This window comes from Telmatherina bonti (genome assembly GCF_933228915.1).
Source record: "Telmatherina bonti genome assembly, chromosome: 19".
In the NCBI taxonomy this organism is placed as follows: domain Eukaryota; kingdom Metazoa; phylum Chordata; class Actinopteri; order Atheriniformes; family Telmatherinidae; genus Telmatherina; species Telmatherina bonti.
Genome location: NC_136617.1, coordinates 5,493,786 through 5,562,270, shown reverse-complemented (window position 1 = coordinate 5,562,270; position 68,485 = coordinate 5,493,786). Strand labels below are relative to the sequence as shown.

The following is a 68,485-nucleotide window of genomic DNA, read 5'->3' as shown; positions in this document are numbered from 1 at the left end:
TCCAGAAAGGGTGGGTACTCTGAACTGCTGTTCGGTGCATAAGCACAGACAACAGTCAGGACCCGTCCCCCCACCCGGAGGCGGAGGGAAACTACCCTTTCATCCACCGGGGTAAACCCCAACGTTCAGGCACCAAGCTGGGGGCTGATGAGAATGCCCACACCTGCTCGGCGCCTCTCACCATGAGCAACTCCAGAGTGGAAGAAGGTCCAGCCCCTCTCGAGGGTTCTGGTTCCAGAGCCCAAGCCATGCGTTGAGGTGAGTCCATCTCGCTGGAACCGCTCAACCTCGCGCACAAGCTCAGGCTGTAAACATGTTTATATCTGCTGTAAACATGTTTATTCCTGCTGTAAACATGTTTATTCCTGCTGTGAACATGTTTATTCCTGCTGTAAACATGTTTATTCCTGCTGTTAACATGTTTATTTCTGCTGTAAACATGTTTATTTCTGTTGTAAACATGTTTATTCCTGCTGTAAACATGTTTATTTCTGCTGTAAACACGTTTATTCCTGCTGTAAACATGTTTATTTTTTGCTGTGAACATGTTTATTCCTGCTGTAAAGATGTTTATTTCTGCTGTAAACATGTTTATTTTTTGCTGTGAACATGTTTATTCCTGCTGTAAACATGTTTATTCCTGCTGTGAACATGTTTATTTCTGTTGTAAACATGTTTATTTCTGCTGTAAACATGTTTATTTTTTGCTGTGAACATGTTTATTCCTGCTGTAAACATGTTTATTTCTGCTGTAAACATGTTTATTTCTGCTGTAAACACGTTTATTCCTGCTGTAAACATGTTTATTTTTTGCTGTGAACATGTTTATTCCTGCTGTAAACATGTTTATTTCTGCTGTAAACATGTTTATTTCTGCTGTAAACACGTTTATTCCTGCTGTAAACATGTTTATTTTTTGCTGTGAACATGTTTATTCCTGCTGTAAACATGTTTATTCCTGCTGTAAACATGTTTATTTCTGCTGTGAACATGTTTATTCCTGCTGTAAACATGTTTATTTTTTGCTGTGAACATGTTTATTCCTGCTGTAAACATGTTTATTTCTGCTGTGAACATGTTTATTCCTGCTGTAAACATGTTTATTTTTTGCTGTGAACATGTTTATTCCTGCTGTAAACATGTTTATTTCTGCTGTAAACATGTTTATTTCTGCTGTAAACACGTTTATTCCTGCTGTAAACATGTTTATTTTTTGCTGTGAACATGTTTATTCCTGCTGTAAACATGTTTATTCCTGCTGTAAACATGTTTATTTCTGCTGTGAACACGTTTATTCCTGCTGTAAACATGTTTATTTTTTGCTGTGAACATGTTTATTCCTGCTGTAAACATGTTTATTTCTGCTGTAAACATGTTTATTTCTGCTGTAAACACGTTTATTCGTGCTGTAAACATGTTTATTTTTTGCTGTGAACATGTTTATTCCTGCTGTAAACATGTTTATTTCTGCTGTAAACATGTTTATTCCTGCTGTAAACATGTTTATTTCTGCTGTAAACATGTTTATTCCTGCTGTAAACATGTTTATTTCTGCTGTGAACACGTTTATTCCTGCTGTAAACATGTTTATTTTTTGCTGTGAACATGTTTATTCCTGCTGTAAACATGTTTATTTCTGCTGTAAACATGTTTATTTCTGCTGTAAACATGTTTATTTCTGCTGTAAACACGTTTATTCCTGCTGTAAACATGTTTATTTTTTGCTGTGAACATGTTTATTCCTGCTGTAAACATGTTTATTTCTGCTGTAAACATGTTTATTTCTGCTGTAAACATGTTTATTTCTGCTGTAAACACGTTTATTCGTGCTGTAAACATGTTTATTTTTTGCTGTGAACATGTTTATTCCTGCTGTAAACATGTTTATTTCTGCTGTAAACATGTTTATTCCTGCTGTAAACATGTTTATTTCTGCTGTGAACATGTTTATTCCTGCTGTAAACATGTTTATTCCTGCTGTGAAGTTGGTCTTTTTAACATGGGAGTCTATGGGGATTTGCTCTGTTTTGCAGCCCCTAGTGGATGAAGGGGGAACTGCAGTTTTATGTACTTCCATATCGGCTTGACTTTTACCTGCCGGAGGCTCCGTCCATCTTTCTATGCGGTCGTGTGAAACTTTAAAGCCTTTGTTGTGTAAAAACAGATCGAATCGTTTTAAACCACAAAGACAAAACTGCAGAATTTCATGTTTTTATTTAATAAAATAAACGCTGAATCAGAATAAATATGATGTGGAGGAGTGTTTACTGGCTCTTCTTGGTGAAGGCCTCCCACAGAACTGCCAGCTGGGCCTGCATGTCCTGAGCGCTGGAGTCCAGCTTGGCCCTCAGCTCCTCGCCCAGCGGGGCCAGGTTCTGCTGGATCTCCTGGCTTTTCTGGGCCAGCTGGGTCTCAAAGCTCTGCGCCAGGGGGACCACGGTCCTCTGGAACTCCTCCACGCTCTGCTCCATCTTCTCCTTCACCTCCTCGGTGTAGGGCAGCATCTGGGTCTGCAGCTGGCTCATGCTCTTGTCCAGCTGGCCTTTCAGCTCCTGGCTCTTCTGCACCAGGAGGGTCTTCAGGGCCTCGGGGTCCATGGCCTCCACGTAGGGGGCCGTCTCCTTCTTCAGCTCCTCCACCTGACTCTGGACCTGAGCCAGCAGCTGCTCCACTTGGGGCTGGACGCTGCTGCCCATGGCGGCCAGCTGCTTCTCCAGACGAGCCTTCAGCTGCTCGGCCTCCTGGGAGAACTGAGTCATGAAGTCCTGGCTCAGAGGGGCGGCCTGGGCGCGCAGGGCCACGATGTACTGGTTGACCACGTCGGCGCTCTGAGAGATCTTGGTGCTGACGGGGAGAAGACGGAGGTTACTCCACCCAAACACAAACTCTGAGTCTGTACTTCTACAAGTCCTGTCTTACTTGACTTCCTGGCCCAGCTCGGAGTCCCGGATCTGCTTCAGGGAGTCCTCAGCGGTCAGCGTCACCTTGGCGACGTAGTCCCAGAAGGCGTCTTTCACCACATCCAGGCTGGTCTTCGGCGGCTCCTGCCAGAGGATGTTGGCATTGCAAACTGAGGAAACAGACGAACGTCAGCTGCTGCGGCGGCGTAAAGTCAGACGGGACGGTGTAAGAGGACTCGTGCTTACCAGAGAGAAGCGCGAGGACCAGGAGAACCTTCATGGTGGTTTCAGCGCTGTTGGATCAGTCGGAGGAGGAAAGACGGTTTCCCGGCGTCGGTCCGATGAGTTTGTGCTGCACAGACGAGCGTCTGCAGCTTTTATGTGCATGTTGGAGGGTAAAGTCCACCTGCAGCTGCCCTGCTGGACTCGTTCCCGTCACCGCTGCCACTCCACATCATGAGCTTCTGTCATTCCTCTGAAACGGCGGTGGGGGGGTTAAACTCCAACAGCCGGACCGGGAGACGTCTGATTTGACTCCAGTCACAAATGAAGGCTGATTATTCGTCCAGTGGGGGGGTTGAGGAGGCACAGAGGGTCCATTTCTGAACCAGGAGGAACAGATTTTCCCTGAAGCCTCTGAAACACACCTGAACACACCTGCCTGATGCCAAAGCGACGCTCCGCTGGACTTTGTGCCGCTGCTGCTGCATGTACAGCCAGACGTCAGGGGTCATCCGGGTGTGTTCATGTGGCAGGTCCTTCAGACGTCGGCGTTTCAAACCCAAATCCAGCAAAGTCTTGGATTCATGTGGGAAGTTATGAAAGCAAAAATGTCTTCCGGTTCCCTTCAGGGCTCCAAGTACAAACACCTTCACAGCGAAAGAATGGGAAATCATTCTGTTAAAATAAATCCTGCAGTCGGATTTAAGACTGACGAAGAAAACCTGAAAAACCTGAATGTTGTTAAAGGTTCAATAATTCCCTTAGAATACAAAATAAAATATCATTTTGCTTCATTCTATCTTATTTCCCTTTGCTTATTTCAGACTTGTGTAACTGGACTAAAACCTGCCACATGACCACATGAAGCCCTGCAGCTGAAATCCAGCTGGATGTGCCACTCAGACCTGATATTTATTGTCAGGAAAATAAATCATTCCTCCAGAATGTTTCTTATGTCAGGCAGCTCGACGTGATGAAAACAACACGACGGTGAGCTAAACATGATGTCAGCTGGACATTCAGCTCCACCGTTACTGTAAATACAGTTCATTAAAAGTTGTCATAAGCCTTGGAGCGAACCTTGTGTGTTTTTGGGTTTTTGTTGACGCTGGACGAACACAGCGTGTTGTTTACCAGCAGAGGGTTTCACATCAAGACGTTGGTGCCTCTGTTATCAGCTGTAAGAGGACACACAACGTTCTCCAGCTAAGATAATTGACAGGTCAGATGCAGAATTGGATCAAAGTCCGACTCGCATCGTGCTGACCTATAAAAGCTCTGCGTTTGTTCTGAACATTTCCACCATCTTCAGTGTTCTCTCCGCGTACAAGATTAAAAACAAAGCATCTTATTGTTTCTTCTTCCATTGTCTGCTTGTCACAGTCAGATAAAACTACTTTCCTTTTGTATTTTCTCAGCCGCAGATTCAGAGTTGTGACTGAGATGTGTTCTGTCTGCGCTGAACGTCCATTATGTTCTGCAGCTCGGAAAGACGCCGCATGCAGCAGCGGGAAATGGAACATAGCTACAACAGCGCCAGTACATACTGAAGACGACACGGGAAGAAACTTCCAGTTGATCTGACCACCCTACTGTCACAGGACCCTGATGACGACCCCCCCCCCCTCATACCGTCATAGAACCGTCATCCGAACCCCATACCTTCACGAGAACCCCTATAGTGACCCCCTATAGTGACACAGAGCCCTGATACAATACAGCTTCATTTATAAGGCACTTTAAAAAAAAACAATGTTGACCAAAGTGCCACATTGTGGGGGTTAAAAAGAAACCAAATAAATAACATACATCAGAACAACTTTAAAAAAAAAATCAGACATCTAAAAACAATCAAATAAAAAAAAATTCAAAAAAGCAATCAAATCAAAACAATCAAAATCAGAACTGAAAAGTCAACTTATTGTGCAGAAAAAGCAACTTAAACAAACAGGTCTTCAGTCCAGGTTTAACAGCAGATACAGAGGAGGCCTGTCAACGTAGAAAGGAAGCTCATTCCACAGTTTAGGTGCTGAAACCGCAAAGACCCGGACCGCTCTGGGCTTCCGATTCGTCCTCGGTACTGACAGAAGTAGCTGGTCAGCTGACCTGAGAGACCCAACTGATGACGACCTCACCATAGCTTCACAGAACCCTGATCCGACCCCCAGAACGAATCATTACCCCGATCTGCCCCCCCAACAATCACAGAACCCTGATCCGACCCCCAGAACAAATCATTACCACGATCTGCCCCCCCAAACATCACAGAACCCTAATCCGACCCCCAGAACGAATCATTACCCAGATCTGCCCCCCCCCAACCATCACAGAACCCTGATCCGACCCCCAGAACGTATCATTACCCCGATCTGCCCCCCCAACCATCACAGAACCCTGATCCGACCCCCAGAACGTATCATTACCCCGATCTGCCCCCCCAACCATCACAGAACCCTGATCCGACCCCCAGAACGAATCATTACCCAGATCTGCCCCCCCCCAACCATCTCAGAACCCTGATCCGACCCCCAGAACGAATCATTACCCCGATCTGACCCCCCAACCATCACAGAACCCTGATCCGACCCCCAGAACAAATCATTACCACGATCTGCCCCCCCAAACATCACAGAACCCTAATCCGACCCCCAGAACGAATCATTACCCAGATCTGCCCCCCCCAACCATCTCAGAACCCTGATCCGACCCCCAGAACGAATCATTACCCCGATCTGACCCCCCAACCATCACAGAACCCTGATCCGACCCCCAGAACAAATCATTACCACGATCTGCCCCCCCAAACATCACAGAACCCTAATCCGACCCCCAGAACGAATCATTACCCCGATCTGACCCCCCAACCATCACAGAACCCTGATCCGACCCCCAGAACGAATCATTACCCCGATCTGACCCCCCAACCATCACAGAACCCTGATCCGACCCCCAGAATGTATCATTACCCAGATCTGCCCCCCCAACCATCACAGAACCCTGATCCGACCCCCAGAACGAATCATTACCCAGATCTGCCCCCCCCCAACCATCTCAGAACCCTGATCCGACCCCCAGAACGTATCATAACCCCGATCTGACCCCCCAACCATCACAGAACCCTGATCCGACCCCCAGAACGTATCATAACCCCGATCTGACCGCCCCCCAACCGTCACAGAACCCTGATCCGACCCCCAGAACGTATCATAACCCCAATCTGACCCCCCAACCATCACAGAACCCTGATCCGACCCCCAGAACGTATCATTACACCGATCTGACCCCCCAACCATCACAGAACCCTGATCCGAGCCCCAGAACAAATCATTACCCCGATCCGCCCCCCCCAACCGTCACAGAACCCTGATCCGAGCCCCAGAACAAATCATTACCCCGATCCGCCCCCCCCAACCGTCACAGAACCCTGATCCGACCCCCAGAACGTATCATTACACCGATCCGCCCCCCCCAACCATCACAGAACCCTGATCCGACCCCCAGAACGTATCATAACCCCGATGTGACCCCCCAACCATCACAGAACCCTGATCCGACCCCCAGAACGTATCATAACCCCGATGTGACCCCCCAACCATCACAGAACCCTGATCCGACCCCCAGAACGTATCATAACCCCGATCTGACCCCCCAACAATCACAGAACCCTGATCCGACCCCCAGAACGTATCATAACCCCGATCTGACCCCCCAACAATCACAGAACCCTGATCCGACCCCCAGAACGTATCATAACCCCGATCTGACCCCCCAACAATCACAGAACCCTGATCCGACCCCCAGAACGTATCATTACCCCGATCCGCCCCCCCCAACCATCACAGAACCCTGATCCGCTGGACCAGGTCAACACATGGCTTCTTCTTACTCAGTAAACTTTGTCGCCTGCAAGAGGAACTGTGAAAATCCTTCAGTATTTCTTCCATTTTCAGACAAAATTGTTCCTGATAAACTTTAACAGGTTGTTTTAATAATTCTTATTTACCTCATAAATCACAATAAATGGCAGATATTTGACTTTTGTTGGAGTGTGAAAGTTGCAGAGTGAAATGTAAACCATGATGTTAATAGTACTGCAGTGAAGCTGACTTTTCTTTTTTCTTTATCTGGTCAGATATGTTTCGGCATGTTTTGGTTCGGTTTTGTACTGTCAGGGCAGACACAAACAGACTCAGATAAAAGCTTGAGGTCATGGCCGAACATGGAAATCTGCACGACGCTGATAGCAGATGCCAGTCTCACCCAATCGTCTCTTTTTACAGAACATCAGGAGCATCACCAAAACAGACATGATGTTTATGAAGTGGTACATCCTGATGTCATGACACTCCCCGTCGCCGTCAGACAGCCCAGCCGCCTTTATAAACTCGGCCTGGGCAGACAGACAGTATTCACCAGCCGACTGAGTGAACAGGTACAGCATCCGCTGCACGGCAGGCTACACAGCCAGGGACAGAAAAACTAACTCTGTGTTTCTTCTCAGTGGATATCATGAAGGTCTTCGTGGTGCTCGTCATCCTCATTTTCACCGGTAAGAATGTTCTGCTACTCCTGTAAAAACCGTGCAAACACACATTTTAACCTTTGTTTTCTCTTCAGTTTGTTCCACAGTCACAGGATATCACTACGAGTATGACTCAGAGGAAGAACCCAGCTACCCCTACCTGTATCAGGCTTTCTGGGGATATTGTGCCGAGGAAACCGATAAAGATTACAAAGATGATGTCATACGGTGCCGTCTGAAAGAGAAATTAGAGTAAGAAGATACTTTTGGTGCAAAGTGTTCATGCTGTTTGCCAATTTCAAAAAAGGCCCGCGTCTGAGAACAACCATGAACCGGTCTCAGATCGGTCTGAGGCCGGTCTGTAGTCTCAGGTGGGTCTGTAGTCTCAGGCCGGTCTGTAGTCTCCGATCGGTCTGTAGTCTGAGGCCGGTCTGTAGTCTCCGATCGGTCTGTAGTCTCAGGCCGGTCTGTAGTCTCAGATCGGTCTGTAGTCTCCGATCAGTCTGTAGTCTCCGATCAGTCTGAGGCCGGTCTGTAGTCTCAGATCGGTCTGTAGTCTCCGATCAGTCTGTAGTCTCCGATCGGTCTGTAGTCTCAGATCGGTCTGTAGTCTCAGGCCGGTCTGTAGTCTCAGATCGGTCTGTAGTCTCCGATCAGTCTGAGGCCGGTCTGTAGTCTCAGATCGGTCTGAGGACGGTCTGTAGTCTCAGATCGGTCTGCGGCCGGTCTGTAGTCTCAGATCGGTCTGTAGTCTCCGATCAGTCTGAGGCCGGTCTGTAGTCTCAGATCGGTCTGCGGCCGGTCTGTAGTCTCCGATCGGTCTGTAGTCTCCGATCAGTCTGCGGCCGGTCTGTAGTCTCCGATCGGTCTGTAGTCTCAGGCCGGTCTGTAGTCTCCGATCGGTCTGTAGTCTCCGATCGGTCTGTAGTCTCAGGCCGGTCTGTAGTCTCAGATCGGTCTGTAGTCTCCGATCAGTCTGAGGCCGGTCTGTAGTCTCAGATCGGTCTGAGGCCGGTCTGTAGTCTCAGATCGGTCTGTAGTCTCCGATCAGTCTGAGGCCGGTCTGTAGTCTCAGATCGGTCTGCGGCCGGTCTGTAGTCTCCGATCGGTCTGTAGTCTCCGATCAGTCTGCGGCCGGTCTGTAGTCTCCGATCGGTCTGTAGTCTCCGATCAGTCTGCGGCCGGTCTGTAGTCTCCGATCGGTCTGTAGTCTCCGATCAGTCTGCGGCCGGTCTGTAGTCTCCGATCGGTCTGCGGCCGGTCTGTAGTCTCCGATCAGTCTGAGGCCGGTCTGTAGTCTCAGATCGGTCTGTAGTCTCCGATCAGTCTGAGGCCGGTCTGTAGTCTCAGATCAGTCTGAGGCCGGTCTGTAGTCTCAGATCAGTCTCAGGCCGGTCTGTAGTCTCAGATCAGTCTGAGGCCGGTCTGTAGTCTCAGATCAGTCTGAGGCCGGTCTGTAGTCTCAGATCAGTCTCAGGCCGGTCTGTAGTCTCAGATCGGTCTCAGGCCGGTCTGTAGTCTCAGATCAGTCTCAGGCCGGTCTGTAGTCTCAGATCGGTCTCAGGCCGGTCTGTAGTCTCAGATCAGTCTCAGGCCGGTCTGTAGTCTCAGATCGGTCTCAGGCCGGTCTGTAGTCTCAGATCAGTCTCAGGCCGGTCTGTAGTCTCAGATCGGTCTCAGGCCGGTCTGTAGTCTCAGATCAGTCTGAGGCCGGTCTGTAGTCTCAGATCGGTCTCAGGCCGGTCTGTAGTCTCAGATCAGTCTGAGGCCGGTCTGTAGTCTCAGATCAGTCTGAGGCCGGTCTGTAGTCTCAGATCAGTCTCAGGCCGGTCTGTAGTCTCAGATCAGTCTCAGGCCGGTCTGTAGTCTCAGATCGGTCTCAGGCCGGTCTGTAGTCTCAGATCAGTCTGAGGCCGGTCTGTAGTCTCAGATCAGTCTCAGGCCGGTCTGTAGTCTCAGATCGGTCTGAGGCCGGTCTGTAGTCTCAGATCAGTCTCAGGCCGGTCTGTAGTCTCAGATCAGTCTGAGGCCGGTCTGTAGTCTCAGATCAGTCTCAGGCCGGTCTGTAGTCTCAGATCAGTCTCAGGCCGGTCTGTAGTCTCAGATCAGTCTCAGGCCGGTCTGTAGTCTCAGATCAGTCTCAGGCCGGTCTGTAGTCTCAGATCAGTCTCAGGCCGGTCTGTAGTCTCAGATCAGTCTCAGATCGGTCTGTAGTCTCAGATCGGTCTGCGGCCGGTCTGTAGTCTCAGATCGGTCTCAGGCCGGTCTGTAGTCTCAGATCGGTCTGAGGCCGGTCTCTAGTCTCGGATCGGTCTGTAGTCTCCAGTCGGTCTGTAGTTTTGGATCGGTCTGTAGTTTCGGATCGGTCTCTAGTCTCGGATCGGTCTCTGATCGGTCTGTAGTCTCCGATCAGTCTGCGGCCGGTCTGTAGTTTCAGATCGGTCTCAGGCCGGTCTGTAGTCTCAGATCAGTCTCAGGCCGGTCTGTAGTCTCAGATCAGTCTGAGGCCGGTCTGTAGTCTCAGATCGGTCTGAGGCCGGTCTGTAGTCTCAGATCAGTCTCAGGCCGGTCTGTAGTCTCGGATCGGTCTGAGGCCGGTCTGTAGTCTCAGATCAGTCTCAGGCCGGTCTGTAGTCTCGGATCGGTCTGAGGCCGGTCTGTAGTCTCAGATCAGTCTCAGGCCGGTCTGTAGTCTCAGATCAGTCTCAGGCCGGTCTGTAGTCTCAGATCAGTCTCAGGCCGGTCTGTAGTCTCAGATCAGTCTCAGGCCGGTCTGTAGTCTCAGATCAGTCTCAGGCCGGTCTGTAGTCTCAGATCAGTCTGAGGCCGGTCTGTAGTCTCAGATCAGTCTCAGGCCGGTCTGTAGTCTCAGATCAGTCTGAGGCCGGTCTGTAGTCTCAGATCGGTCTGAGGCCGGTCTGTAGTCTCAGATCAGTCTCAGGCCGGTCTGTAGTCTCGGATCGGTCTGCGGCCGGTCTGTAGTCTCAGATCAGTCTCAGGCCGGTCTGTAGTCTCGGATCGGTCTGCGGCCGGTCAGTCTGTAGTCTCAGTCTGTAGTCTCCAGTCGGTCTGTAGTTTCGGATCGGTCTGTAGTTTCGGATCGGTGTGTAGTCTCGGATCGGTGTGTAGTCTTGGATCGGTCTGTTGTCTTGGATCGGTCTGTAGTCTCCAGTCGGTCTGTAGTTTCGGATCGGTCTGTAGTTTCGGATCGGTCTGTAGTCTCGGATCGGTGTGTAGTCTCGGATCGGTGTGTAGTCTCGGATCGGTGTGTAGTCTTGGATCGGTCTGTTGTCTTGGATCGGTCTGTAGTCTCGGCCCATCTGTGGTCTCAGATCGGTGTGTAGTCTCGGCCCGTCTGTGGTCTCAGATCGGTGTGTAGTCTCGGCCCGTCTGTGGTCTCAGATCGGTGTGTAGTCTCGGCCCGTCTGTAGTCTCGGATCGGTGTGTAGTCTTGGATCGGTCTGTTGTCTTGGATCGGTCTGTAGTCTCGGCCCATCTGTAGTCTCGGATCGGTGTGTAGTCTTGGCTCGGTCTGTAGTTTCGGATCGATCTGTAGTCTCGGAGCGGTCCTTAGTGTCGGGCGGTCTGCAGTCTCGGTCGGTCTGTTTTGTTCAACTAGTTTTCAAGCGACGGTGCAGAAAGGTTTCAAGTCCTGTTTTTTCATGTCTCTGCAGCTCCATCATCTCAAGCAGCCACGAACCCATTAACAAGATCCTCCATTTTTTCTACAAAAACGTGACGCCTTTCATTCAAGAGTACCAAGTTAAGATCCATTACGAGATCGATCACATGATAGTCAACATCAAGTCTTTTCTGAAATCCCTACAAAACCAGCTGTACTCTATACCCAAAGATCTGGAAGATAAACTCGTAAACAACATGGAGGATATGAAGAAGGACGCCAAGAAGCACACGCAGGAAATGGACTACAAAGCCCTGAAAAAGTCCATGTTCTCCAAGATCGATGAGATGGAGAAAGAAATAAAGAAGGTAAAGAAGGACAAGAAGAAGGACAAGAAGAAGGACGAGAACAAGGACAAGAACTACAAAGACCTGCGCTCCAAGATCCAGAACATGATGGACGATATGGATGACATGAAGAAGAACAAGAAGAAGGACAAAAAAGAGGACAAGGACTACAAACCCCTGCAAAAGTACATGCTCACCAAGATCCAGAAGATGGAGAAAGACATACAGATGATAAAGAAGGACAAGAAGAAGGATGAGGAGAAGGACGAGAAGAAGGACAAGAAATGCAAAGACCTGTCCTCCAAGATCCAGAAGATGAAGGCAGACATAGAGAAAATGAGGAGGGACAAGAAGGACGAGAAGGACATGAACTACAAAGCCCTGAAAAAGTCCATGTTCTCCAAGATCGATGAGATGGAGAAAGAAATAAAGAAGGTAAAGAAGGACAAGAAGAAGGACGAGAAGAAGGACGAGAACAAGGACAAGAACTACAAAGACCTGCTCTCCAAGATCCAGAACATGATGGACGATATGGATGACATGAAGAAGAACAAGAAGAAGGACAAAAAAGAGGACAAGGACTACAAACCCCTGCAAAAGTACATGCTCACCAAGATCCAGAAGATGGAGAAAGACATACAGATGATAAAGAAGGACAAGAAGAAGGATGAGGAGAAGGACGAGAAGAAGGACAAGAAATGCAAAGACCTGTCCTCCAAGATCCAGAAGATGAAGGCAGACATAGAGAAAATGAGGAGGGACAAGAAGGACGAGAAGGACATGAACTACAAAGCCCTGAAAAAGTCCATTATCTCCAAGATCAATGATATGAACAGAGAAATAAAGGAGATAAAGAAGTACGAGAAGAAGGACGAGGAGAAGGACGAGAACAAGGACAAGAACTACAAAGACCTGCTCTCCAAGCTCCAGGACATGTTTGACGACATGGGTGACATGAAGAAGAACAAAAAGAAGGACAAAATGAAGAACTACAATGCCCTGCTCTCCAGGATCCAAAAGATAAAGAAAAACTTAAAGAACAAGAAGAAGGACAAGAAAAAGGACAAGAAAAAGGATGAGAAAGATGAGAAGGACGAGAAGAAGGACAAGAAGAAGGACAAGAAGAAGGACAAAAAGAAGGACAAGAAGAAGGACAAAAAGAAGGGCATTAGGCAGACTGTCCATTACGAAGACCTGGACGATGAAGTAGAAAACTTTTTTGTGACATTTAAAAAGCAAATACAACGTATGACCGAGAAATTAAAGCGTCAGGTTGACACCAAAACCTACTCCATCGTCCACAGAGATGAAGAAGATGATAAAAAAGATTATGAAAAGGAGGACAAGCCGAAGGACGACAGCTGTGAGGCTAAGAGGGACAAGATGGCCTGTCTGTGGTCTTCCTTTACCCAGAGATACTCCTGAATGCACCGAGTTTCGGCTTTTCTCCAGACCCTCGCAGCGTTCATCGTCTCATCAGCCTCTTCTTCTGGTGGTGCCGCAAAAAATGATCTTTTCAATCTAATTCTGACGTCTTCTGTTGGTTTTAGGGAAATTAATATTCAGAGACTTTAATTGTCTTGTTTCTTTCAGCTCATATGTTTAAATCGCCTCCAAAATCAGTGTGCGGGAAAAAAGAGCTGCAAGATTAAAACGACACTTTGTTGTTGTGCTTTTCTGTTTCTGCTCATAAATAAACTCATCAACACAAATAGAGTGTGCCACTCCTTTCAGGCCGTTTCAGCTGCTTTTTCTTTTGGGGCATTTAAGAAAAAAAGTTATCATTTTGTAACACTTATCTTTTCGTTAAAGTAAAAAAAAGTTCCTATAATATAATCAACATTCATGAAGTAATCCCCCCCCTCCATAAAGTCAACAGCATCATCCATCAGTTGCCTGCACAGATATGTTCTGATCCCGGAAAAGTTGTCAATCCGTAATTTAACCTTCCAGAACTCTCCATTTCTTTTCACTGCAAGATTACAGCTGGTGTTTGATTCATGGATCCATGGCGGATCCGTGCATGTCTTTCCATCTTAGAGAAATGTTTGTCCTGCAACAGGTGGAATTTTACGGTTTTCTTTACCTCTGTGTGGTTGAACCTGATCCGGGAGAATATGGAAAATACATCATCATGGAACAAAAAGCACTTTTAATCTTGAAATGAATTCAAGTTTCTTTCTGGAAAGTCCAGAGTTCCTCACAGTCCCGTCTCCATCCCGTCCAGAATTCCCATCTCCTTCCTATTGATTCTAAACATCAGGAACGTTGCCTCTGGACTTGCAGAATGTTTTCAGAACACTTGCTGTTGGATTTGTTTCTCTAATTATCCGCATCGTTTCGTTCTTCTCATTACAAAGATGATGTCCTACGGTGCCGTCTGACAGAGAAATTAGAGTTAGAAGATACTTTTGGTGCAAAGTGTTCATGCTGTTTGCAAGTTTCAAATAAGGCCCGCGTCTAAGAACAACCATGAACCGGTCTCAGATCAGTCTCGCAGCGGTCTATAGTCTCAGGCTGGTCTGTAGTCTCCGTCGGGTCTGTAGTCTTGGGCGGTCTGTAGTCTCAGGCCGGTCTGTAGTCTCCGTCCGGTCTGTAGTCTCTGGCGGTCTGTAGTCTCGGGTCGGTGTGTAGTCTCAGGTCGGTCTGTAGTCTCCGTTGGGTCTGTAGTCTCGGGTGGTCTGTAGTCTCAGGTCGGTCTGTAGTCTCAGGTCGGTCTGTAGTCTCCGTTGGGTCTGTAGTCTCGGGCGGTCTGTAGTCTCTGTCGGGTCTGTAGTCTCCGTCGGGTCTGTAGTCTCGGGCGGTCTGTAGTCTCTGGCGGTCTGTAGTCTCGGGTCGGTCTGTAGTCTCAGGTCGGTCTGTAGTCTCCGTCGGGTCTGTAGTCTCGGGCGGTCTGTAGTCTCTGGCGGTCTGTAGTCTCAGGTCGGTCTGTAGTCTCAGGTCGGTCTGTAGTCTCCGTCGGGTCTGTAGTCTCCGTCGGGTCTGTAGTCTCGGGTCGGTCTGTAGTCTCAGGTCGGTCTGTAGTCTCAGGTCGGTCTGTAGTCTCCGTCGGGTCTGTAGTCTCCGTCGGGTCTGTAGTCTCTGGCGGTCTGTAGTCTCGGGTCGGTCTGTAGTCTCTGGTCGGTCTGTAGTCTCCGTTGGGTCTGTAGTCTCTGGCGGTCTGTAGTCTCGGGTCGGTGTGTAGTCTCAGGTCGGTCTGTAGTCTCCGTTGGGTCTGTAGTCTCGGGCGGTCTGTAGTCTCCGTCGGGTCTGTAGTCTCTGGCGGTCTGTAGTCTCGGGTCGGTCTGTAGTCTCAGGTCGGTCTGTAGTCTCCGTTGGGTCTGTAGTCTTGGGCGGTTTGTAGTCTCCGTCGGGTCTGTAGTCTCAGGTGGTCTGTAGTCTCTGGCGGTCTGTAGTCTTTGTCGGGTCTGTAGTCTCAGGTGGTCTGTAGTCTTGGGTCGGTCTGTAGTCTCGGGCGGTCTGTAGTCTCCAGTCGGTGTGTAGTCTCGGGTCGGTCTGTAGTCTCGGGTCGGTCTGTAGTCTCCGTCGGGTCTGTAGTCTCGGGGCGGTCTGTAGTCTCAGGCCGGTCTGTAGTCTCGGGTCGGTCTGTAGTCTCCGTCGGGTCTGTAGTCTCGGGGCGGTCTGTAGTCTCAGGCCGGTCTGTAGTCTCGGGTCGGTCTGTAGTCTCCGTCGGGTCTGTAGTCTCGGGGCGGTCTGTAGTCTCAGGCCGGTGTGTAGTCTCCGTCGGGTCTGTAGTCTCGGGTCGGTCTGTAGTCTCGGGTCGGTCTGTAGTCTCCGGTGGTCTGTAGTCTCAGGCCGGTCTGTAGTCTCCGTCGGGTCTGTAGTCTCCGTCGGGTCTGTAGTCTCGGTTCGGTCTGTAGTCTCGGTTCGGTCTGTAGTGTCGGGTCTGTCTGTAATCTCGGGTCGGTCTATAGTCTCAGGCCGGTCTGTAGTCTCCGTCGGGTCTGTAGTCTCGGATCGGTGTGTAGTCTCCGATTGGTGTGTAGTCTCCGATCGGTCTGTAGTCTCGGATCGGTGTGTAGTCTTGAATCGGTCTGTAGTTTCGGATCGATCTGTAGTCTCGGAGCGGTCTTTAGTGTCGCAGGGGTCTGTAGTCTCGGATCGGTCTGTAGTCTCCGGTCGATCTGTAGTCTTGGATCGGTGTGTAGTCTCAGATCGGTCTGTAGTCTCCGGTCGATCTGTAGTCTTGGATCGGTGTGTAGTCTCAGATCGGTCTGTAGTCTCGAAGGGGTCTGTAGTCTCGGGCGGTCTTTAGTCTTGGAGCGGTCTGTAGTCTCGAAGCGGTCTGTAGTGTCGGGCGGTCTGTCGTCTTGGGTCGGTCTGTAGTCTCCGGGGGTCTGTAGTCTCAGGCCGGTCTGTAGTCTCCGTCGGGTCTGTAGTCTCGGTTCGGTCTGTAGTCTCGGTTCGGTCTGTAGTCTCCGTCGGGTCTGTAGTCTCGGTTCGGTCTGTAGTCTCGGTTCGGTCTGTAGTCTCGGGTCAGTCTGTAGTCTCCGGTCGGTCTATAGTCTCAGGCCGGTCTGTAGTCTCGGGTCGGATCTGTAGTCTCGGATCGGTCTGTAGTCTCCAGTCGGTCTGTAGTTTCGGATCGGTCTGTAGTCTCCGTCGGGTCTGTAGTCTCGGATCGGTCTGTAGTCTCCAGTCGGTCTGTAGTTTCGGATCGGTCTGTAGTCTCGGATCGGTGTGTAGTCTTGGATCGGTCTGTTGTCTTGGATCGGTCTGTAGTTTCGGATCGATCTGTAGTCTCGGAGCAGTCTTTAGTGTCGGAGCGGTCTTTAGTGTCGGAGCGGTCTGTAGTCTCAGATCGGTCTGTGATCTCAGATCGGTCTGTAGTCTCAGGCGGGTCTCTAGTCTTGGATCGGTCTGTAGTCTCCAGTCGGTGTGTAGTGTCGGGCGGTCTGTAGTCTCGGGTGGTCTGTAGTCTCCGGTCGGTCTATAGTCTCAGGCCGGTCTGTAGTCTCCGTCGGATCTGTAGTCTCGGATCGGTCTGTAGTCTCCAGTCGGTCTGTAGTTTCGGATCGGTCTGTAGTCTCGGGTCGGTCTGTAGTCTCCGTCGGGTCTGTAGTCTCGGTTCGGTCTGTAGTCTCAGGTCAGTCTGTAGTCTCCGGTCAGTCTGTAGTCTCAGGCCGGTCTGTAGTCTCGGGCGGCCTGTAGTCTCCGTCGGGTCTGTAGTCTCAGGTGGTCTGTAGTCTCGGGTCGGTCTGTAGGCTCAGGCGGTCTGTAGTGTCCGTCGGGTCTGTAGTCTCAGGTGGTCTGTATTCTTGGGTCGGTCTGTAGTCTCGGGTGGGTCTGTAGTCTCGGGTCGGTCTGTAGTCTCCGTTGGGTCTGTAGTCTCGGGCGGTCTGTAGTCTCCGTCGGGTCTGTAGTCTCAGGTGGTCTGTAGTCTTGGGTCGGTCTGTAGGCTCAGGCGGTCTGTAGTGTCCGTCGGTCTGTAGTCTCCGTTGGGTCTGTAGTCTCGGGTCGGTCTGTAGTCTCGGGTCGGTCTGTAGTCTCCGTTGGGTCTGTAGTCTTGGGCGGTTTGTAGTCTCCGTCGGGTCTGTAGTCTCGGGCGGTCTGTAGTCTCGGGTCGGTCTGTAGTCTCAGGTGGTCTGTAGTCTCTGGCGGTCTGTAGTCTCAGGCGGTCTGTAGTCTCAGGCCGGTCTGTAGTCTTTGTCGGGTCTGTAGTCTCAGGTGGTCTGTAGTCTCGGGTCGGTCTGTAGTCTCGGGCGGTCTGTAGTCTCCACTCGGTGTGTAGTCTCGGGTCGGTCTGTAGTCTCCGGTGGTCTGTAGTCTCAGGCCGGTCTGTAGTCTCGGGTCGGTCTGTAGTCTCCGTCGGGTCTGTAGTCTCGGGTCGGTCTGTAGTCTCGGGTCGGTCTGTAGTCTCCGGTGGTCTGTAGTCTCACGCCGGTCTGTAGTCTCCGTTGGGTCTGTAGTATCCGTCGGGTCTGTAGTCTCGGTTCGGTCTGTAGTCTCGGTTCGGTCTGTAGTGTCAGGTCTGTCTGTAATCTCGGGTCGGTCTATAGTCTCAGGCCGGTCTGTAGTCTCCGTCGGGTCTGTAGTCTCGGATCGGTGTGTAGTCTCCGATTGGTGTGTAGTCTCCGATCGGTCTGTAGTCTCGGATCGGTGTGTAGTCTTGGATCGGTGTGTAGTCTCGGATCGGTGTGTAGTCTTGGATCGGTCTGTTGTCTTGGATCGGTCTGTAGTTTCGGATCGATCTGTAGTCTCGGAGCGGTCTTTAGTGTCGGAGCGGTCTTTAGTGTCGCAGGGGTCTGTAGTCTCGGATCGGTCTGTAGTCTCCGGTCGATCTGTAGTCTTGGATCGGTGTGTAGTCTCAGATCGGTCTGTAGTCTCGAAGGGGTCTGTAGTCTCGGGCGGTCTTTAGTCTTGGAGCGGTCTGTAGTCTCGAAGCGGTCTGTAGTGTCGGGCGGTCTGTCGTCTTGGGTCGGTCTGTAGTCTCCGGTGGTCTGTAGTCTCAGGCCGGTCTGTAGTCTCCGTCGGGTCTGTAGTCTCGGATCGGTCTGTAGTCTCCAGTCGGTCTGTAGTTTCGGATCGGTCTGTAGTTTCGGATCGGTCTGTAGTCTCGGATCGGTGTGTAGTCTTGGATCGGTCTGTTGTCTTGGATCGGTCTGTAGTTTCGGATTGATCTGTAGTCTCGGAGCAGTCTTTAGTGTCGGAGCGGTCTTTAGTGTCGGAGCGGTCTGTAGTCTCAGATCGGTCTGAGGCCAGTCTGTAGTCTCAGATCAGTCTGTGATCTCAGATCGGTCTGTAGTCTCGGATCAGTCTGTAGTCTCAGGCGGGTCTCTAGTCTTGGATCGGTCTGTAGTCTCCAGTCGGTGTGTAGTGTCGGGCGGTCTGTAGTCTCGGGTGGTCTGTAGTCTCAGGCCGGTCTGTAGTCTCGGGTCGGTCTGTAGTCTCCGTCGGGTCTGTAGTCTCGGCCGGTCTGTAGTCTCGGGTCAGTCTGTAGTCTCCGTCGGGTCTGTAGTCTCGGTTCGGTCTGTAGTCTCAGGTCAGTCTGTAGTCTCCGGTCAGTCTGTAGTCTCAGGCCGGTCTGTAGTCTCGGGGCGGCCTGTAGTCTCGGGCGGTCTGTAGTCTCAGGCCGGTCTGTAGTCTCCGTCGGGTCTGTAGTCTCGGATCGGTGTGTAGTCTCGGATCGGTCTGTAGTCTTGGATCGGTGTGTAGTCTTGGATCGGTCTGTTGTCTTGGATCGGTCTGTAGTTTCGGATCGATCTGTAGTCTCGGAGCAGTCTTTAGTGTCGGAGCGGTCTTTAGTTTCGGAGCGGTCTGTAGTCTCAGATCGGTCTGAGGCCAGTCTGTAGTCTCAGATCAGTCTGTGATCTCAGATCGGTCTGTAGTCTCGGATCAGTCTGTAGTCTCAGGCGGGTCTCTAGTCTTGGATCGGTCTGTAGTCTCCAGTCGGTGTGTAGTGTCGGGCGGTCTGTAGTCTCGGGTGGTCTGTAGTCTCAGGCCGGTCTGTAGTCTCAGGCCGGTCTGTAGTCTCGGGTCGGTCTGTAGTCTCCGTCGGGTCTGTAGTCTCGGCCGGTCTGTAGTCTCGGGTCAGTCTGTAGTCTCCGTCGGGTCTGTAGTCTCGGTTCGGTCTGTAGTCTCAGGTCAGTCTGTAGTCTCCGGTCAGTCTGTAGTCTCAGGCCGGTCTGTAGTCTCGGGGCGGTCAGTAGTCTCGGGTGGTCTGTAGTCTCAGGCCGGTCTGTAGTCTCCGTCGGATCTGTAGTTTCGGATCGGTCTGTAGTTTCGGATCGGTCTGTAGTCTCGGATCGGTCTGTAGTCTCCAGTCGGTCTGTAGTCTCGGGTCGGTCTGTAGTCTCCGTCGGGTCTGTAGTCTCGGCCGGTCTGTAGTCTCGGGTCAGTCTGTAGTCTCCGTCGGGTCTGTAGTCTCGGTTCGGTCTGTAGTCTCAGGTCAGTCTGTAGTCTCCGGTCAGTCTGTAGTCTCAGGCCGGTCTGTAGTCTCGGGGCGGCCTGTAGTCTCGGGTGGTCTGTAGTCTCAGGCCGGTCTGTAGTCTCCGTCGGATCTGTAGTCTCGGATCGGTCTGTAGTCTCCAGTCGGTCTGTAGTTTCGGATCGATCTGTAGTCTCGGAGCGGTCTTTAGTGTCGGAGCGGTCTTTAGTGTCGCAGGGGTCTGTAGTCTCGGATCGGTCTGTAGTCTCCGGTCGATCTGTAGTCTTGGATCGGTGTGTAGTCTCAGATCGGTCTGTAGTCTCGAAGGGGTCTGTAGTCTCGGGCGGTCTTTAGTCTTGGAGCGGTCTGTAGTCTCGAAGCGGTCTGTAGTGTCGGGCGGTCTGTCGTCTTGGGTCGGTCTGTAGTCTCCGGTGGTCTGTAGTCTCAGGCCGGTCTGTAGTCTCCGTCGGGTCTGTAGTCTCGGATCGGTCTGTAGTCTCCGTCGGTCTGTAGTTTCGGATCGGTCTGTAGTTTCGGATTGGTCTGTAGTCTCGGATCGGTGTGTAGTCTTGGATCGGTCTGTTGTCTTGGATCGGTCTGTAGTTTCGGATCGATCTGTAGTCTCGGAGCAGTCTTTAGTGTCGGAGCGGTCTTTAGTGTCGGAGCGGTCTGTAGTCTCAGATCGGTCTGAGGCCAGTCTGTAGTCTCAGATCAGTCTGTGATCTCAGATCGGTCTGTAGTCTCGGATCAGTCTGTAGTCTCAGGCGGGTCTCTAGTCTTGGATCGGTCTGTAGTCTCCGTCGGGTCTGTAGTCTCGGATCGGTGTGTAGTCTCCGATTGGTGTGTAGTCTCCGATCGGTCTGTAGTCTCCGATCGGTGTGTAGTCTTGGATCGGTCTGTTGTCTTGGATCGGTCTGTAGTTTCGGATCGATCTGTAGTCTCGGAGCGGTCTTTAGTGTCGCAGGGGTCTGTAGTCTCGGATCGGTCTGTAGTCTCCGGTCGATCTGTAGTCTTGGATCGGTGTGTAGTCTCAGATCGGTCTGTAGTCTCGAAGGGGTCTGTAGTCTCGGGCGGTCTTTAGTCTCGGAGCGGTCTGTAGTCTCGAAGCGGTCTGTAGTGTCGGGCGGTCTGTCGTCTTGGGTCGGTCTGTAGTCTCCGGTGGTCTGTAGTCTCAGGCCGGTCTGTGATCTCAGATCGGTCTGTAGTCTCGGATCAGTCTGTAGTCTCAGGCCGGTCTGTAGTCTCGGGGCGGCCTGTAGTCTCGGGTGGTCTGTAGTCTCAGGCCGGTCTGTATTCTCCGTCGGGTCTGTAGTCTCGGATCGGTGTGTAGTCTCGGATCGGTCTGTAGTCTTGGATCGGTGTGTAGTCTTGGATCGGTCTGTTGTCTTGGATCGGTCTGTAGTTTCGGATCGATCTGTAGTCTCGGAGCAGTCTTTAGTGTCGGAGCGGTCTTTAGTGTCGGAGCGGTCTGTAGTCTCAGATCGGTCTGAGGCCAGTCTGTAGTCTCAGATCAGTCTGTGATCTCAGATCGGTCTGTAGTCTCGGATCAGTCTGTAGTCTCAGGCGGGTCTCTAGTCTTGGATCGGTCTGTAGTCTCCAGTCGGTGTGTAGTGTCGGGCGGTCTGTAGTCTCGGGTGGTCTGTAGTCTCAGGCCGGTCTGTAGTCTCGGGTCGGTCTGTAGTCTCCGTCGGGTCTGTAGTCTCGGCCGGTCTGTAGTCTCGGGTCAGTCTGTAGTCTCCGTCGGGTCTGTAGTCTCGGTTCGGTCTGTAGTCTCAGGTCAGTCTGTAGTCTCCGTCGGATCTGTAGTTTCGGATCGGTCTGTAGTTTCGGATCGGTCTGTAGTCTCGGATCGGTCTGTAGTCTCCAGTCGGTCTGTAGTCTCGGGTCGGTCTGTAGTCTCCGTCGGGTCTGTAGTCTCGGCCGGTCTGTAGTCTCGGGTCAGTCTGTAGTCTCCGTCGGGTCTGTAGTCTCGGTTCGGTCTGTAGTCTCAGGTCAGTCTGTAGTCTCCGGTCAGTCTGTAGTCTCAGGCCGGTCTGTAGTCTCGGGGCGGCCTGTAGTCTCGGGTGGTCTGTAGTCTCCGTCGGATCTGTAGTCTCGGATCGGTCTGTAGTCTCCAGTCGGTCTGTAGTTTCGGATCGATCTGTAGTCTCGGAGCAGTCTTTAGTGTCGGAGCGGTCTTTAGTGTCGGAGCGGTCTTTAGTGTCGGAGCGGTCTTTAGTGTCGCAGGGGTCTGTAGTCTCGGATCGGTCTGTAGTCTCCGGTCGATCTGTAGTCTTGGATCGGTGTGTAGTCTTGGATCGGTCTGTTGTCTTGGATCGGTCTGTAGTTTCGGATCGATCTGTAGTCTCGGAGCGGTCTTTAGTGTCGGAGCGGTCTTTAGTGTCGGAGCGGTCTTTAGTGTCGCAGGGGTCTGTAGTCTCGGATCGGTCTGTAGTCTCCGGTCGATCTGTAGTCTTGGATCGGTGTGTAGTCTCAGATCGGTCTGTAGTCTCGAAGGGGTCTGTAGTCTCGGGCGGTCTTTAGTCTTGGAGCGGTCTGTAGTCTCGAAGCGGTCTGTAGTGTCGGGCGGTCTGTCGTCTTGGGTCGGTCTGTAGTCTCCGGTGGTCTGTAGTCTCAGGCCGGTCTGTAGTCTCCGTCGGGTCTGTAGTCTCGGATCGGTCTGTAGTCTCCAGTCGGTCTGTAGTTTCGGATCGGTCTGTAGTTTCGGATCGGTCTGTAGTCTCGGATCGGTGTGTAGTCTTGGATCGGTCTGTTGTCTTGGATCGGTCTGTAGTTTCGGATCGATCTGTAGTCTCGGAGCAGTCTTTAGTGTCGGAGCGGTCTTTAGTGTCGGAGCGGTCTGTAGTCTCAGATCGGTCTGAGGCCAGTCTGTAGTCTCAGATCAGTCTGTGATCTCAGATCGGTCTGTAGTCTCGGATCAGTCTGTAGTCTCAGGTGGGTCTCTAGTCTTGGATCGGTCTGTAGTCTCCAGTCGGTGTGTAGTGTCGGGCGGTCTGTAGTCTCGGGTGGTCTGTAGTCTCAGGCCGGTCTGTAGTCTCAGATCGGTCTGCGGCCGGTCTGTAGTCTCCGATCGGTCTGTAGTCTCCGATCAGTCTGCGGCCGGTCTGTAGTCTCCGATCGGTCTGTAGTCTCCGATCAGTCTGCGGCCGGTCTGTAGTCTCCGATCGGTCTGTAGTCTCCGATCAGTCTGCGGCCGGTCTGTAGTCTCCGATCGGTCTGCGGCCGGTCTGTAGTCTCCGATCAGTCTGAGGCCGGTCTGTAGTCTCAGATCGGTCTGTAGTCTCCGATCAGTCTGAGGCCGGTCTGTAGTCTCAGATCAGTCTGAGGCCGGTCTGTAGTCTCAGATCAGTCTCAGGCCGGTCTGTAGTCTCAGATCAGTCTGAGGCCGGTCTGTAGTCTCAGATCGGTCTCAGGCCGGTCTGTAGTCTCAGATCGGTCTCAGGCCGGTCTGTAGTCTCAGATCAGTCTCAGGCCGGTCTGTAGTCTCAGATCAGTCTGAGGCCGGTCTGTAGTCTCAGATCAGTCTCAGGCCGGTCTGTAGTCTCAGATCAGTCTCAGGCCGGTCTGTAGTCTCAGATCAGTCTCAGGCCGGTCTGTAGTCTCAGATCGGTCTCAGGCCGGTCTGTAGTCTCAGATCAGTCTCAGGCCGGTCTGTAGTCTCAGATCAGTCTCAGGCCGGTCTGTAGTCTCAGATCAGTCTCAGGCCGGTCTGTAGTCTCAGATCGGTCTCAGGCCGGTCTGTAGTCTCAGATCAGTCTGAGGCCGGTCTGTAGTCTCAGATCGGTCTCAGGCCGGTCTGTAGTCTCAGATCAGTCTGAGGCCGGTCTGTAGTCTCAGATCAGTCTGAGGCCGGTCTGTAGTCTCAGATCAGTCTGAGGCCGGTCTGTAGTCTCAGATCAGTCTCAGGCCGGTCTGTAGTCTCAGATCGGTCTCAGGCCGGTCTGTAGTCTCAGATCAGTCTGAGGCCGGTCTGTAGTCTCAGATCAGTCTCAGGCCGGTCTGTAGTCTCAGATCGGTCTGAGGCCGGTCTGTAGTCTCAGATCAGTCTCAGGCCGGTCTGTAGTCTCAGATCAGTCTCAGGCCGGTCTGTAGTCTCAGATCAGTCTCAGGCCGGTCTGTAGTCTCAGATCGGTCTGTAGTCTCAGATCAGTCTGAGGCCGGTCTGTAGTCTCAGATCAGTCTCAGGCCGGTCTGTAGTCTCAGATCAGTCTGAGGCCGGTCTGTAGTCTCAGATCAGTCTCAGGCCGGTCTGTAGTCTCAGATCAGTCTCAGGCCGGTCTGTAGTCTCAGATCAGTCTCAGGCCGGTCTGTAGTCTCAGATCGGTCTGCGGCCGGTCTGTAGTCTCAGATCGGTCTCAGGCCGGTCTGTAGTCTCAGATCGGTCTGAGGCCGGTCTCTAGTCTCGGATTGGTCTGTAGTCTCCAGTCGGTCTGTAGTTTTGGATCGGTCTGTAGTTTCGGATCGGTCTCTAGTCTCGGATCGGTCTCTGATCGGTCTGTAGTCTCAGATCGGTCTGTAGTCTCCGATCAGTCTGCGGCCGGTCTGTAGTTTCAGATCGGTCTCAGGCCGGTCTGTAGTCTCAGATCAGTCTCAGGCCGGTCTGTAGTCTCAGATCAGTCTCAGGCCGGTCTGTAGTCTCGGATCGGTCTGAGGCCGGTCTGTAGTCTCAGATCAGTCTCAGGCCGGTCTGTAGTCTCAGATCAGTCTCAGGCCGGTCTGTAGTCTCAGATCAGTCTGAGGCCGGTCTGTAGTCTCAGATCAGTCTCAGGCCGGTCTGTAGTCTCAGATCAGTCTGAGGCCGGTCTGTAGTCTCAGATCGGTCTGAGGCCGGTCTGTAGTCTCAGATCAGTCTCAGGCCGGTCTGTAGTCTCAGATCGGTCTGAGGCCGGTCTGTAGTCTCAGATCAGTCTCAGGCCGGTCTTTAGTCTCGGATCGGTCTGAGGCCGGTCTGTAGTCTCAGATCAGTCTCAGGCCGGTCTGTAGTCTCAGATCAGTCTCAGGCCGGTCTGTAGTCTCAGATCAGTCTCAGGCCGGTCTGTAGTCTCAGATCAGTCTCAGGCCGGTCTGTAGTCTCAGATCAGTCTGAGGCCGGTCTGTAGTCTCAGATCAGTCTCAGGCCGGTCTGTAGTCTCAGATCAGTCTGAGGCCGGTCTGTAGTCTCAGATCGGTCTGAGGCCGGTCTGTAGTCTCAGATCAGTCTCAGGCCGGTCTGTAGTCTCGGATCGGTCTGCGGCCGGTCAGTCTGTAGTCTCAGTCTGTAGTCTCCAGTCGGTCTGTAGTTTCGGATCGGTCTGTAGTTTCGGATCGGTGTGTAGTCTCGGATCGGTGTGTAGTCTTGGATCGGTCTGTTGTCTTGGATCGGTCTGTAGTCTCCAGTCGGTCTGTAGTTTCGGATCGGTCTGTAGTTTCGGATCGGTCTGTAGTCTCGGATCGGTGTGTAGTCTCGGATCGGTGTGTAGTCTCGGATCGGTGTGTAGTCTTGGATCGGTCTGTTGTCTTGGATCGGTCTGTAGTCTCGGCCCATCTGTGGTCTCAGATCGGTGTGTAGTCTCGGCCCGTCTGTGGTCTCAGATCGGTGTGTAGTCTCGGCCCGTCTGTAGTCTCGGATCGGTGTGTAGTCTTGGATCGGTCTGTTGTCTTGGATCGGTCTGTAGTCTCGGCCCATCTGTAGTCTCGGATCGGTGTGTAGTCTTGGCTCGGTCTGTAGTTTCGGATCGATCTGTAGTCTCGGAGCGGTCCTTAGTGTCGGGCGGTCTGCAGTCTCGGTCGGTCTGTTTTGTTCAACTAGTTTTCAAGCGACGGTGCAGAAAGGTTTCAAGTCCTGTTTTTTCATGTCTCTGCAGCTCCATCATCTCAAGCAGCCACGAACCCATTAACAAGATCCTCCATTTTTTCTACAAAAACGTGACGCCTTTCATTCAAGAGTACCAAGTTAAGATCCATTACGAGATCGATCACATGATAGTCAACATCAAGTCTTTTCTGAAATCCCTACAAAACCAGCTGTACTCTATACCCAAAGATCTGGAAGATAAACTCGTAAACAACATGGAGGATATGAAGAAGGACGCCAAGAAGCACACGCAGGAAATGGACTACAAAGCCCTGAAAAAGTCCATGTTCTCCAAGATCGATGAGATGGAGAAAGAAATAAAGAAGGTAAAGAAGGACAAGAAGAAGGACGAGAACAAGGACAAGAACTACAAAGACCTGCGCTCCAAGATCCAGAACATGATGGACGATATGGATGACATGAAGAAGAACAAGAAGAAGGACAAAAAAGAGGACAAGGACTACAAACCCCTGCAAAAGTACATGCTCACCAAGATCCAGAAGATGGAGAAAGACATACAGATGATAAAGAAGGACAAGAAGAAGGATGAGGAGAAGGACGAGAAGAAGGACAAGAAATGCAAAGACCTGTCCTCCAAGATCCAGAAGATGAAGGCAGACATAGAGAAAATGAGGAGGGACAAGAAGGACGAGAAGGACATGAACTACAAAGCCCTGAAAAAGTCCATGTTCTCCAAGATCGATGAGATGGAGAAAGAAATAAAGAAGGTAAAGAAGGACAAGAAGAAGGACGAGAAGAAGGACGAGAACAAGGACAAGAACTACAAAGACCTGCTCTCCAAGATCCAGAACATGATGGACGATATGGATGACATGAAGAAGAACAAGAAGAAGGACAAAAAAGAGGACAAGGACTACAAACCCCTGCAAAAGTACATGCTCACCAAGATCCAGAAGATGGAGAAAGACATACAGATGATAAAGAAGGACAAGAAGAAGGATGAGGAGAAGGACGAGAAGAAGGACAAGAAATGCAAAGACCTGTCCTCCAAGATCCAGAAGATGAAGGCAGACATAGAGAAAATGAGGAGGGACAAGAAGGACGAGAAGGACATGAACTACAAAGCCCTGAAAAAGTCCATTATCTCCAAGATCAATGATATGAACAGAGAAATAAAGGAGATAAAGAAGTACGAGAAGAAGGACGAGGAGAAGGACGAGAACAAGGACAAGAACTACAAAGACCTGCTCTCCAAGCTCCAGGACATGTTTGACGACATGGGTGACATGAAGAAGAACAAAAAGAAGGACAAAATGAAGAACTACAATGCCCTGCTCTCCAGGATCCAAAAGATAAAGAAAAACTTAAAGAACAAGAAGAAGGACAAGAAAAAGGACAAGAAAAAGGATGAGAAAGATGAGAAGGACGAGAAGAAGGACAAGAAGAAGGACAAGAAGAAGGACAAAAAGAAGGACAAGAAGAAGGACAAAAAGAAGGGCATTAGGCAGACTGTCCATTACGAAGACCTGGACGATGAAGTAGAAAACTTTTTTGTGACATTTAAAAAGCAAATACAACGTATGACCGAGAAATTAAAGCGTCAGGTTGACACCAAAACCTACTCCATCGTCCACAGAGATGAAGAAGATGATAAAAAAGATTATGAAAAGGAGGACAAGCCGAAGGACGACAGCTGTGAGGCTAAGAGGGACAAGATGGCCTGTCTGTGGTCTTCCTTTACCCAGAGATACTCCTGAATGCACCGAGTTTCGGCTTTTCTCCAGACCCTCGCAGCGTTCATCGTCTCATCAGCCTCTTCTTCTGGTGGTGCCGCAAAAAATGATCTTTTCAATCTAATTCTGACGTCTTCTGTTGGTTTTAGGGAAATTAATATTCAGAGACTTTAATTGTCTTGTTTCTTTCAGCTCATATGTTTAAATCGCCTCCAAAATCAGTGTGCGGGAAAAAAGAGCTGCAAGATTAAAACGACACTTTGTTGTTGTGCTTTTCTGTTTCTGCTCATAAATAAACTCATCAACACAAATAGAGTGTGCCACTCCTTTCAGGCCGTTTCAGCTGCTTTTTCTTTTGGGGCATTTAAGAAAAAAAGTTATCATTTTGTAACACTTATCTTTTCGTTAAAGTAAAAAAAAGTTCCTATAATATAATCAACATTCATGAAGTAATCCCCCCCCTCCATAAAGTCAACAGCATCATCCATCAGTTGCCTGCACAGATATGTTCTGATCCCGGAAAAGTTGTCAATCCGTAATTTAACCTTCCAGAACTCTCCATTTCTTTTCACTGCAAGATTACAGCTGGTGTTTGATTCATGGATCCATGGCGGATCCGTGCATGTCTTTCCATCTTAGAGAAATGTTTGTCCTGCAACAGGTGGAATTTTACGGTTTTCTTTACCTCTGTGTGGTTGAACCTGATCCGGGAGAATATGGAAAATACATCATCATGGAACAAAAAGCACTTTTAATCTTGAAATGAATTCAAGTTTCTTTCTGGAAAGTCCAGAGTTCCTCACAGTCCCGTCTCCATCCCGTCCAGAATTCCCATCTCCTTCCTATTGATTCTAAACATCAGGAACGTTGCCTCTGGACTTGCAGAATGTTTTCAGAACACTTGCTGTTGGATTTGTTTCTCTAATTATCCGCATCGTTTCGTTCTTCTCATTACAAAGATGATGTCCTACGGTGCCGTCTGACAGAGAAATTAGAGTTAGAAGATACTTTTGGTGCAAAGTGTTCATGCTGTTTGCAAGTTTCAAATAAGGCCCGCGTCTAAGAACAACCATGAACCGGTCTCAGATCAGTCTCGCAGCGGTCTATAGTCTCAGGCTGGTCTGTAGTCTCCGTCGGGTCTGTAGTCTTGGGCGGTCTGTAGTCTCAGGCCGGTCTGTAGTCTCCGTCCGGTCTGTAGTCTCTGGCGGTCTGTAGTCTCGGGTCGGTGTGTAGTCTCAGGTCGGTCTGTAGTCTCCGTTGGGTCTGTAGTCTCGGGTGGTCTGTAGTCTCAGGTCGGTCTGTAGTCTCAGGTCGGTCTGTAGTCTCCGTTGGGTCTGTAGTCTCGGGCGGTCTGTAGTCTCTGTCGGGTCTGTAGTCTCCGTCGGGTCTGTAGTCTCGGGCGGTCTGTAGTCTCTGGCGGTCTGTAGTCTCGGGTCGGTCTGTAGTCTCAGGTCGGTCTGTAGTCTCCGTCGGGTCTGTAGTCTCGGGCGGTCTGTAGTCTCTGGCGGTCTGTAGTCTCGGGTCGGTCTGTAGTCTCAGGTCGGTCTGTAGTCTCAGGTCGGTCTGTAGTCTCCGTCGGGTCTGTAGTCTCCGTCGGGTCTGTAGTCTCTGGCGGTCTGTAGTCTCGGGTCGGTCTGTAGTCTCTGGTCGGTCTGTAGTCTCCGTTGGGTCTGTAGTCTCTGGCGGTCTGTAGTCTCGGGTCGGTGTGTAGTCTCAGGTCGGTCTGTAGTCTCCGTTGGGTCTGTAGTCTCGGGCGGTCTGTAGTCTCCGTCGGGTCTGTAGTCTCTGGCGGTCTGTAGTCTCGGGTCGGTCTGTAGTCTCAGGTCGGTCTGTAGTCTCCGTTGGGTCTGTAGTCTTGGGCGGTTTGTAGTCTCCGTCGGGTCTGTAGTCTCAGGTGGTCTGTAGTCTCTGGCGGTCTGTAGTCTTTGTCGGGTCTGTAGTCTCAGGTGGTCTGTAGTCTTGGGTCGGTCTGTAGTCTCGGGCGGTCTGTAGTCTCCAGTCGGTGTGTAGTCTCGGGTCGGTCTGTAGTCTCGGGTCGGTCTGTAGTCTCCGTCGGGTCTGTAGTCTCGGGGCGGTCTGTAGTCTCAGGCCGGTCTGTAGTCTCGGGTCGGTCTGTAGTCTCCGTCGGGTCTGTAGTCTCGGGGCGGTCTGTAGTCTCAGGCCGGTCTGTAGTCTCGGGTCGGTCTGTAGTCTCCGTCGGGTCTGTAGTCTCGGGGCGGTCTGTAGTCTCAGGCCGGTGTGTAGTCTCCGTCGGGTCTGTAGTCTCGGGTCGGTCTGTAGTCTCGGGTCGGTCTGTAGTCTCCGGTGGTCTGTAGTCTCAGGCCGGTCTGTAGTCTCCGTCGGGTCTGTAGTCTCCGTCGGGTCTGTAGTCTCGGTTCGGTCTGTAGTCTCGGTTCGGTCTGTAGTGTCGGGTCTGTCTGTAATCTCGGGTCGGTCTATAGTCTCAGGCCGGTCTGTAGTCTCCGTCGGGTCTGTAGTCTCGGATCGGTGTGTAGTCTCCGATTGGTGTGTAGTCTCCGATCGGTCTGTAGTCTCGGATCGGTGTGTAGTCTTGAATCGGTCTGTAGTTTCGGATCGATCTGTAGTCTCGGAGCGGTCTTTAGTGTCGCAGGGGTCTGTAGTCTCGGATCGGTCTGTAGTCTCCGGTCGATCTGTAGTCTTGGATCGGTGTGTAGTCTCAGATCGGTCTGTAGTCTCCGGTCGATCTGTAGTCTTGGATCGGTGTGTAGTCTCAGATCGGTCTGTAGTCTCGAAGGGGTCTGTAGTCTCGGGCGGTCTTTAGTCTTGGAGCGGTCTGTAGTCTCGAAGCGGTCTGTAGTGTCGGGCGGTCTGTCGTCTTGGGTCGGTCTGTAGTCTCCGGGGGTCTGTAGTCTCAGGCCGGTCTGTAGTCTCCGTCGGGTCTGTAGTCTCGGTTCGGTCTGTAGTCTCGGTTCGGTCTGTAGTCTCCGTCGGGTCTGTAGTCTCGGTTCGGTCTGTAGTCTCGGTTCGGTCTGTAGTCTCGGGTCAGTCTGTAGTCTCCGGTCGGTCTATAGTCTCAGGCCGGTCTGTAGTCTCGGGTCGGATCTGTAGTCTCGGATCGGTCTGTAGTCTCCAGTCGGTCTGTAGTTTCGGATCGGTCTGTAGTCTCCGTCGGGTCTGTAGTCTCGGATCGGTCTGTAGTCTCCAGTCGGTCTGTAGTTTCGGATCGGTCTGTAGTCTCGGATCGGTGTGTAGTCTTGGATCGGTCTGTTGTCTTGGATCGGTCTGTAGTTTCGGATCGATCTGTAGTCTCGGAGCAGTCTTTAGTGTCGGAGCGGTCTTTAGTGTCGGAGCGGTCTGTAGTCTCAGATCGGTCTGTGATCTCAGATCGGTCTGTAGTCTCAGGCGGGTCTCTAGTCTTGGATCGGTCTGTAGTCTCCAGTCGGTGTGTAGTGTCGGGCGGTCTGTAGTCTCGGGTGGTCTGTAGTCTCCGGTCGGTCTATAGTCTCGGGTCGGTCTGTAGTCTCCGTCGGGTCTGTAGTCTCGGGGCGGTCTGTAGTCTCAGGCCGGTCTGTAGTCTCGGGTCGGTCTGTAGTCTCCGTCGGGTCTGTAGTCTCGGGGCGGTCTGTAGTCTCAGGCCGGTCTGTAGTCTCGGGTCGGTCTGTAGTCTCCGTCGGGTCTGTAGTCTCGGGGCGGTCTGTAGTCTCAGGCCGGTGTGTAGTCTCCGTCGGGTCTGTAGTCTCGGGTCGGTCTGTAGTCTCGGGTCGGTCTGTAGTCTCCGGTGGTCTGTAGTCTCAGGCCGGTCTGTAGTCTCCGTCGGGTCTGTAGTCTCCGTCGGGTCTGTAGTCTCGGTTCGGTCTGTAGTCTCGGTTCGGTCTGTAGTGTCGGGTCTGTCTGTAATCTCGGGTCGGTCTATAGTCTCAGGCCGGTCTGTAGTCTCCGTCGGGTCTGTAGTCTCGGATCGGTGTGTAGTCTCCGATTGGTGTGTAGTCTCCGATCGGTCTGTAGTCTCGGATCGGTGTGTAGTCTTGAATCGGTCTGTAGTTTCGGATCGATCTGTAGTCTCGGAGCGGTCTTTAGTGTCGCAGGGGTCTGTAGTCTCGGATCGGTCTGTAGTCTCCGGTCGATCTGTAGTCTTGGATCGGTGTGTAGTCTCAGATCGGTCTGTAGTCTCCGGTCGATCTGTAGTCTTGGATCGGTGTGTAGTCTCAGATCGGTCTGTAGTCTCGAAGGGGTCTGTAGTCTCGGGCGGTCTTTAGTCTTGGAGCGGTCTGTAGTCTCGAAGCGGTCTGTAGTGTCGGGCGGTCTGTCGTCTTGGGTCGGTCTGTAGTCTCCGGGGGTCTGTAGTCTCAGGCCGGTCTGTAGTCTCCGTCGGGTCTGTAGTCTCGGTTCGGTCTGTAGTCTCGGTTCGGTCTGTAGTCTCCGTCGGGTCTGTAGTCTCGGTTCGGTCTGTAGTCTCGGTTCGGTCTGTAGTCTCGGGTCAGTCTGTAGTCTCCGGTCGGTCTATAGTCTCAGGCCGGTCTGTAGTCTCGGGTCGGATCTGTAGTCTCGGATCGGTCTGTAGTCTCCAGTCGGTCTGTAGTTTCGGATCGGTCTGTAGTCTCCGTCGGGTCTGTAGTCTCGGATCGGTCTGTAGTCTCCAGTCGGTCTGTAGTTTCGGATCGGTCTGTAGTCTCGGATCGGTGTGTAGTCTTGGATCGGTCTGTTGTCTTGGATCGGTCTGTAGTTTCGGATCGATCTGTAGTCTCGGAGCAGTCTTTAGTGTCGGAGCGGTCTTTAGTGTCGGAGCGGTCTGTAGTCTCAGATCGGTCTGTGATCTCAGATCGGTCTGTAGTCTCAGGCGGGTCTCTAGTCTTGGATCGGTCTGTAGTCTCCAGTCGGTGTGTAGTGTCGGGCGGTCTGTAGTCTCGGGTGGTCTGTAGTCTCCGGTCGGTCTATAGTCTCAGGCCGGTCTGTAGTCTCCGTCGGATCTGTAGTCTCGGATCGGTCTGTAGTCTCCAGTCGGTCTGTAGTTTCGGATCGGTCTGTAGTCTCGGGTCGGTCTGTAGTCTCCGTCGGGTCTGTAGTCTCGGTTCGGTCTGTAGTCTCAGGTCAGTCTGTAGTCTCCGGTCAGTCTGTAGTCTCAGGCCGGTCTGTAGTCTCGGGCGGCCTGTAGTCTCCGTCGGGTCTGTAGTCTCAGGTGGTCTGTAGTCTCGGGTCGGTCTGTAGGCTCAGGCGGTCTGTAGTGTCCGTCGGGTCTGTAGTCTCAGGTGGTCTGTATTCTTGGGTCGGTCTGTAGTCTCGGGTGGGTCTGTAGTCTCGGGTCGGTCTGTAGTCTCCGTTGGGTCTGTAGTCTCGGGCGGTCTGTAGTCTCCGTCGGGTCTGTAGTCTCAGGTGGTCTGTAGTCTTGGGTCGGTCTGTAGGCTCAGGCGGTCTGTAGTGTCCGTCGGTCTGTAGTCTCCGTTGGGTCTGTAGTCTCGGGTCGGTCTGTAGTCTCCGTTGGGTCTGTAGTCTTGGGCGGTTTGTAGTCTCCGTCGGGTCTGTAGTCTCGGGCGGTCTGTAGTCTCGGGTCGGTCTGTAGTCTCAGGTGGTCTGTAGTCTCTGGCGGTCTGTAGTCTCAGGCGGTCTGTAGTCTCAGGCCGGTCTGTAGTCTTTGTCGGGTCTGTAGTCTCAGGTGGTCTGTAGTCTCGGGTCGGTCTGTAGTCTCGGGCGGTCTGTAGTCTCCACTCGGTGTGTAGTCTCGGGTCGGTCTGTAGTCTCCGGTGGTCTGTAGTCTCAGGCCGGTCTGTAGTCTCGGGTCGGTCTGTAGTCTCCGTCGGGTCTGTAGTCTCGGGTCGGTCTGTAGTCTCGGGTCGGTCTGTAGTCTCCGGTGGTCTGTAGTCTCACGCCGGTCTGTAGTCTCCGTTGGGTCTGTAGTATCCGTCGGGTCTGTAGTCTCGGTTCGGTCTGTAGTCTCGGTTCGGTCTGTAGTGTCAGGTCTGTCTGTAATCTCGGGTCGGTCTATAGTCTCAGGCCGGTCTGTAGTCTCCGTCGGGTCTGTAGTCTCGGATCGGTGTGTAGTCTCCGATTGGTGTGTAGTCTCCGATCGGTCTGTAGTCTCGGATCGGTGTGTAGTCTTGGATCGGTGTGTAGTCTCGGATCGGTGTGTAGTCTTGGATCGGTCTGTTGTCTTGGATCGGTCTGTAGTTTCGGATCGATCTGTAGTCTCGGAGCGGTCTTTAGTGTCGGAGCGGTCTTTAGTGTCGCAGGGGTCTGTAGTCTCGGATCGGTCTGTAGTCTCCGGTCGATCTGTAGTCTTGGATCGGTGTGTAGTCTCAGATCGGTCTGTAGTCTCGAAGGGGTCTGTAGTCTCGGGCGGTCTTTAGTCTTGGAGCGGTCTGTAGTCTCGAAGCGGTCTGTAGTGTCGGGCGGTCTGTCGTCTTGGGTCGGTCTGTAGTCTCCGGTGGTCTGTAGTCTCAGGCCGGTCTGTAGTCTCCGTCGGGTCTGTAGTCTCGGATCGGTCTGTAGTCTCCAGTCGGTCTGTAGTTTCGGATCGGTCTGTAGTTTCGGATCGGTCTGTAGTCTCGGATCGGTGTGTAGTCTTGGATCGGTCTGTTGTCTTGGATCGGTCTGTAGTTTCGGATCGATCTGTAGTCTCGGAGCAGTCTTTAGTGTCGGAGCGGTCTTTAGTGTCGGAGCGGTCTGTAGTCTCAGATCGGTCTGAGGCCAGTCTGTAGTCTCAGATCAGTCTGTGATCTCAGATCGGTCTGTAGTCTCGGATCAGTCTGTAGTCTCAGGCGGGTCTCTAGTCTTGGATCGGTCTGTAGTCTCCAGTCGGTGTGTAGTGTCGGGCGGTCTGTAGTCTCGGGTGGTCTGTAGTCTCAGGCCGGTCTGTAGTCTCGGGTCGGTCTGTAGTCTCCGTCGGGTCTGTAGTCTCGGCCGGTCTGTAGTCTCGGGTCAGTCTGTAGTCTCCGTCGGGTCTGTAGTCTCGGTTCGGTCTGTAGTCTCAGGTCAGTCTGTAGTCTCCGGTCAGTCTGTAGTCTCAGGCCGGTCTGTAGTCTCGGGGCGGCCTGTAGTCTCGGGCGGTCTGTAGTCTCAGGCCGGTCTGTAGTCTCCGTCGGGTCTGTAGTCTCGGATCGGTGTGTAGTCTCGGATCGGTCTGTAGTCTTGGATCGGTGTGTAGTCTTGGATCGGTCTGTTGTCTTGGATCGGTCTGTAGTTTCGGATCGATCTGTAGTCTCGGAGCAGTCTTTAGTGTCGGAGCGGTCTTTAGTTTCGGAGCGGTCTGTAGTCTCAGATCGGTCTGAGGCCAGTCTGTAGTCTCAGATCAGTCTGTGATCTCAGATCGGTCTGTAGTCTCGGATCAGTCTGTAGTCTCAGGCGGGTCTCTAGTCTTGGATCGGTCTGTAGTCTCCAGTCGGTGTGTAGTGTCGGGCGGTCTGTAGTCTCGGGTGGTCTGTAGTCTCAGGCCGGTCTGTAGTCTCAGGCCGGTCTGTAGTCTCGGGTCGGTCTGTAGTCTCCGTCGGGTCTGTAGTCTCGGCCGGTCTGTAGTCTCGGGTCAGTCTGTAGTCTCCGTCGGGTCTGTAGTCTCGGTTCGGTCTGTAGTCTCAGGTCAGTCTGTAGTCTCCGGTCAGTCTGTAGTCTCAGGCCGGTCTGTAGTCTCGGGGCGGTCAGTAGTCTCGGGTGGTCTGTAGTCTCAGGCCGGTCTGTAGTCTCCGTCGGATCTGTAGTTTCGGATCGGTCTGTAGTTTCGGATCGGTCTGTAGTCTCGGATCGGTCTGTAGTCTCCAGTCGGTCTGTAGTCTCGGGTCGGTCTGTAGTCTCCGTCGGGTCTGTAGTCTCGGCCGGTCTGTAGTCTCGGGTCAGTCTGTAGTCTCCGTCGGGTCTGTAGTCTCGGTTCGGTCTGTAGTCTCAGGTCAGTCTGTAGTCTCCGGTCAGTCTGTAGTCTCAGGCCGGTCTGTAGTCTCGGGGCGGCCTGTAGTCTCGGGTGGTCTGTAGTCTCAGGCCGGTCTGTAGTCTCCGTCGGATCTGTAGTCTCGGATCGGTCTGTAGTCTCCAGTCGGTCTGTAGTTTCGGATCGATCTGTAGTCTCGGAGCGGTCTTTAGTGTCGGAGCGGTCTTTAGTGTCGCAGGGGTCTGTAGTCTCGGATCGGTCTGTAGTCTCCGGTCGATCTGTAGTCTTGGATCGGTGTGTAGTCTCAGATCGGTCTGTAGTCTCGAAGGGGTCTGTAGTCTCGGGCGGTCTTTAGTCTTGGAGCGGTCTGTAGTCTCGAAGCGGTCTGTAGTGTCGGGCGGTCTGTCGTCTTGGGTCGGTCTGTAGTCTCCGGTGGTCTGTAGTCTCAGGCCGGTCTGTAGTCTCCGTCGGGTCTGTAGTCCCGGATCGGTCTGTAGTCTCCGTCGGTCTGTAGTTTCGGATCGGTCTGTAGTTTCGGATTGGTCTGTAGTCTCGGATCGGTGTGTAGTCTTGGATCGGTCTGTTGTCTTGGATCGGTCTGTAGTTTCGGATCGATCTGTAGTCTCGGAGCAGTCTTTAGTGTCGGAGCGGTCTTTAGTGTCGGAGCGGTCTGTAGTCTCAGATCGGTCTGAGGCCAGTCTGTAGTCTCAGATCAGTCTGTGATCTCAGATCGGTCTGTAGTCTCGGATCAGTCTGTAGTCTCAGGCGGGTCTCTAGTCTTGGATCGGTCTGTAGTCTCCGTCGGGTCTGTAGTCTCGGATCGGTGTGTAGTCTCCGATTGGTGTGTAGTCTCCGATCGGTCTGTAGTCTCCGATCGGTGTGTAGTCTTGGATCGGTCTGTTGTCTTGGATCGGTCTGTAGTTTCGGATCGATCTGTAGTCTCGGAGCGGTCTTTAGTGTCGCAGGGGTCTGTAGTCTCGGATCGGTCTGTAGTCTCCGGTCGATCTGTAGTCTTGGATCGGTGTGTAGTCTCAGATCGGTCTGTAGTCTCGAAGGGGTCTGTAGTCTCGGGCGGTCTTTAGTCTCGGAGCGGTCTGTAGTCTCGAAGCGGTCTGTAGTGTCGGGCGGTCTGTCGTCTTGGGTCGGTCTGTAGTCTCCGGTGGTCTGTAGTCTCAGGCCGGTCTGTGATCTCAGATCGGTCTGTAGTCTCGGATCAGTCTGTAGTCTCAGGCCGGTCTGTAGTCTCGGGGCGGCCTGTAGTCTCGGGTGGTCTGAAGTCTCAGGCCGGTCTGTATTCTCCGTCGGGTCTGTAGTCTCGGATCGGTGTGTAGTCTCGGATCGGTCTGTAGTCTTGGATCGGTGTGTAGTCTTGGATCGGTCTGTTGTCTTGGATCGGTCTGTAGTTTCGGATCGATCTGTAGTCTCGGAGCAGTCTTTAGTGTCGGAGCGGTCTTTAGTGTCGGAGCGGTCTGTAGTCTCAGATCGGTCTGAGGCCAGTCTGTAGTCTCAGATCAGTCTGTGATCTCAGATCGGTCTGTAGTCTCGGATCAGTCTGTAGTCTCAGGCGGGTCTCTAGTCTTGGATCGGTCTGTAGTCTCCAGTCGGTGTGTAGTGTCGGGCGGTCTGTAGTCTCGGGTGGTCTGTAGTCTCAGGCCGGTCTGTAGTCTCGGGTCGGTCTGTAGTCTCCGTCGGGTCTGTAGTCTCGGCCGGTCTGTAGTCTCGGGTCAGTCTGTAGTCTCCGTCGGGTCTGTAGTCTCGGTTCGGTCTGTAGTCTCAGGTCAGTCTGTAGTCTCCGGTCAGTCTGTAGTCTCAGGCCGGTCTGTAGTCTCGGGGTGGTCAGTAGTCTCGGGTGGTCTGTAGTCTCAGGCCGGTCTGTAGTCTCCGTCGGATCTGTAGTTTCGGATCGGTCTGTAGTTTCGGATCGGTCTGTAGTCTCGGATCGGTCTGTAGTCTCCAGTCGGTCTGTAGTCTCGGGTCGGTCTGTAGTCTCCGTCGGGTCTGTAGTCTCGGCCGGTCTGTAGTCTCGGGTCAGTCTGTAGTCTCCGTCGGGTCTGTAGTCTCGGTTCGGTCTGTAGTCTCAGGTCAGTCTGTAGTCTCCGGTCAGTCTGTAGTCTCAGGCCGGTCTGTAGTCTCGGGGCGGCCTGTAGTCTCGGGTGGTCTGTAGTCTCCGTCGGATCTGTAGTCTCGGATCGGTCTGTAGTCTCCAGTCGGTCTGTAGTTTCGGATCGATCTGTAGTCTCGGAGCAGTCTTTAGTGTCGGAGCGGTCTTTAGTGTCGGAGCGGTCTTTAGTGTCGGAGCGGTCTTTAGTGTCGCAGGGGTCTGTAGTCTCGGATCGGTCTGTAGTCTCCGGTCGATCTGTAGTCTTGGATCGGTGTGTAGTCTTGGATCGGTCTGTTGTCTTGGATCGGTCTGTAGTTTCGGATCGATCTGTAGTCTCGGAGCGGTCTTTAGTGTCGGAGCGGTCTTTAGTGTCGGAGCGGTCTTTAGTGTCGCAGGGGTCTGTAGTCTCGGATCGGTCTGTAGTCTCCGGTCGATCTGTAGTCTTGGATCGGTGTGTAGTCTCAGATCGGTCTGTAGTCTCGAAGGGGTCTGTAGTCTCGGGCGGTCTTTAGTCTTGGAGCGGTCTGTAGTCTCGAAGCGGTCTGTAGTGTCGGGCGGTCTGTCGTCTTGGGTCGGTCTGTAGTCTCCGGTGGTCTGTAGTCTCAGGCCGGTCTGTAGTCTCCGTCGGGTCTGTAGTCTCGGATCGGTCTGTAGTCTCCAGTCGGTCTGTAGTTTCGGATCGGTCTGTAGTTTCGGATCGGTCTGTAGTCTCGGATCGGTGTGTAGTCTTGGATCGGTCTGTTGTCTTGGATCGGTCTGTAGTTTCGGATCGATCTGTAGTCTCGGAGCAGTCTTTAGTGTCGGAGCGGTCTTTAGTGTCGGAGCGGTCTGTAGTCTCAGATCGGTCTGAGGCCAGTCTGTAGTCTCAGATCAGTCTGTGATCTCAGATCGGTCTGTAGTCTCGGATCAGTCTGTAGTCTCAGGTGGGTCTCTAGTCTTGGATCGGTCTGTAGTCTCCAGTCGGTGTGTAGTGTCGGGCGGTCTGTAGTCTCGGGTGGTCTGTAGTCTCAGGCCGGTCTGTAGTCTCGGGTCGGTCTGTAGTCTCCGTCGGGTCTGTAGTCTCGGCCGGTCTGTAGTCTCGGGTCAGTCTGTAGTCTCCGTCGGGTCTGTAGTCTCGGTTCGGTCTGTAGTCTCAGGTCAGTCTGTAGTCTCCGGTCAGTCTGTAGTCTCAGGCCGGTCTGTAGTCTCGGGGCGGCCTGTAGTCTCGGGTGGTCTGTAGTCTCAGGCCGGTCTGTAGTCTCCGTCGGGTCTGTAGTCTCGGATCGGTGTGTAGTCTCGGATCGGTCTGTAGTCTTGGATCGGTGTGTAGTCTTGGATCGGTCTGTTGTCTTGGATCGGTCTGTAGTTTCGTATCGATCTGTAGTCTCGGAGCAGTCTTTAGTGTCGGAGCGGTCTTTAGTGTCGGAGCGGTCTGTAGTCTCAGATCGGTCTGAGGCCAGTCTGTAGTCTCAGATCAGTCTGTGATCTCAGATCGGTCTGTAGTCTCGGATCAGTCTGTAGTCTCAGGCGGGTCTCTAGTCTTGGATCGGTCTGTAGTCTCCAGTCGGTGTGTAGTGTCGGGCGGTCTGTAGTCTCGGGTGGTCTGTAGTCTCAGGCCGGTCTGTAGTCTCGGGTCGGTCTGTAGTCTCCGTCGGGTCTGTAGTCTCGGCCGGTCTGTAGTCTCGGGTCAGTCTGTAGTCTCCGTCGGGTCTGTAGTCTCGGTTCGGTCTGTAGTCTCAGGTCAGTCTGTAGTCTCCGGTCAGTCTGTAGTCTCAGGCCGGTCTGTAGTCTCGGGGCGGCCTGTAGTCTCGGGCGGTCTGTAGTCTCAGGCCGGTCTGTAGTCTCCGTCGGGTCTGTAGTCTCGGATCGGTGTGTAGTCTCGGATCGGTCTGTAGTCTTGGATCGGTGTGTAGTCTTGGATCGGTCTGTTGTCTTGGATCGGTCTGTAGTTTCGGATCGATCTGTAGTCTCGGAGCAGTCTTTAGTGTCGGAGCAGTCTTTAGTGTCGGAGCGGTCTTTAGTGTCGCAGGGGTCTGTAGTCTCGGATCGGTCTGTAGTCTCCGGTCGATCTGTAGTCTTGGATCGGTGTGTAGTCTCAGATCGGTCTGTAGTCTCGAAGGGGTCTGTAGTCTCGGGCGGTCTTTAGTCTTGGAGCGGTCTGTAGTCTCGAAGCGGTCTGTAGTGTCGGGCGGTCTGTCGTCTTGGGTCGGTCTGTAGTCTCCGGTGGTCTGTAGTCTCAGGCCGGTCTGTAGTCTCCGTCGGGTCTGTAGTCTCGGATCGGTCTGTAGTCTCCAGTCGGTCTGTAGTTTCGGATCGGTCTGTAGTTTCGGATCGGTCTGTAGTCTCGGATCGGTGTGTAGTCTTGGATCGGTCTGTTGTCTTGGATCGGTCTGTAGTTTCGGATCGATCTGTAGTCTCGGAGCAGTCTTTAGTGTCGGAGCGGTCTTTAGTGTCGGAGCGGTCTGTAGTCTCAGATCGGTCTGAGGCCAGTCTGTAGTCTCAGATCAGTCTGTGATCTCAGATCGGTCTGTAGTCTCGGATCAGTCTGTAGTCTCAGGCGGGTCTCTAGTCTTGGATCGGTCTGTAGTCTCCAGTCGGTGTGTAGTGTCGGGCGGTCTGTAGTCTCGGGTGGTCTGTAGTCTCAGGCCGGTCTGTAGTCTCGGGTCGGTCTGTAGTCTCCGTCGGGTCTGTAGTCTCGGCCGGTCTGTAGTCTCGGGTCAGTCTGTAGTCTCCGTCGGGTCTGTAGTCTCGGTTCGGTCTGTAGTCTCAGGTCAGTCTGTAGTCTCCGGTCAGTCTGTAGTCTCAGGCCGGTCTGTAGTCTCGGGGCGGCCTGTAGTCTCGGGCGGTCTGTAGTCTCAGGCCGGTCTGTAGTCTCCGTCGGGTCTGTAGTCTCGGATCGGTGTGTAGTCTCGGATCGGTCTGTAGTCTTGGATCGGTGTGTAGTCTTGGATCGGTCTGTTGTCTTGGATCGGTCTGTAGTTTCGGATCGATCTGTAGTCTCGGAGCAGTCTTTAGTGTCGGAGCGGTCTTTAGTTTCGGAGCGGTCTGTAGTCTCAGATCGGTCTGAGGCCAGTCTGTAGTCTCAGATCAGTCTGTGATCTCAGATCGGTCTGTAGTCTCGGATCAGTCTGTAGTCTCAGGCGGGTCTCTAGTCTTGGATCGGTCTGTAGTCTCCAGTCGGTGTGTAGTGTCGGGCGGTCTGTAGTCTCGGGTGGTCTGTAGTCTCAGGCCGGTCTGTAGTCTCGGGTCGGTCTGTAGTCTCCGTCGGGTCTGTAGTCTCGGCCGGTCTGTAGTCTCGGGTCAGTCTGTAGTCTCCGTCGGGTCTGTAGTCTCGGTTCGGTCTGTAGTCTCAGGTCAGTCTGTAGTCTCCGGTCAGTCTGTAGTCTCAGGCCGGTCTGTAGTCTCGGGGCGGTCAGTAGTCTCGGGTGGTCTGTAGTCTCAGGCCGGTCTGTAGTCTCCGTCGGATCTGTAGTTTCGGATCGGTCTGTAGTTTCGGATCGGTCTGTAGTCTCGGATCGGTCTGTAGTCTCCAGTCGGTCTGTAGTCTCGGGTCGGTCTGTAGTCTCCGTCGGGTCTGTAGTCTCGGCCGGTCTGTAGTCTCGGGTCAGTCTGTAGTCTCCGTCGGGTCTGTAGTCTCGGTTCGGTCTGTAGTCTCAGGTCAGTCTGTAGTCTCCGGTCAGTCTGTAGTCTCAGGCCGGTCTGTAGTCTCGGGGCGGCCTGTAGTCTCGGGTGGTCTGTAGTCTCAGGCCGGTCTGTAGTCTCCGTCGGATCTGTAGTCTCGGATCGGTCTGTAGTCTCCAGTCGGTCTGTAGTTTCGGATCGATCTGTAGTCTCGGAGCGGTCTTTAGTGTCGGAGCGGTCTTTAGTGTCGCAGGGGTCTGTAGTCTCGGATCGGTCTGTAGTCTCCGGTCGATCTGTAGTCTTGGATCGGTGTGTAGTCTCAGATCGGTCTGTAGTCTCGAAGGGGTCTGTAGTCTCGGGCGGTCTTTAGTCTTGGAGCGGTCTGTAGTCTCGAAGCGGTCTGTAGTGTCGGGCGGTCTGTCGTCTTGGGTCGGTCTGTAGTCTCCGGTGGTCTGTAGTCTCAGGCCGGTCTGTAGTCTCCGTCGGGTCTGTAGTCTCGGATCGGTCTGTAGTCTCCGTCGGTCTGTAGTTTCGGATCGGTCTGTAGTTTCGGATCGGTCTGTAGTCTCGGATCGGTGTGTAGTCTTGGATCGGTCTGTTGTCTTGGATCGGTCTGTAGTTTCGGATCGATCTGTAGTCTCGGAGCAGTCTTTAGTGTCGGAGCGGTCTTTAGTGTCGGAGCGGTCTGTAGTCTCAGATCGGTCTGAGGCCAGTCTGTAGTCTCAGATCAGTCTGTGATCTCAGATCGGTCTGTAGTCTCGGATCAGTCTGTAGTCTCAGGCGGGTCTCTAGTCTTGGATCGGTCTGTAGTCTCCGTCGGGTCTGTAGTCTCGGATCGGTGTGTAGTCTCCGATTGGTGTGTAGTCTCCGATCGGTCTGTAGTCTCCGATCGGTGTGTAGTCTTGGATCGGTCTGTTGTCTTGGATCGGTCTGTAGTTTCGGATCGATCTGTAGTCTCGGAGCGGTCTTTAGTGTCGCAGGGGTCTGTAGTCTCGGATCGGTCTGTAGTCTCCGGTCGATCTGTAGTCTTGGATCGGTGTGTAGTCTCAGATCGGTCTGTAGTCTCGAAGGGGTCTGTAGTCTCGGGCGGTCTTTAGTCTCGGAGCGGTCTGTAGTCTCGAAGCGGTCTGTAGTGTCGGGCGGTCTGTCGTCTTGGGTCGGTCTGTAGTCTCCGGTGGTCTGTAGTCTCAGGCCGGTCTGTGATCTCAGATCGGTCTGTAGTCTCGGATCAGTCTGTAGTCTCAGGCCGGTCTGTAGTCTCGGGGCGGCCTGTAGTCTCGGGTGGTCTGTAGTCTCAGGCCGGTCTGTATTCTCCGTCGGGTCTGTAGTCTCGGATCGGTGTGTAGTCTCGGATCGGTCTGTAGTCTTGGATCGGTGTGTAGTCTTGGATCGGTCTGTTGTCTTGGATCGGTCTGTAGTTTCGGATCGATCTGTAGTCTCGGAGCAGTCTTTAGTGTCGGAGCGGTCTTTAGTGTCGGAGCGGTCTGTAGTCTCAGATCGGTCTGAGGCCAGTCTGTAGTCTCAGATCAGTCTGTGATCTCAGATCGGTCTGTAGTCTCGGATCAGTCTGTAGTCTCAGGCGGGTCTCTAGTCTTGGATCGGTCTGTAGTCTCCAGTCGGTGTGTAGTGTCGGGCGGTCTGTAGTCTCGGGTGGTCTGTAGTCTCAGGCCGGTCTGTAGTCTCGGGTCGGTCTGTAGTCTCCGTCGGGTCTGTAGTCTCGGCCGGTCTGTAGTCTCGGGTCAGTCTGTAGTCTCCGTCGGGTCTGTAGTCTCGGTTCGGTCTGTAGTCTCAGGTCAGTCTGTAGTCTCCGGTCAGTCTGTAGTCTCAGGCCGGTCTGTAGTCTCGGGGTGGTCAGTAGTCTCGGGTGGTCTGTAGTCTCAGGCCGGTCTGTAGTCTCCGTCGGATCTGTAGTTTCGGATCGGTCTGTAGTTTCGGATCGGTCTGTAGTCTCGGATCGGTCTGTAGTCTCCAGTCGGTCTGTAGTCTCGGGTCGGTCTGTAGTCTCCGTCGGGTCTGTAGTCTCGGCCGGTCTGTAGTCTCGGGTCAGTCTGTAGTCTCCGTCGGGTCTGTAGTCTCGGTTCGGTCTGTAGTCTCAGGTCAGTCTGTAGTCTCCGGTCAGTCTGTAGTCTCAGGCCGGTCTGTAGTCTCGGGGCGGCCTGTAGTCTCGGGTGGTCTGTAGTCTCCGTCGGATCTGTAGTCTCGGATCGGTCTGTAGTCTCCAGTCGGTCTGTAGTTTCGGATCGATCTGTAGTCTCGGAGCAGTCTTTAGTGTCGGAGCGGTCTTTAGTGTCGGAGCGGTCTTTAGTGTCGGAGCGGTCTTTAGTGTCGCAGGGGTCTGTAGTCTCGGATCGGTCTGTAGTCTCCGGTCGATCTGTAGTCTTGGATCGGTGTGTAGTCTTGGATCGGTCTGTTGTCTTGGATCGGTCTGTAGTTTCGGATCGATCTGTAGTCTCGGAGCGGTCTTTAGTGTCGGAGCGGTCTTTAGTGTCGGAGCGGTCTTTAGTGTCGCAGGGGTCTGTAGTCTCGGATCGGTCTGTAGTCTCCGGTCGATCTGTAGTCTTGGATCGGTGTGTAGTCTCAGATCGGTCTGTAGTCTCGAAGGGGTCTGTAGTCTCGGGCGGTCTTTAGTCTTGGAGCGGTCTGTAGTCTCGAAGCGGTCTGTAGTGTCGGGCGGTCTGTCGTCTTGGGTCGGTCTGTAGTCTCCGGTGGTCTGTAGTCTCAGGCCGGTCTGTAGTCTCCGTCGGGTCTGTAGTCTCGGATCGGTCTGTAGTCTCCAGTCGGTCTGTAGTTTCGGATCGGTCTGTAGTTTCGGATCGGTCTGTAGTCTCGGATCGGTGTGTAGTCTTGGATCGGTCTGTTGTCTTGGATCGGTCTGTAGTTTCGGATCGATCTGTAGTCTCGGAGCAGTCTTTAGTGTCGGAGCGGTCTTTAGTGTCGGAGCGGTCTGTAGTCTCAGATCGGTCTGAGGCCAGTCTGTAGTCTCAGATCAGTCTGTGATCTCAGATCGGTCTGTAGTCTCGGATCAGTCTGTAGTCTCAGGTGGGTCTCTAGTCTTGGATCGGTCTGTAGTCTCCAGTCGGTGTGTAGTGTCGGGCGGTCTGTAGTCTCGGGTGGTCTGTAGTCTCAGGCCGGTCTGTAGTCTCGGGTCGGTCTGTAGTCTCCGTCGGGTCTGTAGTCTCGGCCGGTCTGTAGTCTCGGGTCAGTCTGTAGTCTCCGTCGGGTCTGTAGTCTCGGTTCGGTCTGTAGTCTCAGGTCAGTCTGTAGTCTCCGGTCAGTCTGTAGTCTCAGGCCGGTCTGTAGTCTCGGGGCGGCCTGTAGTCTCGGGTGGTCTGTAGTCTCAGGCCGGTCTGTAGTCTCCGTCGGGTCTGTAGTCTCGGATCGGTGTGTAGTCTCGGATCGGTCTGTAGTCTTGGATCGGTGTGTAGTCTTGGATCGGTCTGTTGTCTTGGATCGGTCTGTAGTTTCGTATCGATCTGTAGTCTCGGAGCAGTCTTTAGTGTCGGAGCGGTCTTTAGTGTCGGAGCGGTCTGTAGTCTCAGATCGGTCTGAGGCCAGTCTGTAGTCTCAGATCAGTCTGTGATCTCAGATCGGTCTGTAGTCTCGGATCAGTCTGTAGTCTCAGGCGGGTCTCTAGTCTTGGATCGGTCTGTAGTCTCCAGTCGGTGTGTAGTGTCGGGCGGTCTGTAGTCTCGGGTGGTCTGTAGTCTCAGGCCGGTCTGTAGTCTCGGGTCGGTCTGTAGTCTCCGTCGGGTCTGTAGTCTCGGCCGGTCTGTAGTCTCGGGTCAGTCTGTAGTCTCCGTCGGGTCTGTAGTCTCGGTTCGGTCTGTAGTCTCAGGTCAGTCTGTAGTCTCCGGTCAGTCTGTAGTCTCAGGCCGGTCTGTAGTCTCGGGGCGGCCTGTAGTCTCGGGCGGTCTGTAGTCTCAGGCCGGTCTGTAGTCTCCGTCGGGTCTGTAGTCTCGGATCGGTGTGTAGTCTCGGATCGGTCTGTAGTCTTGGATCGGTGTGTAGTCTTGGATCGGTCTGTTGTCTTGGATCGGTCTGTAGTTTCGGATCGATCTGTAGTCTCGGAGCAGTCTTTAGTGTCGGAGCGGTCTTTAGTGTCGGAGCGGTCTGTAGTCTCAGATCGGTCTGAGGCCAGTCTGTAGTCTCAGATCAGTCTGTGATCTCAGATCGGTCTGTAGTCTCGGATCAGTCTGTAGTCTCAGGCGGGTCTCTAGTCTTGGATCGGTCTGTAGTCTCCAGTCGGTGTGTAGTGTCGGGCGGTCTGTAGTCTCGGGTGGTCTGTAGTCTCAGGCCGGTCTGTAGTCTCGGGTCGGTCTGTAGTCTCCGTCGGGTCTGTAGTCTCGGCCGGTCTGTAGTCTCGGGTCAGTCTGTAGTCTCCGTCGGGTCTGTAGTCTCGGTTCGGTCTGTAGTCTCAGGTCAGTCTGTAGTCTCCGGTCAGTCTTTAGTCTCAGGCCGGTCTGTAGTCTCGGGGCGGTCAGTAGTCTCGGGTGGTCTGTAGTCTCAGGCCGGTCTGTAGTCTCCGTCGGATCTGTAGTTTCGGATCGGTCTGTAGTTTCGGATCGGTCTGTAGTCTCGGATCGGTCTGTAGTCTCCAGTCGGTCTGTAGTTTCGGATCGGTCTGTAGTTTCGGATCGGTCTTTAGTCTCGGATCGGTGTGTAGTCTTGGATCGGTCTGTTGTCTTGGATCGGTCTGTAGTTTCGGATCGATCTGTAGTCTCGGAGCAGTCTTTAGTGTCGGAGCGGTCTGTAGTCTCAGATCGGTCTGAGGCCAGTCTGTAGTCTCAGATCAGTCTGTAGTCTCAGATCGATGAGATGGAGAAAGAAATAAAGAAGGTAAAGAAGGACGAGAAGAAGGACGAGAACTACAAAGACCTGCGCTCCAAGATCCAGAACATGATGGACGATATGGATGACATGAAGAAGAACAAGAAGAAGGACAAAAAAGAGGACAAGGACTACAAACCCCTGCAAAAGTACATGCTCACCAAGATCCAGAAGATGGAGAAAGACATACAGATGATAAAGAAGGACAAGAAGAAGGATGAGGAGAAGGACGAGAACTGCAAAGACCTTTGCTTTTTGGTCTGGTTGGGGCTCATAGTTTGACAAACGAAGCGTGCGATCCCGAGAAGCGGTCCAAGGTCGGGTTAAAGCAAACCACGTTCCGGTTTAACAAGATCTCGTTCCGGTTAAACTAACCACGGTCCGGTTTAACAAGATCTCGTTCCGGTTAAACTAACCACGGTCCGGTTAAACAAGATCTCGTTCCGGTTTAACAATCTCGTTCTGGTTAAAGCAAACCACGGTCCGGTTTAACAAGATCTCGTTCCGGTTAAACTAACCACGGTCCGGTTAAACAAGATCTCGTTCCGGTTTAACAATCTCGTTCTGGTTAAAGCAAACCACGGTCCGGTTTAACAAGATCTCGGTCCGGTTTAAGCGAACCGCGGTCCGGTTTAACAAGATCTCGGTCCGGTTTAAGCGAACCGCGGTCCGGTTTAACAAGATCTCGGTCCGGTTTAAGCGAACCGCGGTCCGGTTTAACAAGATCTCGGTCCGGTTTAAGCGAACCACGGTCCGGTTAAACAAGATCTCGTTCCGGTTAAACTAACCACGGTCCGGTTAAACAAGATCTCGTTCCGGTTAAACTAACCACGGTCCGGTTAAACAAGATCTCGTTCCGGTTAAACAAGATCTCGTTCCGGTTTAACAATCTCGTTCTGGTTAAAGCAAACCACGGTCCGGTTTAACAAGATCTCGGTCCGGTTTAAGCGAACCGCGGTCCGGTTTAACAAGATCTCGGTCCGGTTTAACAAGATCTCGGTCCGGTTTAAGCGAACCGCGGTCCGGTTTAACAAGATCTCGTTCCGGTTAAACAAACCGCGGTCCGGTTTAACAAGATCTCGTTCCGGTTAAACAAACCGCGGTCCGGTTTAACAAGATCTCGTTCCGGTTAAACTAACCACGGTCCGGTTAAACAAGATCTCGTTCCGGTTAAACAAACCGCGGTCCGGTTTAACAAGATCTCGGTCTGGTTTAAGCGAACCGCGGTCCGGTTTAACAAGATCTCGGTCTGGTTTAAGCGAACCGCGGTCCGGTTTAACAAGATCTCGGTCTGGTTTAAGCGAACCGCGGTCCGGTTTAAGCGAACCGCGGTCCGGTTTAACAAGATCTCGTTCCGGTTAAACTAACCACGGTCCGGTTAAACAAGATCTCGTTCCGGTTAAACAAGATCTCGTTCCGGTTAAACAAGATCTCGTTCCGGTTTAACGATCTCGTTCCGGTTAAAGCGAACCGCGGTCCGGTTTAACAAGATCTCGGTCCGGTTTAAGCGAACCACGGTCCGGTTAAACAAGATCTCGTTCCGGTTAAACTAACCACGGTCCGGTTAAACAAGATCTCGTTCCGGTTAAACTAACCACGGTCCGGTTAAACAAGATCTCGTTCCGGTTAAACAAGATCTCGTTCCGGTTTAACAATCTCGTTCTGGTTAAAGCAAACCACGGTCCGGTTTAACAAGATCTCGGTCCGGTTTAAGCGAACCGCGGTCCGGTTTAACAAGATCTCGGTCTGGTTTAAGCGAACCGCGGTCCGGTTTAAGCGAACCGCGGTCCGGTTTAACAAGATCTCGGTCTGGTTTAAGCGAACCGTGGTCCGGTTTAAGCAAACCGCGGTCCGGTTTAATAAGATCTCGGTCCGGTTTAAGCAGACGGTCTGGTTTAGCAGAACATGTTTGTATGTTATAAAGAAGACATAACTTCATGAAACTGATAAAAACTATTGATCAGGCTCAAAGTTACTGTTTTTCCGAGCCGAGTGCTGCAAATCTGGTATGGATTCAGGTAAATCCAGGGCGAGTATCACCGATACGATATGAAACTTTTTGCTGTCATGTGTTTCTTCCCTGATCGGCCGGCACTCAGTGGAAACTCTGTCCACCTGTGGCTTCCTAACTGCCTCTGCTGTTTCTCATCAGTTTCATTCAGTTCACCTGGTTTTCATGTCTCACAGCCTACTTAAACTCCCTCCCATCTCTTCCCCTCTGCCAGGTTATCAGCAGACTCATGTCTAGTTGTGTTCCAGCGGTCTACGGCTCGTCTCCAGTTGCCGACCGACTGCTTCACCTTGCCTTGCCTTGCCCACGACGGACACCTCTAGTTTCTTGGATCTTCTGGTCACAGACCCTTGCTTTGTCTTTGGATCTCCGCGCCTTCTCTTTCGTCCTGGATGAGTACTTTTCCGTTCTCTTTACCTCCTGACCCTGTCTCTGGAGCCTGGACTCTAACACCTGCTCATCCACCTGGATTGATCCTCTGCTCAGTCTCCTCCACATCCCTTATTCACAAATAAACTGCTTACTGTTTACAGCTCCTTGTGTGGCTGAATTTCTGGGTCCTCACAGTAATTCATTCCATTTGCTTGAAATTTCATGATTTTACTTTTTAAGTATTGGTCTTAATCAAAGTACAAAATCTTTTGTTTATATTAAATATTTATTTGAAGGAAATGTTTTAATTAAACCTTTTGTTTGGAACAATATGAAACATCATAAATAACATTTCTTCCCTTTTCATCTGAATTGTTTGAGGAAACAAAAATTATTTTACTCAGTCAGTCATGGACATCAAATTGATTTAAGTAGTAGTTTATATTTACTAAATGATAGATATAATGTTCAGTTAGACCACAAAAATGTAGAATACTAATTATTACCTATTTTGCAAAGAAATGTATACTTTTTTATTTGGGAAAAAAAAATCCCCCCGCCCTTCTTTTAAACTCTTTCTTGATCTTTTGTCTTTTTTTTTTTTGCCTTTAGAAAAACCTTTAAAACAACAAAAAAAAAAACATTAGAAAAATAATCGTGTCCAGAATCCCAGTCGGTCCAGTTTGAAAGAGCCTTTCATCCCATCACGTCTGTCATATCTATAAGTTGTCCTGGAATAGTTCTCCAGGATTCTTAAAGGACTTTCCAGAACTCTTCTTTTGGTGTTTCTGCCTTTTTGAGGTCCTGGTCCTGGGGAGGATGGTGGAAAACCCCCGGTGGGGCTGAGGCTGTGGAGAAGCCTGAAACTCCCCTTGGCCGTGTGACGGACCCCTGCAGGTAACTGGTTCTGTACTTTTCCCATGGGGTCACGAAGGCTCGGAGAGTTTTTCTCTTTAATAAATAAAATCACTGTTTTAAAACCTCAGTTTTCTGTCGGATTATAAAATGTGGAAATAACTGAGAAGGGCAAACACTTCTCACAGTCAAATCTTTACTTGCTGCCTGTAATTCAGGACATTTAGACAATAGTTATTGATTTATTGTTCTGATCTGTGTGAAACGTCTGGAAACTTTCCCATCTTATAAAACTTCTGGAACCGACCGCTGCCACCCTGAAGCTGATCTTAAACAATGCTTTTGACCTCTGCCTGCTTGTGCTGGAAAGCCGGATTTTCTCCGACTATCTGGAGCTTCTGTTACACGGAAAGAGTTCCGTTTTACAGATGGAACCCAAACGCAGTGTTTGCAGATTCCTGGCATGTCTGCGTGTGTGTTCAGTGTGTGACGTGGAGCCAAAACAACACACAGCAATAAAGATGACAGCGACTCCGTTAATGAACTTCGGACGCAGGTCAGCAGTCCTCCAGACATTTATTGGATCGGATCAATGCCATCTAAACAGTATAAATACTGAGAGACGGCTTCAGCCTGTCACAGCCGTCACGGATCAGATCACACACATCAGGTAAGGAACCATCCGAACTTCACTTTAATCTCTGATCTGAAAAAGAAACTGGAGCAGAGAAAGTTCCTGAGATCAAACTGTTTGCAATGTTTACGAGATGATTTTGATCTGATCCATCACATGAATTCCCAGGTGTCCTTACTGGTGACCATCATGAAGGTGTTGGCAGTAATCCTCGCACTCGCAGTCTTCTCAGGTGAGTCCTGTTTCTGCCCACCTGTGCAAACATGTTTTCTCAGAGTGGAGACAGACTCCATTAGCTGGGAAACTAAACTCCCAGCGGCTGATCATTTACACCGATCCACTTTCAGATTTAATCTCAGAATTTTAAATATGTCAAACTTCTGACTGGTTTTCATGACACAATCACACGAACCTTTTGATCGTTTGTCTGAGAAGACGTCGTGTAAATAAGATTTCATCTTCTCACCAGCAACAGCTGGAAATAATGTTTAAATAAGACATAAGAGACATGTCAGAATCAACACGCGTGACTGTGACGCAGGAAAGTCACCTGGAAAACGGTCACTTTGGCAAAATGTCCTTTTCTACTGTTTACTAGTGTAGAAACGCAAAGAAATCCTCAGGAGTAAAGTAGTACTAGGAATAGGCAAAGTAGTACTAGTAAAGGAGTACTAGGAACGAGTAAAGTAGGAAAGAGTAAAGTAGTCCTAGTAAAGAATAAGCTTGTCCCAGTAAAGAGTAAGCTAGTCCCAGTAAAGAGTAAAGTAGTCCCAGTAAAGAGTAAGCTAGTCCCAGGAAAGAGTAAGCTAGTCCCAGTAAAGTGTAACGTAGTCCCAGGAAAGAGTAAGCTAGTCCCAGTAAAGTGTAACGTAGTCCCAGGATAGAGTAAGCTAGTCCCAGGAAAGAGTAAGCTAGTCCCAGGAAAGAGTAAGCTAGTCCCAGGAAAGAGTAAGCTAGTCCCAGTAAAGTGTAAAGTAGTCCCAGTAAAGTGTAAAGTAGTCCCAGGAAAGAGTAAGCTAGTCCCAGGAAAGAGTAAGCTAGTCCCAGTAAAGTGTAACGTAGTCCCAGTAAAGTGTAACGTAGTCCCAGTAAAGTGTAACGTAGTCCCAGGAAAGAGTAAGCTAGTCCCAGGAAAGAGTAAGCTAGTCCCAGGAAAGAGTAAGCTAGTCCCAGTAAAGTGTAAAGTAGTCCCAGTAAAGAGTAAGCTAGTCCCAGGAAAGAGTAAGCTAGTCCCAGGAAAGAGTAAGCTAGTCCCAGGAAAGAGTAAGCTAGTCCCAGTAAAGTGTAAGCTAGTCCCAGGAAAGAGTAAGCTAGTCCCAGGAAAGAGTAAGCTAGTCCCAGGAAAGAGTAAGCTAGTCCCAGTAAAGTGTAAAGTAGTCCCAGTAAAGAGTAAGCTAGTCCCAGGAAAGAGTAAGCTAGTCCCAGTAAAGTGTAACGTAGTCCCAGAAAAGAATAAACTAGTCCCAGGAAAGAGTAAGCTAGTCCCAGTAAAGTGTAAGCTAGTCCCATGAAAGAGTAAGCTAGTCCCATGAAAGAGTAAGCTAGTCCCAGGAAAGAGTAAGCTAGTCCCAGTAAAGTGTAACGTAGTCCCAGGAAAGAGTAAGCTAGTCCCAGTAAAGTGTAACGTAGTCCCAGGAAAGAGTAAGCTAGTCCCAGGAAAGAGTAAGCTAGTCCCAGTAAAGTGCAAAGTAGTCCCAGGGAAGAGTAAGCTAGTCCCAGGAAAGAGTAAGCTAGTCCCAGGAAAGAGTAAGCTAGTCCCAGGAAAGAGTAAGCTAGTCCCAGTAAAGTGTAACGTAGTCCCAGGAAAGAGTAAGCTAGTCCCAGGAAAGAGTAAGCTAGTCCCAGTAAAGTGTAAAGTAGTCCCAGGAAAGAGTAAGCTAGTCCCAGTAAAGAGTAAGCTAGTCCCAGTAAAGTGTAACGTAGTCCCAGGAAAGAGTAAGCTAGTCCCAGTAAAGTGTAACGTAGTCCCAGGAAAGAGTAAGCTAGTCCCAGGAAAGAGTAAGCTAGTCCCAGGAAAGAGTAAGCTAGTCCCAGTAAAGAGTAAAGTAGTCCCAGTAAAGAGTAAAGTAGTCCCAGGAAAGAATAAGCTAGTCCCAGTAAAGTGTAACGTAGTCCCAGGAAAGAGTAAGCTAGTCCCAGGAAAGAGTAAGCTAGTCCCAGTAAAGTGTAACGTAGTCCCAGAAAAGAATAAGATAGTCCCAGGAAAGAGTAAGCTAGTCCCAGGAAAGAGTAAGCTAGTCCCAGGAAAGAGTAAGCTAGTCCCAGGAAAGAGTAAGCTAGTCCCAGGAAAGTGTAACGTAGTCCCAGGAAAGAGTAAGCTAGTCCCAGGAAAGAGTAAAGTAGTCCAAGTAAAGAGTAAGCTAGTCCCAGTAAAGTGTAACGTAGTCCCAGGAAAGAGTAAGCTAGTCCCAGGAAAGAGTAAGCTAGTCCCAGGAAAGTGTAACGTAGTCCCAGGAAAGAGTAAGCTAGTCCCAGGAAAGAGTAAAGTAGTCCAAGTAAAGAGTAAGCTAGTCCCAGGAAAGAGTAAGCTAGTCCCAGGAAAGAGTAAAGTAGTCCCAGTAAAGAGTAAGCTAGTCCCAGGAAAGTGTAACGTAGTCCCAGGAAAGAATAAGCTAGTCCCAGGAAAGAGTAAGCTAGTCCCAGGAAAGAGTAAGCTAGTCCCAGGAAAGAGTAAAGTAGTCCCAGGAAAGAGTAAGCTAGTCCCAGTAAAGAGTAAGCTAGTCCCAGTAAAGAGTAAGCTAGTCCCAGTAAAGAGTAAGCTAGTCCCAGTAAAGAGTAAACTAATCCCAGTAAAGAGTAAAGTAGTCCCAGTAAAGAGTAAGCTAGTCCCAGTAAAGAGTAAGCTAGTCCCAGGAAAGAGTAAGCTAGTCCCAGTAAAGAGTAAGCTAGTCCCAGTAAAGAGTAAACTAATCCCAGTAAAGAGTAAAGTAGTCCCAGTAAAGAGTAAAGTAGTCCCAGTAAAGAGTAAGCTAGTCCCAGTAAAGAGTAAGCTAGTCCCAGTAAAGAGTAAGCTAGTCCCAGTAAAGAGTAAACTAATCCCAGTAAAGAGTAAACTAATCCCAGTAAAGAGTAAAGTAGTCCCAGTAAAGAGTAAGCTAGTCCCAGTAAAGAGTAAGCTAGTCCCAGGAAAGAGTAAGCTAGTCCCAGTAAAGAGTAAGCTAGTCCCAGTAAAGAGTAAACTAATCCCAGTAAAGAGTAAAGTAGTCCCAGTAAAGAGTAAAGTAGTCCCAGTAAAGAGTAAAGTAGTCCCAGTAAAGAGTAAGCTAGTCCCAGTAAAGAGTAAACTAATCCCAGTAAAGTGTAAAGTAGTCCCAGTAAAGAGTAAAGTAGTCCCAGTAAAGAATAAGCTAGTCCCAGTAAAGAGTAAGCTAGTCCCAGTAAAGAGTAAGCTAGTCCCAGTAAAGAGTAAACTAATCCCAGTAAAGTGTAAAGTAGTCCCAGTAAAGAGTAAAGTAGTCCCAGTAAAGAGTATACTAATCCCAGTAAAGTGTAAAGTAGTCCCAGTAAAGAGTAAAGTAGTCCCAGTAAAGAGTAAGCTAGTCCCAGTAAAGTGTAAAGTAGTCCCAGTAAAGAGTAAAGTAGTCCCAGTAAAGAGTAAGCTAATCCCAGGAAAGTGTAAAGTAGTCCCAGTAAAGTAGTCCCAGTAAAGAGTAAACTAATCCCAGTAAAGAGTAAACTAATCCCAGTAAAGTGTAAAGTAGTCCCAGTAAAGAGTAAGCTAGTCCCAGTAAAGAGTAAACTAATCCCAGTAAAGTGTAAAGTAGTCCCAGTAAAGAGTAAAGTAGTCCCAGTAAACAGTAAACTAATCCCAGTAAAGAGTAAAGTAGTCCCAGTAAAGAGTAAAGTAGTCCCAGTAAAGAGTAAACTAATCCCAGTAAAGTGTAAAGTAGTCCCAGTAAAGAGTAAAGTAGTCCCAGTAAAGAGTAAGCTAGTCCCAGTAAAGTGTAAAGTAGTCCCAGTAAAGAGTAAACTAATCCCAGTAAAGTGTAAAGTAGTCCCAGTAAAGTGTAAAGTAGTCCCAGTAAAGAGTAAGCTAGTCCCAGTAAAGTGTAAAGTAGTCCCAGTAAAGAGTAAACTAATCCCAGTAAAGTGTAAAGTAGTCCCAGTAAAGTGTAAAGTAGTCCCAGTAAAGAGTAAGCTAGTCCCAGTAAAGTGTAAAGTAGTCCCAGTAAAGAGTAAACTAATCCCAGTAAAGTGTAAAGTAGTCCCAGTAAAGTGTAAAGTAGTCCCAGTAAAGAGTAAGCTAGTCCCAGTAAAGTGTAAAGTAGTCCCAGTAAAGAGTAAGCTAGTCCCAGTAAAGTGTAAAGTAGTCCCAGTAAAGAGTAAGCTAATCCCAGTAAAGTGTAAAGTAGACTTCTGGACTGTAAACTTCCTCCGCCTGGTTTCTACACGTTGTAAAGTTTCTGATGAAGTCCTCTGTGTGAAGCAGGCTGCCGAGCTCGAAGCGTTCCTCTGGAAGACTTGAAGGAGACATGGGAGGTGACGGTGGACAAGTTTAAGGATTACATCACAGACCTGAACACCAGGGCCGATGAGATGGTGAAGGACATCAAGAGCTCCCAGATCAGCAGAGAGCTGGAGTGAGTTTACTCCTGATTACTTAGTGCAGTACTACTTCTTCATCCCTGCAGAACCTGCAGCTGGACGTCCTGAGGAATACGTCTGAAATGGATTCTAATGGGGACGGTTGTCACATTTCTTTTCTTTTAATCACTCAGTTTGTCATCTGCTGCAGATTTTTCAACATTAATCAGATATTTTTTATTTAAATAAAACTAAAATGAGTCTCTTATCAATATTCTGCCAGTAACTGAAGTTACTTGAGCCACTGCTGAACCCTGACTGCAAGACTTTGACGTTTTCTGCAGTATTTTAGCGTAAAACCTTCCTTGACATGGCAGTATGTCCCCTTCAAACTGAACTCTATCTTCAGGTTCTACGTCCTCTGGAAAACGTAACAAAGGAAAAAAAAAAACATTTAAATAGATAAGATCCAGGCCGTAAAGTGAAATAAACTGCCAGAGTAGTGACATTCATTTCAGTTCAATTTTATTTCATTTATATAGCCTCAAATCCCGGCAATGCCATCTCAAGACGCTTTACAGACAAAACTAACAGATTTCCCAAACTAAGAAAGAACAAGAGAGATGATTTTTCTGAATTTACCATTTTCTATTCTAAGTTTTTTTGTTTGTTTGTTTTTGTTTTTTACAATCATGCATAATAGTTGAACAAAGCATTTACACTTAATGAAATCAGTAATGATGGATTACATTAGATTTATAGGAAATTCAGAAGAATCTTGTTTGTTTGTTCTTATTGTCCGATCTTTTCTCACATTAACTTGTGTGGCTAACTATTATATCTGCTGATAGATGTTTTTATTATTTACTAAAACGTCAGAAATGTCTCCGTTTCTATTAATTCATACATAATTGTTTAGTACATTTCTTGTTTTTTTTTTTTTTCATGTTGTTGCTTTTTTTTAATACCAGCTAGCATCCTTGCTAGCCTCCTTGATCATGTAGCATTAGCTTAGTCTGCGCTAAGATAATTTTTGAACATCTTTATAGTTCATTTTCAGCTTTAATCTGAAAATATAGATTAATTGAGGTGATGTCATCCCTGAATACATTCACTGAAAAATAAACATGACATGTTTTCCCTACATTAACTTAAAATGATTTGGTGCTAGCATAGAGCCAGCGCTGCTTCTTAGCTTCATGCTAATATAGCCTTACGCAGCGCTAGCTAGCACTGCGAAACCTGAAATTTAAATAAGATTAAATAACTTCAATCAAGCTTTTATATGCTCTTTGTTTATGCAAAGATATTTCTTTTCTATGTTTTTATGTGAGCTAATTTTAAGCTTGTTACTAAGATTGTAATACCAATTATAGATATTTGTGTTTTAAACTAGAAGTTCTAAACTAAAAGTATAAATCTTAAATAGCTTTTCCAAAGTAATTCTTTCTTATTTCAAACATTTTTATAATAAAAATGAACTTATTTGGCCCTGCGATGGACTGGCGAGCTGTCCAGGGTGTACCCTGCCTGTCGCCCAAAGCCAGCTGGGATAGGCTCCAGCTTCCCCACCACCCTGAATTGGAATAAGTGGTTCAGAAAATGAATGAATGAATTAACTTATTTGTTGGAATGCACTCATTTTAAGGCATTTGTGGGTTCAGTGAGGTTAGAAATTTTCGCATGTCTTGAACGGTCTTGACAAGCCGAATTTTCTCCTTCAGATGGAAGACTGTCTTATTTTAAGCAACACAAACTTAGTTTTTCTTTCTTTTTCCTCGTTTTTTTTTTTTTTAAAGCTAACTTTTTGCAGTGTTGGAAATCTCTTATAGAGATGTACATCCAGATGTTAATAACTGGTTTAGTGATACTGGTCATCCATGCAGGACTTTATCCTGTCAAGTTCAATTATCTTTATTTCACCTCATTCCAGTCTGAATCTTCTCAATTGAAGTGTTTGTTTTTTTTCCATCAAATTTGTTGTAAAGGATGAAATTAGTTCCATTAAAAATATATTTTATTACTGTGTTGCAGATGAACGAGTTCTAAAACGAACGAGCTTTCCTCCCACCATCCAAACACATGCATGTTAGCTTAGTTGGTTACTCTAGACTGTCCCGTGGTTGTTTGTTGTTCCGTGTGGCGACCTGACCAGGCGTACCCGCCTCTCGCCCAATGATCGCTGGGCTAGGCCCTGGCTCCCAGAGACCCTTCAGCGGTTTGGAAATGAATGAATTGTTGCTGGAAGGTTTTTAAACCAGTTAAAACTGGGTGTAAAAGACAGCATGGTCTCAGTGAGATGATTTAGATGCAAAATGAACCTTTTTAGGATTCAGGAATTAAATTCCAAACAAACGAGATTGCATGTTCTGGTTTTGCTGAATTTGCTAAACAAGATGAGGAAGCGCTTCAGCTGGAGTCGGTGAGGCCGCTCGGCTTATGCAACCTCTCAGCTGGGCATTAGGACTCAGCAGCTCTCAGCGAGGTGAGACATGTTGAGAGCTGCTGGCTAAACTTTGAGACCTGCAGCGTCTCCTTTGACCTGCATGAGTTCATGAAGACAAACAATAAAAGATGCTTCTGAAAACCAGCTGAACCTCTCCATGTTGCCCCCCCCCCCCCGACCAGCACCCTGATCCAGGACAGCATGTCGGAGCTGACCATGTACAGGGACGACCTGCAGACCAAGCTGGCGCCCTACACCCAGGAGACCGCGGAGCGTCTGGGGAAAGACCTGCGGCTGCTGAGCGACAAGCTGCGCGGTCACATGAGCGAAGCCCGCGAGCAGGCGGAGGCCTACGCCCAGGAGCTGCAGACCATGATGGAGCAGAACGCCGATGACGTCAGGGTCCGAGTCTCCACCTACGCCCGCAAGCTGAGGAAACGCCTCCACAAAGACACCCAGGAGATCAAGAGGTGAGTGCGACGAAGACGCAGCCGATGGGGAAGTCTGTTCAGTAAGGCTCTTTATCCTTTCTCTGCTCCTTGCAGTTACACCACTTTTCACTCTGAACATATGTGTTGGAGCCATAAATGTAGTTTTTGTGGGGAATTATCACTGGGTGGATGGTTGGTGTTGCATGGTTGTCATGGTGATATGGATTGGGTTCACGTGGGTTGTTGTGGGGTTGAGGAGTTAGAAGGGCAGTCGGCCAGTCACTCGGGTTTTGCTGGAGAGGAGGGAAAGCTTCATTTATGTTGACCGCTCTGGTTGATGCACATTTTACACGGACATATTATACTGGTGAAGTTACATCGTATCCGATCATCAGGTAGTTTATGGAACAGTTTCCAATCAACAAATCCACAAGGTCTGTGACCTGTGTGCGTCATTTGGGAACCACCAACAGCGTGTCAAATAACTAGACGGGACCCAGGCGTCGACTGTGGAAGTCGCTGCATCTGGAATCGAAACTGGGTTTGATGTTTAGGACGTCTTTAAACCACCTGGTTGTAGAACCCTAACAGGATATTTTCTGTTGCTCCGGGTAAAAAGCTGGTCGGAAATGCTTCTTACTCACCAAAGATGTGGAAATATTTGTTTTTCAGTCTTTCATGCAGTAAATGTTGGGAAGTTGAAGCTGCAGACAAAGTTTTTCATGTCATGGAAAAACTGCTTTTCTTCTTTATTTCAGATGAAAAAGCAACACGAGTAACTTTAAACCTGAACACGAGCCTAAAGTCGTGGACTGTAGATCCGATCCTCTCTGCTTTTCCTCTCAGACACGTTGCCGACTACGTTGAGGCGCTCCAGTCCCGTACCATGAACAACGTGGAGGACGTGAGGACGAAGCTGGACCCGTACTTCGCTCAGGTGCGAGACAATGCTCAGGCCAAGATCTCCACCCTGAACGATCTGATGCAGTCGCAGGTGGAGAACATGAAGACCAGGGTCCAGACGGCGGCTGAGGACATCAAGGAGCGCCTCGAGGACACCACTGAGGACCTGAGGTCCGCTCTGGAGGAGAAGATGGTGGAGCTTCGCGACTGGTTCCAGCTTTACGTCTCCATGATCAGAGACAACCTGTGAACCCAGAAATGAGTCTGGACTGTTGCTTCATCCTCCTTCTTCTGGTCTAAACTAGTTCATGTTTGTCAGAATCCATCAATAAATCAGTTCCAGATCAAACCTGTCCAGAATCATCAATACAAATCAAACTGTTTGTTTTACTGACATTTATTCACATCCAGCTTCATTCTAGCAACATTTCCGTCATCAGTCTGGGATCACATGACCCCATCTACAACATAATGACTGAGCAGGAACATGAATAACAGCATAATGTATGAAAATACTGTTGAATAAAAATATATATTCATCTATTTTTTTACAAAGAGCAGCAAAGGAAGCAGAAACATTTCCCTAAAAACCCATAAAAATACTAAAACAGCCCAGACTGAGTAAGAAGTTTTTATCGGTGGTCCCATTTACCAAACACCAGAGACACTCTGAAGGGTTTTTATGTCAGATATTTAAAAAATCCAGTAAAACAAAAGAAATTAATTATGTCCATAAGTGGAAACATCCTGAAAAAAATTGCATTAAAATTATTTGAAAATTTTTTTGACAATTGTAAGAAATTATACAAAAGCGTAAAAAGAGAAAAATAATATATTTATGACTTTAACAGCGAATTTTACATGAAAAAAAGGAAAAATCAGGAGGAAAAACAAAAACAAAAAAACATTATATATATATATATACATATATGTATATATATATATATATGTATATATATATTTATACGTGTATATATATATATAATTTCTTTTTGCTTCATTACTATTGAAAAATATTTTACTCCAGTCATATTTTTATACTGATGTATGACAAAAAAAAATGAACAATGAAATTGTCAAATTAAAAATATTAAAACCAAAAACAAAAAGTATGATCATAAAAAGCCGAAAAAAGTTTTAAAATATTGAACAAATTATTTTGTTACACTTTTGGATAATTATCACAATTTAGTTTTATTTATTTATTCTTTTATTATCCATTTTTTAAATCATTTTAATTTACATATAACTAAATCAAATCCAAATTAATGAAAAATTAAATATTTGAACTAAATAGTGAAACTACACACAAGAAAATGACTAAAAAAATCAAGTGAAAAGACAAAACAAAATTCACATTTTTGGATACCAACTTTTGTGGATTTTTTTTGTCTTGAAAAAAATTCTATATAAACAAAACAAAAAGTTCAAATTCACAAACATGAAAGAAAAAAAAACAGTAAAACAAAAAAAATCTTCACAAGTTACTATTGATTTAAATGCTAATTTTATAATAATCGTATAAAACCTAAAACGTTGATTAGCAGCCGGACTGAACACAAACGTCGGGTTTCAGCAGCAGAATCCGTTTTTCTTAAACAACAATAAAACAACATTTCTGATTCCAGTCTCACGTTTTTCTATCAACTAAAAGTTTGTTTTGTTTCTTCCTTCCAGGAAAATCATCTGCAGCTTCTAAAAACGTTCAGGAAATCTTTGGTCACGTCCTCCTGGCGTCGTCCTGGTGTCCTGATGGCGTCCTGATGGCGTCGTCCTGGTGTCCTGATGGCGTCGTCCTGGTGTCCTGATGGCGTCCTGATGGCGTCGTCCTGGTGTCCTGATGGCGTCGTCCTGGTGTCCTGATGGCGTCGTCCTGGTGTCCTGATGGCGTCCTCATGGCGTCCTCATGGTGTCCTGATGGCGTCTTCATGGTGTCCTGATGGCGTCCTCCTGGCGTGGAAGACGTAATGCTCCTGCAGCCTCGCGACGTCGGTGAAGGTCGCTGTGCACATCACACAGCCGTGCACGGGATCGGCAGCAACATCCTCGCCGTCGTTGGCGTCCCACACCGCTTCGGGGATCAGAGATTGAACGAGTCCGTCCAGCGGGTCCGAGCCGGCGGCGGTCTGATCAGGATCAGCTGAGCAGTCCAGACCTGCCGCTGGCGTCCGCGAAGCTGCGTCCTGGTCTTCCTCCTCTTCGTCTGAAACCAGGACTGGCGTCTCCGGGGCGGCGGGAACCACATACAAGAGGTCCGGGTGCGGATACCTGAACAGGTGTTTTTTCTGGCTAGCAGGAAGACGGCGTGCCGGCTGAGACGGGACGTCCCGCGGCGGCGTAACGGGAACGCAGGAAGCGGCGGTCTCTGTGGGACTCTCCGGCTCGGTCCCGGCGCCGCGGTGGCACACCTGATGCACCTGCAGCAGGTCGGCGCTGGAGAAGCTGGCGCTGCATTTCCTGCAGGGATATGGGAAGAGGAGCGGCTCCAGAAGCGGCGCCGGCTGCGGCACGCCGAGGTGCCGGCGGTGCGTCTTGGCGTGCTCGGTTACGGCGGCGTAGCGGGAGAACGGGAGGTTGCACGCCAGGCACACGTGGGGTTTTGCGCCTTTATGCAGCAGCGTGTGTTTCTCCAGGTTTGTAAAGGAGGAGAAACGTTTTGCACACACGCCGCACGCCAACCCGTCCCGCCGCCGGCAGGCGGACATGTGGCGGCTCAGCTCGTCCTGGCTGGCGAAGCTGTCCGGACACGCTGGACATGCGTGCGGCGTCTCGTCGGCGTGCTCCTGCAGGTGACGGACGTACGAACCCAGGAAGTGGAACTCCAGCCGGCAGCAGCGGCAGCGGAACGCTTCACCGCCGCGCCGGTGGAGACGCTGATGGAGCCACAGCTGGTTCCACCGGGAGAACGACCTTCCGCAGCGACCGCACAGGAAGCCACCGCCCAGTCTGCAGGTCGCCACCTGGAGACGCCTGGACGGCCGGCATGTCCTGCCAGAGCCTGGACACGGTGCCGGTACGTCAACGTCCATCACAGAGGGACTGGAGCTTGGCGACAACGGCGGAGGAGGTGCTGATGTTTCCTCCGTTTGCCCCGCTGCTGCCAGACCTGCTTCGTCCTCCATGTTGCTTTCAGATGCTGCTTCCTGCAGAGACGCCTGACACGCCGTCTCTTCAGCCGCGTCTCTGCAGCGCTGCGAGCGGCGCTGGTCGTCCCCCGCCGCCCGGTCGTCCCCCGCCGCCCGGTCGTCATGCTGTCTGCACGGCGAGCGGTGCCAAGTTGTCACCACGGCATCTGCGCTCTCGGAGCAAGCGGCAGCTTGTTGTGGTCGTTTGCAGGACAACGCTGTGTCCTGAAGCTCCTGCTCGGACCGGCCGGGATGCGGCGTCATGCTGGAAGTTTTCCCGCATGCGGAGCAGCCGTGTGGTTTTCCACCCGCTCCGCTTGGACGAACGCGGCGCCTGAAGGCGTCTTCGTGGCCGGACCGTCCCCCTGATCCGGTCTGCGTCTGCAAACTGTCCTTTAAATGACTTGTGAGGTGAAGAATGAGCTGCGTTTTGGTTTTAAAGGTCCTGCGGCAGCACGGGCATGGCGCCGCCGGGGGCACGGCGTGCGGCGCGGCGTGCAGCTTGGCGTGCGGCTTGAGCAGGGAAAGCCGAGCGAAGCTCTTTCCACACGTGCGACATCTGTACGGTTTCTCTCCTGTGTGGATTCGCTTGTGGAGCGTGAACGCTGAGATGTGGCGAAACTCGCGGCCGCAGAAGGAACACCGGAGGCTCTTCTTCTGGGGTTTCTGTGCTTCTGGGCGGCGGCAGCCTGGACCTCCGGCGGTTGTGTCCTGACCCACCATGCTGACGGTTTCCTGTTCAGCAGCAGCGGTTAAAGTTTCCACGCCGGCCTGGTTCGTCCAGAGCGAGCCGATCCGAGGACGCTTCACCTTCTTATTCCCCATCCAGTGCGTTTTACTCCTCCGTCTTCTCTTCTTCGTTGGTTTTGCAGGAACAGCGGGTTCCTCGGCTGGGACAAACCTGGTCCCGGATGTTTCCTTCTCCTCTGGTTCTGGTTTGACAGTCTTTTGTTGCGTCCCTTTCAACACGCCGCTTTTCCTTCTTCTCCTGACGTGAGACGCTGTCTTCACGCCTTCGCTCGTAGACGGACGCATCGCCTCGTCATTACACTCCCGCTTCTTCTTCTTCTTCAGGTCTTCCTCCAGGTTCAGGTCTGCTGCCGAGGCTTCGCAGTCAGCCTCCACGGCGGGCATCAGGACGTCTTTCTGACCCACCGTCTCTCTTCGGTCTTCCTCCACAGCCGGTCCCGGTTCTGGGCCGTCTGGACCTGCTTCCCGTTGACGTCCTGAAGATGGAGAAGCGTCTTCGTTCCGTGCACGTTTGGGTTTTCGGCCGCGTTTCTTTTGTCCTGCGGCCGCAGCTTTAGGTTTTACATCCAGAGACAAAGCAGGAGGAAGACGAGTGTTCGGGTTCGGGTCCGAGGCAGCGGTGACGTCCACGTCGGCGTCCACACCCGGGTGTCCCCCTCCTCTCACCGCCCGGCGTGTCTTCCCGGCTTTGGACATTATCAGAGTTGTCCACATGACCTCTGGCTGGCCTCCTGTTCTGTTCGCCGCATCAGGACGAACTTTTCTCTTCGCGGAATCTGCGCCGGCTTCTGAGGTCACACGTTCGCACTTCTTACTCCTCTTCCGCAGTTTCTTGGGTTTCGAACATTCGCCCGTCTCGCCGTTTTCCGCCAAAGTGTCGTCCCGTTCTGGTTTTAGTTTCGGCGATCCACAGCGCGGCGAGGCCGAGCGCTTCGCGTGCCTCTCGGACGTTTCCTCGCGGCTTCTTTGGGGCGTTTTAGTTTGACATTCTGTTAGCGGCTTGGCGGGAAAAGCGGGAACATGCAGCGGTTCCACGGCCGCCTCCCAGACCGGTTTGGTTTTACAGGTCAGGCTGAGCGTTTGCTCAACGGCTTTGTCCTCGCTGTGTCTCCGTCCTCTGCCTGGTTTCCCACCGCCAACGCTGCTGGCGGCCGGCTCACCTTCCTCCTGCGTTGTCACCTGCAGAGCTTTTCTACCTCGCCGTTTTGCAGCAGCTGACTTCTTCCTCGCGGCATGCGTCTCAAACATCGTCTCAGGAGACAAACGCCCGTCCGGTGGCGGCGACTTTTCCTCCTCTCCGGTCTGGATGTGGCGAGCAGCCTGTCGGCTCGTCCTGCGTTTGGACCCGGCGCTCCTCGTTCTCCCGGCTTTTCCTCCAGTTTTCTGCTCAAATGGAGCTTGTGAGGGCTCTTCTGATTGGCAGATGGCCTCGGGGGCTGCCTGATGTGGCGGAAATGTCTTCGCCTTCTCTTTCTTCGGCCGACCAGCCTTCTTCTTGACCTTCAGGATGGCTTCTCCGCTCCCAGTCGGACCGCCTTCCTCACCAGCAGAACCTTCCTCTTCTTCTTCTGCGATTTGTGTCGCTTTTTTCCTTCGTCCAGACTTCGTTTTTTTTCCTTCACCGCCGGGAGAGATCTTTGTTTCCTCTCCGGCGGAGCTGATTTCGCTGCACTTCGGTTCTTGTGAAGCTGTTTTTGGGTGGGATAGTTGGTGGTGGAGCGGGTTGGACACCTTCTGGTCTTTTCCCCGGTTTCCAGGCCTGGTTCTGCTCTTCCTGTTGAAACCAGTCGGAGCTTCTGCTGGAGACGAAGACGCCGCCTCCGTGAAGGCTTTCAGCTCTTCTGCCGAGGCCGTTCTCGGGTCCAGCCCTTTGGCGATCACAAACAGTTTGGCCATTTTGATGAGAGTTTTTCTCTTGAACCGCCGGCCGGGTTTGTGTTTCTGCAGCTGCAGCATCTGATGAAGAGCTGCCCGATAGGCATCCTCCTCTTCCTCCTCCCGCCGCTCCTGATTGTAGACGTCAGGGTCTCCACCGCCGGACATTCCTGCAGGACGGAACCGGACGACGGCGGCTTGTTTCTCTGCTGGAGTTTCGTCTTCAGCCGCGAACAGACTATCCGGTTCCGCCTGCTGATCCGGTTCCACCTGCTGATCTGCTTCCACCTCATAATCCGGTTCAGTTTGACGATCCGGTTCCGCCTCATAATCCGGTTCAGTTTGACGATCCGGTTCCGCCCGCTGATCTGGTTCCACCTCATAATCCGGTTTGGTTTGACAATCCGGTTCCGCTTGCTGATCCGGTTCCACCTGCTGATCTGGTTCCACCTCATAATCCGGTTTGGTTTGACAATCCGGTTCCGCTTGCTGATCCGGTTCCACCTGCTGATCTGGTTCCACCTCATAATCCGGTTTGGTTTGACAATCCGGTTCCGCTTGCTGATCCGGTTCCACCTGCTGATCTGGTTCCACCTCATAATCCGGTTTGGTTTGACAATCCGGTTCCGCTTGCTGATCCGGTTCCACCTGCTGATCTGGTTCCACCTCATAATCCGGTTCGGTCTGACGATCCAGTTCGGTTTGACGAACCGGTTCCGCCTGCTGATCAGCGCTTATCTCCTGGTGGTCCAGTTTGCTGTGGTGCGGGTCGCAGTCCTGCAGGACCTGCAAGCAGAAAAAGCAGTTTAAAGATGCAGTCCGAGGGTTCGTCCTGTCTCTCCTCCAGGCGTCAACTGCTGAATACAAATCTCAGCTGTTTCATAAAACCGATGAACGTTTGATGTCAGTTTTTCAGTTCAGGTTGGTTTTTACAGAACCTTCGTCGCACGACGACAAAACAAATCGAGTCAATAACTAAATGCGACTGATCGTTCCGTTATTTAACTTATGGAACTGTTTTGGTGCGTAATGATCCCGTTTACGTGTTAAAGGCACATTTATTTATAAAGAAGCTTCTACGTACAAAACAAAGTGTTTTTCATAAAACTCTAGAAGAAAAATTCTCTGCAGCAAGAAGAAATAACGCTACGTGGCTAGCTTGCATAAGATGCAAGTCTCTCAGAATCTTGAGAGAGGAACGAGATTTTACAAGAACTGAGGCTAACACGCTAAACCCTGTCCAATGGAAATTAAAAGGAAATGAAAAATACTTTATTAATCCCCAAAATGAAATTCAATATTGCAGTTTATAATAATAATCAACTAGAGGAGGTCTTGTTCCGGAGGCTGATGGCTGCTGGCAGGAATGATCTTCTGTATCTTTCAGTCTTACATCGGACCTGAAGAAGCCTCTCACTGAACACACTTTGTTGTTTCATCACTGTGTTGTGGAGAGGGTGTGAAGAATCCTCCATCATCTTCATCAGCTTGTGCAGCATTCTTCTTTGGACAATCAGCTCCAGCGGCTCCAGAGTTACTCCAAGCACAGAAGCAGCTTTCTGGATCAGTTTGTTGATTCTCTTCAAGTCTCTGGTTCTGATGCTACTACCCCAGCAGATGCTGCAAAGCTGACTGCACTCTCCACAACAGACTTATAGAAGATATGCAACATCTTGGTGCAGACGTTAAACCATCTCAGCTTCCTTAAGAAGTACAGTCTGCTCTGACCTTTCTTGTAGATGTAGTCAGTGTTGCATTTCCAGTCCAGTTTGTTGTCCAGCTGAACTCCAAGATACTTGTATTCCTCCACCACCTCCACCTCCTCTCCCAGGATGGAAACAGTGCTTTGTTTATTCTTCTTCCTCCTGAAGTCAACAATCATCTCTTTTGTTTTGCTGTTATTTAATATGAGATGATTGTCACCGCACCATTTAACAAACTGACTGACCAGTTCTCTGTACTCTGCTTCTTGTCCATCCCTGATACACCCCACAACTGCAGAGTCATCAGAGTATTTCTGCAGATGACAGGACTCAGAGTTGTACTGGAAGTCTGAGGTGTACAGAGTGAAGAGGAATGGCCAGAGTACAGTTCCTTGTGGTGCACCAGTGCTGCTGACCTCCATCTCAGACACACAACCTTTCAGTCTCACAAACTGGGGTCTGTTTGTGAGGTAGTCATAGATCCAGGTGGTTGTGGAGGTGGAGGCTGTCCACACAGAAGTTTATGTAATCTGTCACACACTCAGTCGTGGCGTTGATGTCGTCTCCATGAGGTTCACAGAGGACGTTCCAGTCTGTAGCCTCAAAGCCTCCTCTAAGAGCTTCTTCAGCTTCAGCAGACCAGATTTTGATAGTCTTTGTGATGACTGGTTGCTGCTGAACAATGGGCTTGTAGGTGGAGGTGAGAAGAACCAGATTATGGTCAGATCTTCCTAAAGGAGGCAGGGCAGAACAACTGGATCCATCATTCATATTTGCATAAAATAAGTCCAAGATCTTATTTTCTCTGGTGGAGCAGCTGACAAACTGCTGGAATGTTGGTAGAGTTGCAGAGAGGGAGACGTTGTTGAAGTCTCCGGAGATCACCATGAATGAGTTTGGATGCTGTGTTTGTAGCCGAGCAACGACGGAGCTGATGACGTCACAGGCTGTGTCTGGTGCGGTACCAGGTATTATATAAACCGCTACCAGAATAACACAGCTAAACTCTCTGGGTAAATAATATGGACGGAAGCTCACAGCTAACAGTTCCATGTCCCTTGTGCATATCTTCTCCTTGACAGTAACATGTCCAGGATGACACCAACGCTGGTTAACCAGCACTGCAATTCCACCACCCTTTAGCTTTCCGCTGTGTTGTCTACTGCGGTCTGCACGGACCGTTTTAAAGCCCGGTACAGACACATTACAGTCAGGGATGTGTTCATGCAGCCATGTCTCGGTGAAGCACATAATACTGCACTCTCTGTATTCTTTCTGAGACCTTATTAGCATCTCCAGCTCGTCCGTTTTGTTAGCTAGCGACCTCACATTACCCATTAAGATGGTTGGTACATATGGTTTAAATCTCCATCGCTTTCTCCTCTGTCTCACTCCCGCTCTGCATCCTCTTCTCTTTTTTTTCAACTCCATCAGGATTTGATGCGTTGTTTCACTGATAATCCTGATTTGGGAGAGTTTAATCAGGTGATCCCGATTGTAAACAGGTCTTTTGTTGCCATGGAGACGCATCATAACAAGTCTTGAAAGAGCCAAAAATTTGCAGAAAAATCTTCCTTGCAGCACACCCTCCGAACCGGCATGAAATCCTCACGAAATAAAGACCTAATTGGAGGTGATATCGATGTGAGAGGAGTTTGTACTTTTAATAAAACAAGATAGCAAGTCAGAGCTACTACAATCTGCTGCCAACAGACGGCGCAATGTAAAATGGAAAGACACACAAATCGTTGTTATTGTTTTCAAAACTAAGAAATATTGCTTTAATTTCGCAAAAAGATGTAATGAAACAGCTTTTGTGCAAATCTCTTGTAATCTCTTCAAACAGAGGAAAAATCTTTAAACTTTACTTGGTTGAGTGTAACTACGGATGCGCTGCAGATCGACTTCTTAACTGGTTACCAGACGAACACAAAACAGTCAGGTTAAACGAATAAATGACATAAATGAGCAAACAATCCGCCGCCGACCGCCATGGTCGATCACTCACATCTCCTGCAGGACGCTCACTGGCCCACAGCTCCATGATGGCAGTGGTCTCTCCGCCCGTCTCATGGATGCTTTCTCGCTTTTCGGATGAGTTCAGGTCCAACCAGCTGCGGTCGTCACATCTGTCCACCATGACGTCAGCAGGACGCCTCCTGGTGTAAATAAACAGATCACAATGATCGACGTGGCAATCAGGCCGGACACGCACCAGGTTTTACACGTCCGTCTGCACCGCCATGCTTTCAGTCTGATGACTTTCAGGGACTTAAAAGAAAAAAATCTCATTAAACACGTTTTGTTTTTGCTGCATGTTTACGTCATAAACAGAAACCCCTAAACCCTAAAAACACGAACGTAAAAACGATTCAATTCCATCGTCTTGACTTCAGGTCCTTAACTTAGAGAAGCACAGTTCAAACCTAAAGCCCCGGCCTGGTAAATCTCCAACCAATCTGGGAAGACTCTCATTCTTCTCTGGTTCTGGTCCTGATGAAGGTTTCCCTTCCTGGTTCTGGTCCAGATGGAGGTTTTCCTTCCTGGTTCTGGTCCAGATGGAGGTTTTCTTCTCTGGTTCTGGTCCAGATGGAGGTTTTCTTCTCTGGTTCTGGTCCTGATGGAGGTTTTCTTCTCTGGTTCTGGTCCAGATGGAGGTTTTCTTCTCTGGTTCTGGTCCTGGTGGAGGTTTTCTTCTCTGGTTCTGGTCCCGATGGAGGTTTTCCTTCCTGGTTCTGGTCCCGATGGAGGTTTTCCTTCCTGGTTCTGGTCCTGATGAAGGTTTCCTCCCTGGTTCTGGTCCAGATGGAGGTTTTCCTTCCTGGTTCTGGTCCTGATGGAGGTTTTCCTTCCTGGTTCTGGTCCTGATGAAGGTTTCCCTTCCTGGTTCTGGTCCAGATGGAGGTTTTTCTCTCCGGTTCTGGTTCTGATGGAGGTTTTTCTCTCTGGTTCTGGTTCTGATGGAGGTTTTTCTCTCTGGTTCTGGTTCTGATGGAGGTTTTCCTGGAACCGGCTATGGAAACCAGTGAACTGACCCTACTGGGCTTCCATACGGTCCTGGAAATGTTAGAAAGTCTTCGCCATCAATCTGATGCAGTTCCAGTAAAACCAGTAGAAACATCACGGAGCTCGCGCGCAGAGGAGCAACACAACTTTAACCCACATGTGGGCTGCAGGAGCACACGAACCGGGACCCGAACCGACAACCGAACAACCCGCCTCCGTGCACGTTGTTCTTACCGCGTTCACGAGCCTCTGCAGCGGGTTCTACCGACCAAGACCCGGAAAAAGAGACGCATCTCTGTCCGGTGTGTGTCCGGATTCCCAGCCTGGTTTCCTGCAGGAGGGGCCACGGCCGGGTTGCCAGGTTGTGGGAGAGAAACAAGCAGCGCCTCTGGACGTTGTTCCGGCTGCTGATTACGAGTCACATGAGCCTTTATTACACTTACTGGGTTTAAGTTTAATAAGCTCCAGATTTTAACTGGGATAAATGGTTCTATAATACGGAAGC

The 68,485-nt window shown here is 50.5% G+C and overlaps 2 protein-coding genes across 2 annotated transcripts; one reads left to right on the top strand and one right to left on the bottom strand.

Annotated features, from left to right (window-relative positions):
- Positions 1-2,264: 2,264 nt before the first annotated feature.
- Positions 2,265-3,180, bottom strand: apoa4a (apolipoprotein A-IV a; the record flags this gene model as incomplete). Its single annotated transcript, XM_079259120.1, has 3 exons — positions 2,265-2,844; positions 2,920-3,070; positions 3,147-3,180. The coding sequence occupies 3 exons, from the start codon at positions 3,178-3,180 to the stop codon at positions 2,265-2,267; spliced, it is 765 nt and encodes a 254-aa protein (XP_079115246.1).
- Positions 3,181-49,406: 46,226 nt separating this feature from the next.
- On the top strand, positions 49,407-57,771 carry apoea (apolipoprotein Ea; the record flags this gene model as incomplete). The annotated part of the gene is made up of 4 exons (XM_079259165.1): positions 49,407-49,449; positions 53,647-53,797; positions 56,370-56,657; positions 57,465-57,771. 4 exons carry the CDS (start codon positions 49,407-49,409, stop codon positions 57,769-57,771), a joined length of 789 nt encoding a protein of 262 aa, XP_079115291.1.
- Positions 57,772-68,485: the final 10,714 nt, after the last annotated feature.